This window comes from Osmia lignaria, chromosome 2 (assembly GCF_051020975.1).
Source record: "Osmia lignaria lignaria isolate PbOS001 chromosome 2, iyOsmLign1, whole genome shotgun sequence".
Lineage (NCBI taxonomy): Eukaryota > Metazoa > Arthropoda > Insecta > Hymenoptera > Megachilidae > Osmia > Osmia lignaria.
Genome location: NC_135033.1, coordinates 1,229,708 through 1,301,796, shown reverse-complemented (window position 1 = coordinate 1,301,796; position 72,089 = coordinate 1,229,708).

The following is a 72,089-nucleotide window of genomic DNA, read 5'->3' as shown; positions in this document are numbered from 1 at the left end:
CAGATGAATGTACATTTAATAACAATATCATTATTACTATATCCACATTAGACATAATGTCGTATAGTGATACATTCCAACAGATCTATGTACCTACATTTAGTACCAATGTGATTGTTACCATATCTACACTAGATATAACGTAATATACTGATTCGATCCCACAGATCAATGTACATATAATAACAATATCATTAGTGCTATATGTACTTTTGATATAACGTAATATACTGATTCATTCCCACAGGTCAATGTACATTTAATAACAATATCATTGGTACTATATCCACATTCGATATGTAATGTCATATGCAAATACATTCCAACAGATCAATGTACATTTAATAACAATATCATTAGTACTATATCTACATTAGATATAATGTCATATAGTAATACATTCCAGCAGATCAATGTACCTACATTTAGTACCAATGTCATTATTACCATATCTACAATAGATATAATGTAATATACTGATTGCTACCCACAGGTCAATGTACATTTAGTAACAATATCATTACCACTATATCTACATTCGATATAATGAAATATACAGATTCATTCCCACAGATCAATGTACATTTAATGACAATATCATTATTACCATATCTACATTAGATATAATGTAATATACTGATTCCTTCCCGCAGATCAATGTACATTTAATAACAATATCATTGGTACTATATCCACATTCGATATGTAATGTCATATGCAGATACATTCCAACAGATCAATGTACATTTAATAACAATATCATTAGTACTATATCTACATTCGATATAATGTAATATACTGACTCATTCCCACAGATCAATGTACATTTAATAACAATATCATTATTACTATATCTACATTAGACATAATGTCGTATAGTGATACATTCCAACAGATCTACGTACCTACATATAGTACCAATGTGATTGTTACCATATCTACACTAGATATAACGTAATATACTGATTCGATCCCACAGATCAATGTACATATAATAACAATATCACTAGTGCTATATGTACATTTGATATAACGTAATATACTGATTCATTCCCACAGATCAATGTACATTTAATAACAATATCTTGTTACTATATCTGCATGGGACATAATGTAATATACTGGTTGCTACCCACAGATCAATGTAAATTTAATAACATTATCATTAGCACTATATCTACATTCGATACAATGTAATTTATAGATTCATTCCAACAGATCAATGTACATTATTAACAATATCATTATTACTATATCTACATTAGATATAATGTCATATACTGATTGCTACCCACAGATCAATGTACATTTAATAACAATATCATTAGCACTATTTGTACACTCCATATAATGTGATATACTGATTCATTCCCACAGATCTATGAACATATAATAACAATATCATTAGTACTATATCTACATTAGATATGTAATGTACATTTCGTGTCAATATCATTATTACCATATCTACATTAGAGACAATGTAATATACTGATTCATTCCCACAGATCAATGTGCATTTAATAACAATATCATTATTACTATATTTACATTAGATATGTAATGTACATTTAACAACAAAATCATTATTACCATATCTACATTAGATATATTGCAATATACTGATTACTACCCACAGATCAATGTACATTTAATAACAATATCAGTAGTACTGTATCTACATTCGGTATGTAATGTACATTTAATAACAATATCATTATCACCATATCTACATTAGATATAATGTAATATACTGATTACTACCCACAGATCAATGTACATTTAACAACAATATCATTAGTACTATATCTACATTCGATATGTAATGTCATATGCAGATACATTCCAACAGATCAATGTACCTACATTTAGTACCAATGTGATTGTTACCATATCTACACTAGATATAACGTAATATACTGATTCGATCCCACAGATCAATGTACATATAATAACAATATCATTAGCACCACATCTACATTCGATATAATGAAATATACAGATTCATTCCCTCAGATCAATGTACATTTAATGACAATATCATTATTACCATATCTACATTAGATATAATGTAATATACTGATTCCCTCCCACAGATCAATGTACATTTAATCACAATATCATTGGTACTATATCCACATTCGATATGTAATGTCATATGCAGATACATTCCAACAGATCAATGTACATTTAATAACAATATCATTAGTACTATATCTGCATTCGATATAATGTAATATACTGACTCATTCCCACAGATCAATGTACATTTAATAACAATATCATTATTACTATATCTACATTAGACATAATGTCGTATAGTGATACATTCCAACAGATCTATGTACCTACATTTAGTACCAATGTGATTGTTACCATATCTACACTAGATATAACGTAATATACTGATTCGATCCCACAGATCAATGTACATATAATAACAATATCATTAGCACCCCATCTACATTCGATATAATGAAATATACAGATTCATTCCCACAGATCAATGTACATTTAATGACAATATCATGATTACCATATCTGCATTAGATATAATGTAATATACTGATTCCTTCCCACAGATCAATGTACATTTAATAACAATATCATTGGTACTATATCCACATTCGATATGTAATGTCATATGCAGATACATTCCCACAGATCAATGTACATTTAATAACAATATCATTATTACTATATCTACATTAGACATAATGTCGTATATTGATACATTCCAACAGATCTTTGTACCTACATTTAGTACCAATGTGACTGTTACCATATATACACTAGATATATCGTAATATACTGATTCGATCCCACAGATCAATGTACATATAATAACAATATCATTAGTGCTATATGTGCATTTGATATAACGTAATATACTGATTCATTCCCACAGATCAATGTACATTTAATAACAATATCTTGTTACTATATCTACATGGGATATATTGTAATATACTGATTGCTACCCACAGATCAATGTACATTTAATAACAATATCGTTAGCACTATATCTACATTCGATACAATGTAATTTATAGATTCATTCCAACAGATCAATGTACATTATTCACAATATCATTATTACTATATCTACATTAGATATAATGTCATATACTGATTGCTACCCACAGATCAATGTACATTTAATAACAATATCATGAGCACTATTTGTACATTCCATATAATGTGATATACTGATTCATTCCCACAGATCTATGAACACATAATAACAATATCATTAGTACTATATCTACATTAGATATGTAATGTACATTTCGTATCAATATCATTATTACCATATCTACATTAGATATATTGCAATATACTGATTACTACCCACAGATCAATGTACATTTAGTAACAATATCAGTAGTACTGTATCTACATTCGATATGTAATGTACATTTAATAACAATATCATTATCACCATATCTACATTAGATATAATGTAATATACTGATTACTACCCACAGATCAATGTACATTTAACAACAATATCATTAGTACTATATCTACATTCGATATGTAATGTCATATGCAGATACATTCCAACAGATCAATGTACCTACATTTAATACCAATGTCTTTATTACGATATCTACATGGGATATAATATAATATACTGATTGCTACCCACAGATCAATGTACATTTAATAACAATATCATTAGCAATATATCTACATTAGATATGTAATGTACAATTAACAACAAAATCATTAGTACCATATGTACATTTGATATAACGTAATATACTGATTCATTCCCACAGATCAATGAACATTTAATAACAATATCATTATTACTATATCTACATTAGATATAATGTCATATACAGATTCATTCCCACAGATCAATGTACATTTAATAACAATATCATTATTACCATATCTACATTAGGTATAATGTCATATACAGATTCATTCCCACAGATCAATGTGCATTTAATGACAATATCATTATTACCATATTTACATTAGATATAATGTAATATACTGATTCCTTCCCGCAGATCAATGTACATTTAATAACAATATCATTGGTACTATATCCACATTCGATATGTAATATCATATGCAGATACATTCCAACAGATCAATGTACATTTAATAACAATATCATTAGTACTATATCTACATTCGATATAATGTAATATACTGACTCATTCCCACAGATCAATGTACATTTAATAACAATATCGTTATTACTATATCTACATTAGATATAATGTCATATAGTAATACATTCCAGCAGATCAATGTACCTACATTTAGTACCAATGTCATTATTACCATATCTACAATAGATATAATGTAATATACTGATTGCTACCCACAGGTCAATGTACATTTAGTAACAATATCATTAGCACTATATCTACATTCGATATAATGAAATATACAGATTCATTCCCACAGATCAATGTACATTTAATGACAATATCATTATTACCATATCTACATTAGATATAATGTAATATACTGATTCCTTCCCGCAGATCAATGTACATTTAATAACAATATCATTAGTACTATATCTACATTCGATATAATGTAATATACTGACTCATTCCCACAGATCAATGTACATTTAATAACAATATCATTATTACTATATCTACATTAGACATAATGTCGTATAGTGATACATTCCAACAGATCTACGTACCTACATATAGTACCAATGTGATTGTTACCATATCTACACTAGATATAACGTAATATACTGATTCGATCCCACAGATCAATGTACATATAATAACAATATCACTAGTGCTATTTGTACATTTGATATAACGTAATATACTGATTCATTCCCACAGATCAATGTACATTTAATAACAATATCTTGTTACTATATCTGCATGGGACATAATGTAATATACTGATTGCTACCCACAGATCAATGTACATTTAATAACATTATCATTAGCACTATATCTACATTCGATACAATGTAATTTATAGATTCATTCCAACAGATCAATGTACATTATTAACAATATCATTATTACTATATCTACATTAGATATAATGTCATATACTGATTGCTACCCACAGATCAATGTACATTTAATAACAATATCATTAGCACTATTTGTACACTCCATATAATGTGATATACTGATTCACTCCCACAGATCTATGAACATATAATAACAATATCATTAGTACTATATCTACATTAGATATGTAATGTACATTTCGTATCAATATCATTATTACCATATCTACATTAGATATATTGCAATATACTGATTACTACCCACAGATCAATGTACATTTAGTAACAATATCAGTAGTACTGTATCTACATTCGATATGTAATGTACATTTAATAACAATATCATTATCACCATATCTACATTAGATATAATGTAATATACTGATTACTACCCACAGATCAATGTACATTTAACAACAATATCATTAGTACTATATCTACATTCGATATGTAATGTCATATGCAGATACATTCCAACAGATCAATGTACCTACATTTAATACCAATGTCATTATTACGATATCTACATGGGATATAATATAATATACGGATTGCTACCCACAGATCAATGTACATTTAATAACAATATCATTAGCAATATATCTACATTAGATATGTAATGTACAATTAACAACAAAATCATTAGTACCATATGTACATTTGATATAACGTAATATACTGATTCATTCCCACAGATCAATGAACATTTAATAACAATATCATTATTACTATATCTACATTAGATATAATGTCATATACAGATTCATTCCCACAGATCAATGTACATTTAATAACAATATCATTATTACCATATCTACATTAGGTATAATGTCATATACAGATTCATTCCCACAGATCAATGTGCATTTAATGACAATATCATTATTACCATATTTACATTAGATATAATGTAATATACTGATTCCTTCCCGCAGATCAATGTACATTTAATAACAATATCATTGGTACTATATCCACATTCGATATGTAATATCATATGCAGATACATTCCAACAGATCAATGTACATTTAATAACAATATCATTAGTACTATATCTACATTCGATATAATGTAATATACTGACTCATTCCCACAGATCAATGTACATTTAATAACAATATCGTTATTACTATATCTACATTAGATATAATGTCATATAGTAATACATTCCAGCAGATCAATGTACCTACATTTAGTACCAATGTCATTATTACCATATCTACAATAGATATAATGTAATATACTGATTGCTACCCACAGGTCAATGTACATTTAGTAACAATATCATTAGCACTATATCTACATTCGATATAATGAAATATACAGATTCATTCCCACAGATCAACGTACATTTAATGACAATATCATTATTACCATATCTACATTAGATATAATGTAATATACTGATTCCTTCCCGCAGATCAATGTACATTTAATAACAATATCATTGGTACTATATCCACATTCGATATGTAATGTCATATGCAGATACATTCCAACAGATCAATGTACATTTAATAACAATATCATTAGTACTATATCTACATTCGATATAATGTAATATACTGACTCATTCCCACAGATCAATGTACATTTAATAACAATATCATTATTACTATATCTACATTAGACATAATGTCGTATAGTGATACATTCCAACAGATCTACGTACCTACATATAGTACCAATGTGATTGTTACCATATCTACACTAGATATAACGTAATATACTGATTCGATCCCACAGATCAATGTACATATAATAACAATATCACTAGTGCTATTTGTACATTTGATATAACGTAATATACTGATTCATTCCCACAGATCAATGTACATTTAATAACAATATCTTGTTACTATATCTGCATGGGACATAATGTAATATACTGATTGCTACCCACAGATCAATGTACATTTAATAACATTATCATTAGCACTATATCTACATTCGATACAATGTAATTTATAGATTCATTCCAACAGATCAATGTACATTATTAACAATATCATTATTACTATATCTACATTAGATATAATGTCATATACTGATTGCTACCCACAGATCAATGTACATTTAATAACAATATCATTAGCACTATTTGTACACTCCATATAATGTGATATACTGATTCACTCCCACAGATCTATGAACATATAATAACAATATCATTAGTACTATATCTACATTAGATATGTAATGTACATTTCGTATCAATATCATTATTACCATATCTACATTAGATATATTGCAATATACTGATTACTACCCACAGATCAATGTACATTTAGTAACAATATCAGTAGTACTGTATCTACATTCGATATGTAATGTACATTTAATAACAATATCATTATCACCATATCTACATTAGATATAATGTAATATACTGATTACTACCCACAGATCAATGTACATTTAACAACAATATCATTAGTACTATATCTACATTCGATATGTAATGTCATATGCAGATACATTCCAACAGATCAATGTACCTACATTTAATACCAATGTCATTATTACGATATCTACATGGGATATAATATAATATACGGATTGCTACCCACAGATCAATGTACATTTAATAACAATATCATTAGCAATATATCTACATTAGATATGTAATGTACAATTAACAACAAAATCATTAGTACCATATGTACATTTGATATAACGTAATATACTGATTCATTCCCACAGATCAATGAACATTTAATAACAATATCATTATTACTATATCTACATTAGATATAATGTCATATACAGATTCATTCCCACAGATCAATGTACATTTAATAACAATATCATTATTACCATATCTACATTAGGTATAATGTCATATACAGATTCATTCCCACAGATCAATGTGCATTTAATGACAATATCATTATTACCATATTTACATTAGATATAATGTAATATACTGATTCCTTCCCGCAGATCAATGTACATTTAATAACAATATCATTGGTACTATATCCACATTCGATATGTAATATCATATGCAGATACATTCCAACAGATCAATGTACATTTAATAACAATATCATTAGTACTATATCTACATTCGATATAATGTAATATACTGACTCATTCCCACAGATCAATGTACATTTAATAACAATATCGTTATTACTATATCTACATTAGATATAATGTCATATAGTAATACATTCCAGCAGATCAATGTACCTACATTTAGTACCAATGTCATTATTACCATATCTACAATAGATATAATGTAATATACTGATTGCTACCCACAGGTCAATGTACATTTAGTAACAATATCATTAGCACTATATCTACATTCGATATAATGAAATATACAGATTCATTCCCACAGATCAACGTACATTTAATGACAATATCATTATTACCATATCTACATTAGATATAATGTAATATACTGATTCCTTCCCGCAGATCAATGTACATTTAATAACAATATCATTGGTACTATATCCACATTCGATATGTAATGTCATATGCAGATACATTCCAACAGATCGATGTACATTTAATAACAATATCATTAGTACTATATCTACATTCGATATAATGTAATATACTGACTCATTCCCACAGATCAATGTACATTTAATAACAATATCATTATTACTATATCTACATTAGACATAATGTCGTATAGTGATACATTCCAACAGATCTACGTACCTACATATAGTACCAATGTGATTGTTACCATATCTACACTAGATATAACGTAATATACTGATTCGATCCCACAGATCAATGTACATATAATAACAATATCACTAGTGCTATATGTACATTTGATATAACGTAATATACTGATTCATTCCCACAGATCAATGTACATTTAATAACAATATCTTGTTACTATATCTGCATGGGACATAATGTAATATACTGATTGCTACCCACAGATCAATGTACATTTAATAACATTATCATTAGCACTATATCTACATTCGATACAATGTAATTTATAGATTCATTCCAACAGATCAATGTACATTATTAACAATATCATTATTACTATATCTACATTAGATATAATGTCATATACTGATTGCTACCCACAGATCAATGTACATTTAATAACAATATCATTAGCACTATTTGTACGCTCCATATAATGTGATATACTGATTCACTCCCACAGATCTATGAACATATAATAACAATATCATTAGTACTATATCTACATTAGATATGTAATGTACATTTCGTATCAATATCATTATTACCATATCTACATTAGAGACAATGTAATATACTGATTCATTCCCACAGATCAATGTGCATTTAATAACAATATCATTATTACTATATTTACATTAGATATGTAATGTACATTTAACAACAAAATCATTATTACCATATCTACATTAGATATATTGCAATATACTGATTACTACCCACAGATCAATGTACATTTAATAACAATATCAGTAGTACTGTATCTACATTCGGTATGTAATGTACATTTAATAACAATATCATTATCACCATATCTACATTAGATATAATGTAATATACTGATTACTACCCACAGATCAATGTACATTTAACAACAATATCATTAGTACTATATCTACATTCGATATGTAATGTCATATGCAGATACATTCCAACAGATCAATGTACCTACATTTAGTACCAATGTGATTGTTACCATATCTACACTAGATATAACGTAATATACTGATTCGATCCCACAGATCAATGTACATATAATAACAATATCATTAGCACCACATCTACATTCGATATAATGAAATATACAGATTCATTCCCTCAGATCAATGTACATTTAATGACAATATCATTATTACCATATCTACATTAGATATAATGTAATATACTGATTCCCTCCCACAGATCAATGTACATTTAATCACAATATCATTGGTACTATATCCACATTCGATATGTAATGTCATATGCAGATACATTCCAACAGATCAATGTACATTTAATAACAATATCATTAGTACTATATCTGCATTCGATATAATGTAATATACTGACTCATTCCCACAGATCAATGTACATTTAATAACAATATCATTATTACTATATCTACATTAGACATAATGTCGTATAGTGATACATTCCAACAGATCTATGTACCTACATTTAGTACCAATGTGATTGTTACCATATCTACACTAGATATAACGTAATATACTGATTCGATCCCACAGATCAATGTACATATAATAACAATATCATTAGCACCCCATCTACATTCGATATAATGAAATATACAGATTCATTCCCACAGATCAATGTACATTTAATGACAATATCATGATTACCATATCTACATTAGATATAATGTAATATACTGATTCCTTCCCACAGATCAATGTACATTTAATAACAATATCATTGGTACTATATCCACATTCGATATGTAATGTCATATGCAGATACATTCCCACAGATCAATGTACATTTAATAACAATATCATTATTACTATATCTACATTAGACATAATGTCGTATATTGATACATTCCAACAGATCTTTGTACCTACATTTAGTACCAATGTGACTGTTACCATATATACACTAGATATATCGTAATATACTGATTCGATCCCACAGATCAATGTACATATAATAACAATATCATTAGTGCTATATGTGCATTTGATATAACGTAATATACTGATTCATTCCCACAGATCAATGTACATTTAATAACAATATCTTGTTACTATATCTACATGGGATATATTGTAATATACTGATTGCTACCCACAGATCAATGTACATTTAATAACAATATCGTTAGCACTATATCTACATTCGATACAATGTAATTTATAGATTCATTCCAACAGATCAATGTACATTATTCACAATATCATTATTACTATATCTACATTAGATATAATGTCATATACTGATTGCTACCCACAGATCAATGTACATTTAATAACAATATCATGAGCACTATTTGTACATTCCATATAATGTGATATACTGATTCATTCCCACAGATCTATGAACACATAATAACAATATCATTAGTACTATATCTACATTAGATATGTAATGTACATTTCGTATCAATATCATTATTACCATATCTACATTAGATATATTGCAATATACTGATTACTACCCACAGATCAATGTACATTTAGTAACAATATCAGTAGTACTGTATCTACATTCGATATGTAATGTACATTTAATAACAATATCATTATCACCATATCTACATTAGATATAATGTAATATACTGATTACTACCCACAGATCAATGTACATTTAACAACAATATCATTAGTACTATATCTACATTCGATATGTAATGTCATATGCAGATACATTCCAACAGATCAATGTACCTACATTTAATACCAATGTCTTTATTACGATATCTACATGGGATATAATATAATATACTGATTGCTACCCACAGATCAATGTACATTTAATAACAATATCATTAGCAATATATCTACATTAGATATGTAATGTACAATTAACAACAAAATCATTAGTACCATATGTACATTTGATATAACGTAATATACTGATTCATTCCCACAGATCAATGAACATTTAATAACAATATCATTATTACTATATCTACATTAGATATAATGTCATATACAGATTCATTCCCACAGATCAATGTACATTTAATAACAATATCATTATTACCATATCTACATTAGGTATAATGTCATATACAGATTCATTCCCACAGATCAATGTGCATTTAATGACAATATCATTATTACCATATTTACATTAGATATAATGTAATATACTGATTCCTTCCCGCAGATCAATGTACATTTAATAACAATATCATTGGTACTATATCCACATTCGATATGTAATATCATATGCAGATACATTCCAACAGATCAATGTACATTTAATAACAATATCATTAGTACTATATCTACATTCGATATAATGTAATATACTGACTCATTCCCACAGATCAATGTACATTTAATAACAATATCGTTATTACTATATCTACATTAGATATAATGTCATATAGTAATACATTCCAGCAGATCAATGTACCTACATTTAGTACCAATGTCATTATTACCATATCTACAATAGATATAATGTAATATACTGATTGCTACCCACAGGTCAATGTACATTTAGTAACAATATCATTAGCACTATATCTACATTCGATATAATGAAATATACAGATTCATTCCCACAGATCAATGTACATTTAATGACAATATCATTATTACCATATCTACATTAGATATAATGTAATATACTGATTCCTTCCCGCAGATCAATGTACATTTAATAACAATATCATTAGTACTATATCTACATTCGATATAATGTAATATACTGACTCATTCCCACAGATCAATGTACATTTAATAACAATATCATTATTACTATATCTACATTAGACATAATGTCGTATAGTGATACATTCCAACAGATCTACGTACCTACATATAGTACCAATGTGATTGTTACCATATCTACACTAGATATAACGTAATATACTGATTCGATCCCACAGATCAATGTACATATAATAACAATATCACTAGTGCTATTTGTACATTTGATATAACGTAATATACTGATTCATTCCCACAGATCAATGTACATTTAATAACAATATCTTGTTACTATATCTGCATGGGACATAATGTAATATACTGATTGCTACCCACAGATCAATGTACATTTAATAACATTATCATTAGCACTATATCTACATTCGATACAATGTAATTTATAGATTCATTCCAACAGATCAATGTACATTATTAACAATATCATTATTACTATATCTACATTAGATATAATGTCATATACTGATTGCTACCCACAGATCAATGTACATTTAATAACAATATCATTAGCACTATTTGTACACTCCATATAATGTGATATACTGATTCACTCCCACAGATCTATGAACATATAATAACAATATCATTAGTACTATATCTACATTAGATATGTAATGTACATTTCGTATCAATATCATTATTACCATATCTACATTAGATATATTGCAATATACTGATTACTACCCACAGATCAATGTACATTTAGTAACAATATCAGTAGTACTGTATCTACATTCGATATGTAATGTACATTTAATAACAATATCATTATCACCATATCTACATTAGATATAATGTAATATACTGATTACTACCCACAGATCAATGTACATTTAACAACAATATCATTAGTACTATATCTACATTCGATATGTAATGTCATATGCAGATACATTCCAACAGATCAATGTACCTACATTTAATACCAATGTCATTATTACGATATCTACATGGGATATAATATAATATACGGATTGCTACCCACAGATCAATGTACATTTAATAACAATATCATTAGCAATATATCTACATTAGATATGTAATGTACAATTAACAACAAAATCATTAGTACCATATGTACATTTGATATAACGTAATATACTGATTCATTCCCACAGATCAATGAACATTTAATAACAATATCATTATTACTATATCTACATTAGATATAATGTCATATACAGATTCATTCCCACAGATCAATGTACATTTAATAACAATATCATTATTACCATATCTACATTAGGTATAATGTCATATACAGATTCATTCCCACAGATCAATGTGCATTTAATGACAATATCATTATTACCATATTTACATTAGATATAATGTAATATACTGATTCCTTCCCGCAGATCAATGTACATTTAATAACAATATCATTGGTACTATATCCACATTCGATATGTAATATCATATGCAGATACATTCCAACAGATCAATGTACATTTAATAACAATATCATTAGTACTATATCTACATTCGATATAATGTAATATACTGACTCATTCCCACAGATCAATGTACATTTAATAACAATATCGTTATTACTATATCTACATTAGATATAATGTCATATAGTAATACATTCCAGCAGATCAATGTACCTACATTTAGTACCAATGTCATTATTACCATATCTACAATAGATATAATGTAATATACTGATTGCTACCCACAGGTCAATGTACATTTAGTAACAATATCATTAGCACTATATCTACATTCGATATAATGAAATATACAGATTCATTCCCACAGATCAACGTACATTTAATGACAATATCATTATTACCATATCTACATTAGATATAATGTAATATACTGATTCCTTCCCGCAGATCAATGTACATTTAATAACAATATCATTGGTACTATATCCACATTCGATATGTAATGTCATATGCAGATACATTCCAACAGATCAATGTACATTTAATAACAATATCATTAGTACTATATCTACATTCGATATAATGTAATATACTGACTCATTCCCACAGATCAATGTACATTTAATAACAATATCATTATTACTATATCTACATTAGACATAATGTCGTATAGTGATACATTCCAACAGATCTACGTACCTACATATAGTACCAATGTGATTGTTACCATATCTACACTAGATATAACGTAATATACTGATTCGATCCCACAGATCAATGTACATATAATAACAATATCACTAGTGCTATTTGTACATTTGATATAACGTAATATACTGATTCATTCCCACAGATCAATGTACATTTAATAACAATATCTTGTTACTATATCTGCATGGGACATAATGTAATATACTGATTGCTACCCACAGATCAATGTACATTTAATAACATTATCATTAGCACTATATCTACATTCGATACAATGTAATTTATAGATTCATTCCAACAGATCAATGTACATTATTAACAATATCATTATTACTATATCTACATTAGATATAATGTCATATACTGATTGCTACCCACAGATCAATGTACATTTAATAACAATATCATTAGCACTATTTGTACACTCCATATAATGTGATATACTGATTCACTCCCACAGATCTATGAACATATAATAACAATATCATTAGTACTATATCTACATTAGATATGTAATGTACATTTCGTATCAATATCATTATTACCATATCTACATTAGATATATTGCAATATACTGATTACTACCCACAGATCAATGTACATTTAGTAACAATATCAGTAGTACTGTATCTACATTCGATATGTAATGTACATTTAATAACAATATCATTATTACCATATCTACATTAGGTATAATGTCATATACAGATTCATTCCCACAGATCAATGTGCATTTAATGACAATATCATTATTACCATATTTACATTAGATATAATGTAATATACTGATTCCTTCCCGCAGATCAATGTACATTTAATAACAATATCATTGGTACTATATCCACATTCGATATGTAATATCATATGCAGATACATTCCAACAGATCAATGTACATTTAATAACAATATCATTAGTACTATATCTACATTCGATATAATGTAATATACTGACTCATTCCCACAGATCAATGTACATTTAATAACAATATCGTTATTACTATATCTACATTAGATATAATGTCATATAGTAATACATTCCAGCAGATCAATGTACCTACATTTAGTACCAATGTCATTATTACCATATCTACAATAGATATAATGTAATATACTGATTGCTACCCACAGGTCAATGTACATTTAGTAACAATATCATTAGCACTATATCTACATTCGATATAATGAAATATACAGATTCATTCCCACAGATCAACGTACATTTAATGACAATATCATTATTACCATATCTACATTAGATATAATGTAATATACTGATTCCTTCCCGCAGATCAATGTACATTTAATAACAATATCATTGGTACTATATCCACATTCGATATGTAATGTCATATGCAGATACATTCCAACAGATCGATGTACATTTAATAACAATATCATTAGTACTATATCTACATTCGATATAATGTAATATACTGACTCATTCCCACAGATCAATGTACATTTAATAACAATATCATTATTACTATATCTACATTAGACATAATGTCGTATAGTGATACATTCCAACAGATCTACGTACCTACATATAGTACCAATGTGATTGTTACCATATCTACACTAGATATAACGTAATATACTGATTCGATCCCACAGATCAATGTACATATAATAACAATATCACTAGCGCTATATGTACATTTGATATAACGTAATATACTGATTCATTCCCACAGATCAATGTACATTTAATAACAATATCTTGTTACTATATCTGCATGGGACATAATGTAATATACTGATTGCTACCCACAGATCAATGTACATTTAATAACATTATCATTAGCACTATATCTACATTCGATACAATGTAATTTATAGATTCATTCCAACAGATCAATGTACATTATTAACAATATCATTATTACTATATCTACATTAGATATAATGTCATATACTGATTGCTACCCACAGATCAATGTACATTTAATAACAATATCATTAGCACTATTTGTACGCTCCATATAATGTGATATACTGATTCACTCCCACAGATCTATGAACATATAATAACAATATCATTAGTACTATATCTACATTAGATATGTAATGTACATTTCGTATCAATATCATTATTACCATATCTACATTAGAGACAATGTAATATACTGATTCATTCCCACAGATCAATGTGCATTTAGTAACAATATCATTATTACTATATTTACATTAGATATGTAATGTACATTTAACAACAAAATCATTATTACCATATCTACATTAGATATATTGCAATATACTGATCACTACCCACAGATCAATGTACATTTAATAACAATATCAGTAGTACTGTATCTACATTCGATATGTAATGTCATATGCAGATACATTCCAACAGATCAATGTACCTACATTTAGTACCAATGTGATTGTTACCATATCTACACTAGATATAACGTAATATACTGATTCGATCCCACAGATCAATGTACATATAATAACAATATCATTAGCACCACATCTACATTCGATATAATGAAATATACAGATTCATTCCCACAGATCAATGTACATTTAATGACAATATCATGATTACCATATCTACATTAGATATAATGTAATATACTGATTCCTTCCCACAGATCAATGTACATTTAATAACAATATCATTGGTACTATATCCACATTCGATATGTAATGTCATATGCAGATACATTCCCACAGATCAATGTACATTTAATAACAATATCATTATTACTATATCTACATTAGACATAATGTCGTATATTGATACATTCCAACAGATCTTTGTACCTACATTTAGTACCAATGTGACTGTTACCATATATACACTAGATATATCGTAATATACTGATTCGATCCCACAGATCAATGTACATATAATAACAATATCATTAGTGCTATATGTGCATTTGATATAACGTAATATACTGATTCATTCCCACAGATCAATGTACATTTAATAACAATATCTTGTTACTATATCTACATGGGATATATTGTAATATACTGATTGCTACCCACAGATCAATGTACATTTAATAACAATATCATTAGCACTATATCTACATTCGATACAATGTAATTTATAGATTCATTCCAACAGATCAATGTACATTATTAACAATATCATTATTACTATATCTACATTAGATATAATGTCATATACTGATTGCTACCCACAGATCAATGTACATTTAATAACAATATCATGAGCACTATTTGTACATTCCATATAATGTGATATACTGATTCATTCCCACAGATCTATGAACACATAATAACAATATCATTAGTACTATATCTACATTAGATATGTAATGTACATTTCGTATCAATATCATTATTACCATATCTACATTAGATATATTGCAATATACTGATTACTACCCACAGATCAATGTACATTTAGTAACAATATCAGTAGTACTGTATCTACATTCGATATGTAATGTACATTTAATAACAATATCATTATCACCATATCTACATTAGATATAATGTAATATACTGATTACTACCCACAGATCAATGTACATTTAACAACAATATCATTAGTACTATATCTACATTCGATATGTAATGTCATATGCAGATACATTCCAACAGATCAATGTACCTACATTTAATACCAATGTCATTATTACGATATCTACATGGGATATAATATAATATACTGATTGCTACCCACAGATCAATGTACATTTAATAACAATATCATTATTACCATATCTACATTAGGTATAATGTCATATACAGATTCATTCCCACAGATCAATGTGCATTTAATGACAATATCATTATTACCATATTTACATTAGATATAATGTAATATACTGATTCCTTCCCGCAGATCAATGTACATTTAATAACAATATCATTGGTACTATATCCACATTCGATATGTAATATCATATGCAGATACATTCCAACAGATCAATGTACATTTAATAACAATATCATTAGTACTATATCTACATTCGATATAATGTAATATACTGACTCATTCCCACAGATCAATGTACATTTAATAACAATATCGTTATTACTATATCTACATTAGATATAATGTCATATAGTAATACATTCCAGCAGATCAATGTACCTACATTTAGTACCAATGTCATTATTACCATATCTACAATAGATATAATGTAATATACTGATTGCTACCCACAGGTCAATGTACATTTAGTAACAATATCATTAGCACTATATCTACATTCGATATAATGAAATATACAGATTCATTTCCACAGATCAATGTACATTTAATGACAATATCATTATTACCATATCTACATTAGATATAATGTAATATACTGATTCCTTCCCGCAGATCAATGTACATTTAATAACAATATCATTGGTACTATATCCACATTCGATATGTAATGTCATATGCAGATACATTCCAACAGATCAATGTACATTTAATAACAATATCATTAGTACTATATCTACATTCGATATAATGTAATATACTGACTCATTCCCACAGATCAATGTACATTTAATAACAATATCATTATTACTATATCTACATTAGACATAATGTCGTATAGTGATACATTCCAACAGATCTACGTACCTACATATAGTACCAATGTGATTGTTACCATATCTACACTAGATATAACGTAATATACTGATTCGATCCCACAGATCAATGTACATATAATAACAATATCACTAGTGCTATTTGTACATTTGATATAACGTAATATACTGATTCATTCCCACAGATCAATGTACATTTAATAACAATATCTTGTTACTATATCTGCATGGGACATAATGTAATATACTGATTGCTACCCACAGATCAATGTACATTTAATAACATTATCATTAGCACTATATCTACATTCGATACAATGTAATTTATAGATTCATTCCAACAGATCAATGTACATTATTAACAATATCATTATTACTATATCTACATTAGATATAATGTCATATACTGATTGCTACCCACAGATCAATGTACATTTAATAACAATATCATTAGCACTATTTGTACACTCCATATAATGTGATATACTGATTCACTCCCACAGATCTATGAACATATAATAACAATATCATTAATACTATATCTACATTAGATATGTAATGTACATTTCGTATCAATATCATTATTACCATATCTACATTAGATATATTGCAATATAGTGATTACTACCCACAGATCAATGTACATTTAGTAACAATATCAGTAGTACTGTATCTACATTCGATATGTAATGTACATTTAATAACAATATCATTATCACCATATCTACATTAGATATAATGTAATATACTGATTACTACCCACAGATCAATGTACATTTAACAACAATATCATTAGTACTATATCTACATTCGATATGTAATGTCATATGCAGATACATTCCAACAGATCAATGTACCTACATTTAATACCAATGTCATTATTACGATATCTACATGGGATATAATATAATATACTGATTGCTACCCACAGATCAATGTACATTTAATAACAATATCATTAGCAATATATCTACATTAGATATGTAATGTACAATTAACAACAAAATCATTAGTGCCATATGTACATTTGATATAACGTAATATACTGATTCATTCCCACAGATCAATGAACATTTAATAACAATATCATTATTACTATATCTACATTAGATATAATGTCATATACAGATTCATTCCCACAGATCAATGTACATTTAATAACAATATCATTATTACCATATCTACATTAGGTATAATGTCATATACAGATTCATTCCCACAGATCAATGTGCATTTAATGACAATATCATTATTACCATATTTACATTAGATATAATGTAATATACTGATTCCTTCCCGCAGATCAATGTACATTTAATAACAATATCATTGGTACTATATCCACATTCGATATGTAATATCATATGCAGATACATTCCAACAGATCAATGTACATTTAATAACAATATCATTAGTACTATATCTACATTCGATATAATGTAATATACTGACTCATTCCCACAGATCAATGTACATTTAATAACAATATCGTTATTACTATATCTACATTAGATATAATGTCATATAGTAATACATTCCAGCAGATCAATGTACCTACATTTAGTACCAATGTCATTATTACCATATCTACAATAGATATAATGTAATATACTGATTGCTACCCACAGGTCAATGTACATTTAGTAACAATATCATTAGCACTATATCTACATTCGATATAATGAAATATACAGATTCATTCCCACAGATCAATGTACATTTAATGACAATATCATTATTACCATATCTACATTAGATATAATGTAATATACTGATTCCTTCCCGCAGATCAATGTACATTTAATAACAATATCATTAGTACTATATCTACATTCGATATAATGTAATATACTGACTCATTCCCACAGATCAATGTACATTTAATAACAATATCATTATTACTATATCTACATTAGACATAATGTCGTATAGTGATACATTCCAACAGATCTACGTACCTACATATAGTACCAATGTGATTGTTACCATATCTACACTAGATATAACGTAATATACTGATTCGATCCCACAGATCAATGTACATATAATAACAATATCACTAGTGCTATTTGTACATTTGATATAACGTAATATACTGATTCATTCCCACAGATCAATGTACATTTAATAACAATATCTTGTTACTATATCTGCATGGGACATAATGTAATATACTGATTGCTACCCACAGATCAATGTACATTTAATAACATTATCATTAGCACTATATCTACATTCGATACAATGTAATTTATAGATTCATTCCAACAGATCAATGTACATTATTAACAATATCATTATTACTATATCTACATTAGATATAATGTCATATACTGATTGCTACCCACAGATCAATGTACATTTAATAACAATATCATTAGCACTATTTGTACACTCCATATAATGTGATATACTGATTCACTCCCACAGATCTATGAACATATAATAACAATATCATTAGTACTATATCTACATTAGATATGTAATGTACATTTCGTATCAATATCATTATTACCATATCTACATTAGAGACAATGTAATATACTGATTCATTCCCACAGATCAATGTGCATTTAGTAACAATATCATTATTACTATATTTACATTAGATATGTAATGTACATTTAACAACAAAATCATTATTACCATATCTACATTAGATATATTGCAATATACTGATTACTACCCACAGATCAATGTACATTTAATAACAATATCAGTAGTACTGTATCTACATTCGATATGTAATGTCATATCCAGATACATTCCAACAGATCAATGTACCTACATTTAGTACCAATGTGATTGTTACCATATCTACACTAGATATAACGTAATATACTGATTCGATCCCACAGATCAATGTACATATAATAACAATATCATTAGCACCACATCTACATTCGATATAATGAAATATACAGATTCATTCCCACAGATCAATGTACATTTAATGACAATATCATGATTACCATATCTACATTAGATATAATGTAATATACTGATTCCTTCCCACAGATCAATGTACATTTAATAACAATATCATTGGTACTATATCCACATTCGATATGTAATGTCATATGCAGATACATTCCCACAGATCAATGTACATTTAATAACAATATCATTATTACTATATCTACATTAGACATAATGTCGTATATTGATACATTCCAACAGATCTTTGTACCTACATTTAGTACCAATGTGACTGTTACCATATATACACTAGATATATCGTAATATACTGATTCGATCCCACAGATCAATGTACATATAATAACAATATCATTAGTGCTATATGTGCATTTGATATAACGTAATATACTGATTCATTCCCACAGATCAATGTACATTTAATAACAATATCTTGTTACTATATCTACATGGGATATATTGTAATATACTGATTGCTACCCACAGATCAATGTACATTTAATAACAATATCATTAGCACTATATCTACATTCGATACAATGTAATTTATAGATTCATTCCAACAGATCAATGTACATTATTAACAATATCATTATTACTATATCTACATTAGATATAATGTCATATACTGATTGCTACCCACAGATCAATGTACATTTAATAACAATATCATGAGCACTATTTGTACATTCCATATAATGTGATATACTGATTCATTCCCACAGATCTATGAACACATAATAACAATATCATTAGTACTATATCTACATTAGATATGTAATGTACATTTCGTATCAATATCATTATTACCATATCTACATTAGATATATTGCAATATACTGATTACTACCCACAGATCAATGTACATTTAGTAACAATATCAGTAGTACTGTATCTACATTCGATATGTAATGTACATTTAATAACAATATCATTATCACCATATCTACATTAGATATAATGTAATATACTGATTACTACCCACAGATCAATGTACATTTAACAACAATATCATTAGTACTATATCTACATTCGATATGTAATGTCATATGCAGATACATTCCAACAGATCAATGTACCTACATTTAATACCAATGTCATTATTACGATATCTACATGGGATATAATATAATATACTGATTGCTACCCACAGATCAATGTACATTTAATAACAATATCATTATTACCATATCTACATTAGGTATAATGTCATATACAGATTCATTCCCACAGATCAATGTGCATTTAATGACAATATCATTATTACCATATTTACATTAGATATAATGTAATATACTGATTCCTTCCCGCAGATCAATGTACATTTAATAACAATATCATTGGTACTATATCCACATTCGATATGTAATATCATATGCAGATACATTCCAACAGATCAATGTACATTTAATAACAATATCATTAGTACTATATCTACATTCGATATAATGTAATATACTGACTCATTCCCACAGATCAATGTACATTTAATAACAATATCGTTATTACTATATCTACATTAGATATAATGTCATATAGTAATACATTCCAGCAGATCAATGTACCTACATTTAGTACCAATGTCATTATTACCATATCTACAATAGATATAATGTAATATACTGATTGCTACCCACAGGTCAATGTACATTTAGTAACAATATCATTAGCACTATATCTACATTCGATATAATGAAATATACAGATTCATTTCCACAGATCAATGTACATTTAATGACAATATCATGATTACCATATCTACATTAGATATAATGTAATATACTGATTCCTTCCCACAGATCAATGTACATTTAATAACAATATCATTGGTACTATATCCACATTCGATATGTAATGTCATATGCAGATACATTCCCACAGATCAATGTACATTTAATAACAATATCATTATTACTATATCTACATTAGACATAATGTCGTATATTGATACATTCCAACAGATCTTTGTACCTACATTTAGTACCAATGTGACTGTTACCATATATACACTAGATATATCGTAATATACTGATTCGATCCCACAGATCAATGTACATATAATAACAATATCATTAGCACCCCATCTACATTCGATATAATGAAATATACAGATTCATTCCCACAGATCAATGTACATTTAATGACAATATCATGATTACCATATCTACATTAGATATAATGTAATATACTGATTCCTTCCCACAGATCAATGTACATTTAATAACAATATCATTGGTACTATATCCACATTCGATATGTAATGTCATATGCAGATACATTCCCACAGATCAATGTACCTACATATAGTACCAATGTGATTGTTACCATATCTACACTAGATATAACGTAATATACTGATTCGATCCCACAGATCAATGTACATATAATAACAATATCACTAGTGCTATTTGTACATTTGATATAACGTAATATACTGATTCATTCCCACAGATCAATGTACATTTAATAACAATATCTTGTTACTATATCTGCATGGGACATAATGTAATATACTGATTGCTACCCACAGATCAATGTACATTTAATAACATTATCATTAGCACTATATCTACATTCGATACAATGTAATTTATAGATTCATTCCAACAGATCAATGTGCATTATTAACAATATCATTATTACTATATCTACATTAGATATAATGTCATATACTGATTGCTACCCACAGATCAATGTACATTTAATAACAATATCATTAGCACTATTTGTACACTCCATATAATGTGATATACTGATTCACTCCCACAGATCTATGAACATATAATAACAATATCATTAGTACTATATCTACATTAGATATGTAATGTACATTTCGTATCAATATCATTATTACCATATCTACATTAGAGACAATGTAATATACTGATTCATTCCCACAGATCAATGTGCATTTAGTAACAATATCATTATTACTATATTTACATTAGATATGTAATGTACATTTAACAACAAAATCATTATTACCATATCTACATTAGATATATTGCAATATACTGATCACTACCCACAGATCAATGTACATTTAATAACAATATCAGTAGTACTGTATCTACATTCGATATGTAATGTCATATGCAGATACATTCCAACAGATCAATGTACCTACATTTAGTACCAATGTGATTGTTACCATATCTACACTAGATATAACGTAATATACTGATTCGATCCCACAGATCAATGTACATATAATAACAATATCATTAGCACCACATCTACATTCGATATAATGAAATATACAGATTCATTCCCACAGATCAATGTACATTTAATGACAATATCATGATTACCATATCTACATTAGATATAATGTAATATACTGATTCCTTCCCACAGATCAATGTACATTTAATAACAATATCATTGGTACTATATCCACATTCGATATGTAATGTCATATGCAGATACATTCCCACAGATCAATGTACATTTAATAACAATATCATTATTACTATATCTACATTAGACATAATGTCGTATATTGATACATTCCAACAGATCTTTGTACCTACATTTAGTACCAATGTGACTGTTACCATATATACACTAGATATATCGTAATATACTGATTCGATCCCACAGATCAATGTACATATAATAACAATATCATTAGTGCTATATGTGCATTTGATATAACGTAATATACTGATTCATTCCCACAGATCAATGTACATTTAATAACAATATCTTGTTACTATATCTACATGGGATATATTGTAATATACTGATTGCTACCCACAGATCAATGTACATTTAATAACAATATCATTAGCACTATATCTACATTCGATACAATGTAATTTATAGATTCATTCCAACAGATCAATGTACATTATTAACAATATCATTATTACTATATCTACATTAGATATAATGTCATATACTGATTGCTACCCACAGATCAATGTACATTTAATAACAATATCATGAGCACTATTTGTACATTCCATATAATGTGATATACTGATTCATTCCCACAGATCTATGAACACATAATAACAATATCATTAGTACTATATCTACATTAGATATGTAATGTACATTTCGTATCAATATCATTATTACCATATCTACATTAGATATATTGCAATATACTGATTACTACCCACAGATCAATGTACATTTAGTAACAATATCAGTAGTACTGTATCTACATTCGATATGTAATGTACATTTAATAACAATATCATTATCACCATATCTACATTAGATATAATGTAATATACTGATTACTACCCACAGATCAATGTACATTTAACAACAATATCATTAGTACTATATCTACATTCGATATGTAATGTCATATGCAGATACATTCCAACAGATCAATGTACCTACATTTAATACCAATGTCATTATTACGATATCTACATGGGATATAATATAATATACTGATTGCTACCCACAGATCAATGTACATTTAATAACAATATCATTATTACCATATCTACATTAGGTATAATGTCATATACAGATTCATTCCCACAGATCAATGTGCATTTAATGACAATATCATTATTACCATATTTACATTAGATATAATGTAATATACTGATTCCTTCCCGCAGATCAATGTACATTTAATAACAATATCATTGGTACTATATCCACATTCGATATGTAATATCATATGCAGATACATTCCAACAGATCAATGTACATTTAATAACAATATCATTAGTACTATATCTACATTCGATATAATGTAATATACTGACTCATTCCCACAGATCAATGTACATTTAATAACAATATCGTTATTACTATATCTACATTAGATATAATGTCATATAGTAATACATTCCAGCAGATCAATGTACCTACATTTAGTACCAATGTCATTATTACCATATCTACAATAGATATAATGTAATATACTGATTGCTACCCACAGGTCAATGTACATTTAGTAACAATATCATTAGCACTATATCTACATTCGATATAATGAAATATACAGATTCATTTCCACAGATCAATGTACATTTAATGACAATATCATTATTACCATATCTACATTAGATATAATGTAATATACTGATTCCTTCCCGCAGATCAATGTACATTTAATAACAATATCATTGGTACTATATCCACATTCGATATGTAATGTCATATGCAGATACATTCCAACAGATCAATGTACATTTAATAACAATATCATTAGTACTATATCTACATTCGATATAATGTAATATACTGACTCATTCCCACAGATCAATGTACATTTAATAACAATATCATTATTACTATATCTACATTAGACATAATGTCGTATAGTGATACATTCCAACAGATCTACGTACCTACATATAGTACCAATGTGATTGTTACCATATCTACACTAGATATAACGTAATATACTGATTCGATCCCACAGATCAATGTACATATAATAACAATATCACTAGTGCTATTTGTACATTTGATATAACGTAATATACTGATTCATTCCCACAGATCAATGTACATTTAATAACAATATCTTGTTACTATATCTGCATGGGACATAATGTAATATACTGATTGCTACCCACAGATCAATGTACATTTAATAACATTATCATTAGCACTATATCTACATTCGATACAATGTAATTTATAGATTCATTCCAACAGATCAATGTACATTATTAACAATATCATTATTACTATATCTACATTAGATATAATGTCATATACTGATTGCTACCCACAGATCAATGTACATTTAATAACAATATCATTAGCACTATTTGTACACTCCATATAATGTGATATACTGATTCACTCCCACAGATCTATGAACATATAATAACAATATCATTAGTACTATATCTACATTAGATATGTAATGTACATTTCGTATCAATATCATTATTACCATATCTACATTAGAGACAATGTAATATACTGATTCATTCCCACAGATCAATGTGCATTTAGTAACAATATCATTATTACTATATTTACATTAGATATGTAATGTACATTTAACAACAAAATCATTATTACCATATCTACATTAGATATATTGCAATATACTGATTACTACCCACAGATCAATGTACATTTAATAACAATATCAGTAGTACTGTATCTACATTCGATATGTAATGTCATATCCAGATACATTCCAACAGATCAATGTACCTACATTTAGTACCAATGTGATTGTTACCATATCTACACTAGATATAACGTAATATACTGATTCGATCCCACAGATCAATGTACATATAATAACAATATCATTAGCACCACATCTACATTCGATATAATGAAATATACAGATTCATTCCCACAGATCAATGTACATTTAATGACAATATCATGATTACCATATCTACATTAGATATAATGTAATATACTGATTCCTTCCCACAGATCAATGTACATTTAATAACAATATCATTGGTACTATATCCACATTCGATATGTAATGTCATATGCAGATACATTCCCACAGATCAATGTACATTTAATAACAATATCATTATTACTATATCTACATTAGACATAATGTCGTATATTGATACATTCCAACAGATCTTTGTACCTACATTTAGTACCAATGTGACTGTTACCATATATACACTAGATATATCGTAATATACTGATTCGATCCCACAGATCAATGTACATATAATAACAATATCATTAGCACCCCATCTACATTCGATATAATGAAATATACAGATTCATTCCCACAGATCAATGTACATTTAATGACAATATCATGATTACCATATCTACATTAGATATAATGTAATATACTGATTCCTTCCCACAGATCAATGTACATTTAATAACAATATCATTGGTACTATATCCACATTCGATATGTAATGTCATATGCAGATACATTCCCACAGATCAATGTACATTTAATAACAATATCATTATTACTATATCTACATTAGACATAATGTCGTATATTGATACATTCCAACAGATCTTTGTACCTACATTTAGTACCAATGTGACTGTTACCATATATACACTAGATATATCGTAATATACTGATTCGATCCCACAGATCAATGTACATATAATAACAATATCATTAGTGCTATATGTGCATTTGATATAATGTAATATACTGATTCATTCCCACAGATCAATGTACATTTAATAACAATATCTTGTTACTATATCTACATGGGATATATTGTAATATACTGATTGCTACCCACAGATCAATGTACATTTAATAACAATATCGTTAGCACTATATCTACATTCGATACAATGTAATTTATAGATTCATTCCAACAGATCAATGTACATTATTAACAATATCATTATTACTATATCTACATTAGATATAATGTCATATACTGATTGCTACCCACAGATCAATGTACATTTAATAACAATAGCATGAGCACTATTTGTACTGTCCATATAATGTGATATACTGATTCATTCCCACAGATCTATGAACACATAATAACAATATCATTAGTACTATATCTACATTAGATATGTAATGTACATTTCGTATCAATATCATTATTACCATATCTACATTAGATATATTGCAATATAGTGATTACTACCCACAGATCAATGTACATTTAGTAACAATATCAGTAGTACTGTATCTACATTCGATATGTAATGTACATTTAATAACAATATCATTATCACCATATCTACATTAGATATAATGTAATATACTGATTACTACCCACAGATCAATGTACATTTAACAACAATATCATTAGTACTATATCTACATTCGATATGTAATGTCATATGCAGATACATTCCAACAGATCAATGTACCTACATTTAATACCAATGTCATTATTACGATATCTACATGGGATATAATATAATATACTGATTGCTACCCACAGATCAATGTACATTTAATAACAATATCATTAGCAATATATCTACATTAGATATGTAATGTACAATTAACAACAAAATCATTAGTGCCATATGTACATTTGATATAACGTAATATACTGATTCATTCCCACAGATCAATGAACATTTAATAACAATATCATTATTACTATATCTACATTAGATATAATGTCATATACAGATTCATTCCCACAGATCAATGTACATTTAATAACAATATCATTATTACCATATCTACATTAGGTATAATGTCATATACAGATTCATTCCCACAGATCAATGTGCATTTAATGACAATATCATTATTACCATATTTACATTAGATATAATGTAATATACTGATTCCTTCCCGCAGATCAATGTACATTTAATAACAATATCATTGGTACTATATCCACATTCGATATGTAATATCATATGCAGATACATTCCAACAGATCAATGTACATTTAATAACAATATCATTAGTACTATATCTACATTCGATATAATGTAATATACTGACTCATTCCCACAGATCAATGTACATTTAATAACAATATCGTTATTACTATATCTACATTAGATATAATGTCATATAGTAATACATTCCAGCAGATCAATGTACCTACATTTAGTACCAATGTCATTATTACCATATCTACAATAGATATAATGTAATATACTGATTGCTACCCACAGGTCAATGTACATTTAGTAACAATATCATTAGCACTATATCTACATTCGATATAATGAAATATACAGATTCATTCCCACAGATCAATGTACATTTAATGACAATATCATTATTACCATATCTACATTAGATATAATGTAATATACTGATTCCTTCCCGCAGATCAATGTACATTTAATAACAATATCATTAGTACTATATCTACATTCGATATAATGTAATATACTGACTCATTCCCACAGATCAATGTACATTTAATAACAATATCATTATTACTATATCTACATTAGACATAATGTCGTATAGTGATACATTCCAACAGATCTACGTACCTACATATAGTACCAATGTGATTGTTACCATATCTACACTAGATATAACGTAATATACTGATTCGATCCCACAGATCAATGTACATATAATAACAATATCACTAGTGCTATTTGTACATTTGATATAACGTAATATACTGATTCATTCCCACAGATCAATGTACATTTAATAACAATATCTTGTTACTATATCTGCATGGGACATAATGTAATATACTGATTGCTACCCACAGATCAATGTACATTTAATAACATTATCATTAGCACTATATCTACATTCGATACAATGTAATTTATAGATTCATTCCAACAGATCAATGTACATTATTAACAATATCATTATTACTATATCTACATTAGATATAATGTCATATACTGATTGCTACCCACAGATCAATGTACATTTAATAACAATATCATTAGCACTATTTGTACACTCCATATAATGTGATATACTGATTCACTCCCACAGATCTATGAACATATAATAACAATATCATTAGTACTATATCTACATTAGATATGTAATGTACATTTCGTATCAATATCATTATTACCATATCTACATTAGAGACAATGTAATATACTGATTCATTCCCACAGATCAATGTGCATTTAGTAACAATATCATTATTACTATATTTACATTAGATATGTAATGTACATTTAACAACAAAATCATTATTACCATATCTACATTAGATATATTGCAATATACTGATTACTACCCACAGATCAATGTACATTTAATAACAATATCAGTAGTACTGTATCTACATTCGATATGTAATGTCATATCCAGATACATTCCAACAGATCAATGTACCTACATTTAGTACCAATGTGATTGTTACCATATCTACACTAGATATAACGTAATATACTGATTCGATCCCACAGATCAATGTACATATAATAACAATATCATTAGCACCACATCTACATTCGATATAATGAAATATACAGATTCATTCCCACAGATCAATGTACATTTAATGACAATATCATGATTACCATATCTACATTAGATATAATGTAATATACTGATTCCTTCCCACAGATCAATGTACATTTAATAACAATATCATTGGTACTATATCCACATTCGATATGTAATGTCATATGCAGATACATTCCCACAGATCAATGTACATTTAATAACAATATCATTATTACTATATCTACATTAGACATGATGTCGTATATTGATACATTCCAACAGATCTTTGTACCTACATTTAGTACCAATGTGACTGTTACCATATATACACTAGATATATCGTAATATACTGATTCGATCCCACAGATCAATGTACATATAATAACAATATCATTAGCACCCCATCTACATTCGATATAATGAAATATACAGATTCATTCCCACAGATCAATGTACATTTAATGACAATATCATGATTACCATATCTACATTAGATATAATGTAATATACTGATTCCTTCCCACAGATCAATGTACATTTAATAACAATATCATTGGTACTATATCCACATTCGATATGTAATGTCATATGCAGATACATTCCCACAGATCAATGTACATTTAATAACAATATCATTATTACTATATCTACATTAGACATAATGTCGTATATTGATACATTCCAACAGATCTTTGTACCTACATTTAGTACCAATGTGACTGTTACCATATATACACTAGATATATCGTAATATACTGATTCGATCCCACAGATCAATGTACATATAATAACAATATCATTAGTGCTATATGTGCATTTGATATAATGTAATATACTGATTCATTCCCACAGATCAATGTACATTTAATAACAATATCTTGTTACTATATCTACATGGGATATATTGTAATATACTGATTGCTACCCACAGATCAATGTACATTTAATAACAATATCGTTAGCACTATATCTACATTCGATACAATGTAATTTATAGATTCATTCCAACAGATCAATGTACATTATTAACAATATCATTATTACTATATCTACATTAGATATAATGTCATATACTGATTGCTACCCACAGATCAATGTACATTTAATAACAATAGCATGAGCACTATTTGTACTGTCCATATAATGTGATATACTGATTCATTCCCACAGATCTATGAACACATAATAACAATATCATTAGTACTATATCTACATTAGATATGTAATGTACATTTCGTATCAATATCATTATTACCATATCTACATTAGATATATTGCAATATAGTGATTACTACCCACAGATCAATGTACATTTAGTAACAATATCAGTAGTACTGTATCTACATTCGATATGTAATGTACATTTAATAACAATATCATTATCACCATATCTACATTAGATATAATGTAATATACTGATTACTACCCACAGATCAATGTACATTTAACAACAATATCATTAGTACTATATCTACATTCGATATGTAATGTCATATGCAGATACATTCCAACAGATCAATGTACCTACATTTAATACCAATGTCATTATTACGATATCTACATGGGATATAATATAATATACTGATTGCTACCCACAGATCAATGTACATTTAATAACAATATCATTAGCAATATATCTACATTAGATATGTAATGTACAATTAACAACAAAATCATTAGTGCCATATGTACATTTGATATAACGTAATATACTGATTCATTCCCACAGATCAATGAACATTTAATAACAATATCATTATTACTATATCTACATTAGATATAATGTCATATACAGATTCATTCCCACAGATCAATGTACATTTAATAACAATATCATTATTACCATATCTACATTAGGTATAATGTCATATACAGATTCATTCCCACAGATCAATGTGCATTTAATGACAATATCATTATTACCATATTTACATTAGATATAATGTAATATACTGATTCCTTCCCGCAGATCAATGTACATTTAATAACAATATCATTGGTACTATATCCACATTCGATATGTAATATCATATGCAGATACATTCCAACAGATCAATGTACATTTAATAACAATATCATTAGTACTATATCTACATTCGATATAATGTAATATACTGACTCATTCCCACAGATCAATGTACACTTATTAACAATATCGTTATTACTATATCTACATTAGATATAATGTCATATAGTAATACATTCCAGCAGATCAATGTACCTACATTTAGTACCAATGTCATTATTACCATATCTACAATAGATATAATGTAATATACTGATTGCTACCCACAGGTCAATGTACATTTAGTAACAATATCATTAGCACTATATCTACATTCGATATAATGAAATATACAGATTCATTCCCACAGATCAATGTACATTTAATGACAATATCATTATTACCATATCTACATTAGATATAATGTAATATACTGATTCCTTCCCGCAGATCAATGTACATTTAATAACAACATCATTAGTACTATATCTACATTCGATATAATGTAATATACTGACTCATTCCCACAGATCAATGTACATTTAATAACAATATCATTATTACTATATCTACATTAGACATAATGTCGTATAGTGATACATTCCAACAGATCTACGTACCTACATATAGTACCAATGTGATTGTTACCATATCTACACTAGATATAACGTAATATACTGATTCGATCCCACAGATCAATGTACATATAATAACAATATCACTAGTGCTATTTGTACATTTGATATAACGTAATATACTGATTCATTCCCACAGATCAATGTACATTTAATAACAATATCTTGTTACTATATCTGCATGGGACATAATGTAATATACTGATTGCTACCCACAGATCAATGTACATTTAATAACATTATCATTAGCACTATATCTACATTCGATACAATGTAATTTATAGATTCATTCCAACAGATCAATGTACATTATTAACAATATCATTATTACTATATCTACATTAGATATAATGTCATATACTGATTGCTACCCACAGATCAATGTACATTTAATAACAATATCATTAGCACTATTTGTACACTCCATATAATGTGATATACTGATTCACTCCCACAGATCTATGAACATATAATAACAATATCATTAGTACTATATCTACATTAGATATGTAATGTACATTTCGTATCAATATCATTATTACCATATCTACATTAGAGACAATGTAATATACTGATTCATTCCCACAGATCAATGTGCATTTAGTAACAATATCATTATTACTATATTTACATTAGATATGTAATGTACATTTAACAACAAAATCATTATTACCATATCTACATTAGATATATTGCAATATACTGATTACTACCCACAGATCAATGTACATTTAATAACAATATCAGTAGTACTGTATCTACATTCGATATGTAATGTCATATCCAGATACATTCCAACAGATCAATGTACCTACATTTAGTACCAATGTGATTGTTACCATATCTACACTAGATATAACGTAATATACTGATTCGATCCCACAGATCAATGTACATATAATAACAATATCATTAGCACCACATCTACATTCGATATAATGAAATATACAGATTCATTCCCACAGATCAATGTACATTTAATGACAATATCATGATTACCATATCTACATTAGATATAATGTAATATACTGATTCCTTCCCACAGATCAATGTACATTTAATAACAATATCATTGGTACTATATCCACATTCGATATGTAATGTCATATGCAGATACATTCCCACAGATCAATGTACATTTAATAACAATATCATTATTACTATATCTACATTAGACATGATGTCGTATATTGATACATTCCAACAGATCTTTGTACCTACATTTAGTACCAATGTGACTGTTACCATATATACACTAGATATATCGTAATATACTGATTCGATCCCACAGATCAATGTACATATAATAACAATATCATTAGCACCCCATCTACATTCGATATAATGAAATATACAGATTCATTCCCACAGATCAATGTACATTTAATGACAATATCATGATTACCATATCTACATTAGATATAATGTAATATACTGATTCCTTCCCACAGATCAATGTACATTTAATAACAATATCATTGGTACTATATCCACATTCGATATGTAATGTCATATGCAGATACATTCCCACAGATCAATGTACATTTAATAACAATATCATTATTACTATATCTACATTAGACATAATGTCGTATATTGATACATTCCAACAGATCTTTGTACCTACATTTAGTACCAATGTGACTGTTACCATATATACACTAGATATATCGTAATATACTGATTCGATCCCACAGATCAATGTACATATAATAACAATATCATTAGTGCTATATGTGCATTTGATATAATGTAATATACTGATTCATTCCCACAGATCAATGTACATTTAATAACAATATCTTGTTACTATATCTACATGGGATATATTGTAATATACTGATTGCTACCCACAGATCAATGTACATTTAATAACAATATCGTTAGCACTATATCTACATTCGATACAATGTAATTTATAGATTCATTCCAACAGATCAATGTACATTATTAACAATATCATTATTACTATATCTACATTAGATATAATGTCATATACTGATTGCTACCCACAGATCAATGTACATTTAATAACAATAGCATGAGCACTATTTGTACTGTCCATATAATGTGATATACTGATTCATTCCCACAGATCTATGAACACATAATAACAATATCATTAGTACTATATCTACATTAGATATGTAATGTACATTTCGTATCAATATCATTATTACCATATCTACATTAGATATATTGCAATATAGTGATTACTACCCACAGATCAATGTACATTTAGTAACAATATCAGTAGTACTGTATCTACATTCGATATGTAATGTACATTTAATAACAATATCATTATCACCATATCTACATTAGATATAATGTAATATACTGATTACTACCCACAGATCAATGTACATTTAACAACAATATCATTAGTATTATATCTACATTCGATATGTAATGTCATATGCAGATACATTCCAACAGATCAATGTACCTACATTTAATACCAATGTCATTATTACGATATCTACATGGGATATAATATAATATACTGATTGCTACCCACAGATCAATGTACATTTAATAACAATATCATTAGCAATATATCTACATTAGATATGTAATGTACAATTAACAACAAAATCATTAGTGCCATATGTACATTTGATATAACGTAATATACTGATTCATTCCCACAGATCAATGAACATTTAATAACAATATCATTATTACTATATCTACATTAGATATAATGTCATATACAGATTCATTCCCACAGATCAATGTACATTTAATAACAATATCATTATTACCATATCTACATTAGGTATAATGTCATATACAGATTCATTCCCACAGATCAATGTGCATTTAATGACAATATCATTATTACCATATTTACATTAGATATAATGTAATATACTGATTCCTTCCCGCAGATCAATGTACATTTAATAACAATATCATTGGTACTATATCCACATTCGATATGTAATATCATATGCAGATACATTCCAACAGATCAATGTACATTTAATAACAATATCATTAGTACTATATCTACATTCGATATAATGTAATATACTGACTCATTCCCACAGATCAATGTACATTTATTAACAATATCGTTATTACTATATCTACATTAGATATAATGTCATATAGTAATACATTCCAGCAGATCAATGTACCTACATTTAGTACCAATGTCATTATTACCATATCTACAATAGATATAATGTAATATACTGATTGCTACCCACAGGTCAATGTACATTTAGTAACAATATCATTAGCACTATATCTACATTCGATATAATGAAATATACAGATTCATTCCCACAGATCAATGTACATTTAATGACAATATCATTATTACCATATCTACATTAGATATAATGTAATATACTGATTCCTTCCCGCAGATCAATGTACATTTAATAACAATATCATTAGTACTATATCTACATTCGATATAATGTAATATACTGACTCATTCCCACAGATCAATGTACATTTAATAACAATATCATTATTACTATATCTACATTAGACATAATGTCGTATAGTGATACATTCCAACAGATCTACGTACCTACATATAGTACCAATGTGATTGTTACCATATCTACACTAGATATAACGTAATATACTGATTCGATCCCACAGATCAATGTACATATAATAACAATATCACTAGTGCTATTTGTACATTTGATATAACGTAATATACTGATTCATTCCCACAGATCAATGTACATTTAATAACAATATCTTGTTACTATATCTGCATGGGACATAATGTAATATACTGATTGCTACCCACAGATCAATGTACATTTAATAACATTATCATTAGCACTATATCTACATTCGATACAATGTAATTTATAGATTCATTCCAACAGATCAATGTACATTATTAACAATATCATTATTACTATATCTACATTAGATATAATGTCATATACTGATTGCTACCCACAGATCAATGTACATTTAATAACAATATCATTAGCACTATTTGTACACTCCATATAATGTGATATACTGATTCACTCCCACAGATCTATGAACATATAATAACAATATCATTAGTACTATATCTACATTAGATATGTAATGTACATTTCGTATCAATATCATTATTACCATATCTACATTAGAGACAATGTAATATACTGATTCATTCCCACAGATCAATGTGCATTTAGTAACAATATCATTATTACTATATTTACATTAGATATGTAATGTACATTTAACAACAAAATCATTATTACCATATCTACATTAGATATATTGCAATATACTGATTACTACCCACAGATCAATGTACATTTAATAACAATATCAGTAGTACTGTATCTACATTCGATATGTAATGTCATATCCAGATACATTCCAACAGATCAATGTACCTACATTTAGTACCAATGTGATTGTTACCATATCTACACTAGATATAACGTAATATACTGATTCGATCCCACAGATCAATGTACATATAATAACAATATCATTAGCACCACATCTACATTCGATATAATGAAATATACAGATTCATTCCCACAGATCAATGTACATTTAATGACAATATCATGATTACCATATCTACATTAGATATAATGTAATATACTGATTCCTTCCCACAGATCAATGTACATTTAATAACAATATCATTGGTACTATATCCACATTCGATATGTAATGTCATATGCAGATACATTCCCACAGATCAATGTACATTTAATAACAATATCATTATTACTATATCTACATTAGACATAATGTCGTATATTGATACATTCCAACAGATCTTTGTACCTACATTTAGTACCAATGTGACTGTTACCATATATACACTAGATATATCGTAATATACTGATTCGATCCCACAGATCAATGTACATATAATAACAATATCATTAGCACCCCATCTACATTCGATATAATGAAATATACAGATTCATTCCCACAGATCAATGTACATTTAATGACAATATCATGATTACCATATCTACATTAGATATAATGTAATATACTGATTCCTTCCCACAGATCAATGTACATTTAATAACAATATCATTGGTACTATATCCACATTCGATATGTAATGTCATATGCAGATACATTCCCACAGATCAATGTACATTTAATAACAATATCATTATTACTATATCTACATTAGACATAATGTCGTATATTGATACATTCCAACAGATCTTTGTACCTACATTTAGTACCAATGTGACTGTTACCATATATACACTAGATATATCGTAATATACTGATTCGATCCCACAGATCAATGTACATATAATAACAATATCATTAGTGCTATATGTGCATTTGATATAACGTAATATACTGATTCATTCCCACAGATCAATGTACATTTAATAACAATATCTTGTTACTATATCTACATGGGATATATTGTAATATACTGATTGCTACCCACAGATCAATGTACATTTAATAACAATATCGTTAGCACTATATCTACATTCGATACAATGTAATTTATAGATTCATTCCAACAGATCAATGTACATTATTAACAATATCATTATTACTATATCTACATTAGATATAATGTCATATACTGATTGCTACCCACAGATCAATGTACATTTAATAACAATAGCATGAGCACTATTTGTACTGTCCATATAATGTGATATACTGATTCATTCCCACAGATCTATGAACACATAATAACAATATCATTAGTACTATATCTACATTAGATATGTAATGTACATTTCGTATCAATATCATTATTACCATATCTACATTAGATATATTGCAATATAGTGATTACTACCCACAGATCAATGTACATTTAGTAACAATATCAGTAGTACTGTATCTACATTCGATATGTAATGTACATTTAATAACAATATCATTATCACCATATCTACATTAGATATAATGTAATATACTGATTACTACCCACAGATCAATGTACATTTAACAACAATATCATTAGTACTATATCTACATTCGATATGTAATGTCATATGCAGATACATTCCAACAGATCAATGTACCTACATTTAATACCAATGTCATTATTACGATATCTACATGGGATATAATATAATATACTGATTGCTACCCACAGATCAATGTACATTTAATAACAATATCATTAGCAATATATCTACATTAGATATGTAATGTACAATTAACAACAAAATCATTAGTGCCATATGTACATTTGATATAACGTAATATACTGATTCATTCCCACAGATCAATGAACATTTAATAACAATATCATTATTACTATATCTACATTAGATATAATGTCATATACAGATTCATTCCCACAGATCAATGTACATTTAATAACAATATCATTATTACCATATCTACATTAGGTATAATGTCATATACAGATTCATTCCCACAGATCAATGTGCATTTAATGACAATATCATTATTACCATATTTACATTAGATATAATGTAATATACTGATTCCTTCCCGCAGATCAATGTACATTTAATAACAATATCATTGGTACTATATCCACATTCGATATGTAATATCATATGCAGATACATTCCAACAGATCAATGTACATTTAATAACAATATCATTAGTACTATATCTACATTCGATATAATGTAATATACTGACTCATTCCCACAGATCAATGTACATTTAATAACAATATCGTTATTACTATATCTACATTAGATATAATGTCATATAGTAATACATTCCAGCAGATCAATGTACCTACATTTAGTACCAATGTCATTATTACCATATCTACAATAGATATAATGTAATATACTGATTGCTACCCACAGGTCAATGTACATTTAGTAACAATATCATTAGCACTATATCTACATTCGATATAATGAAATATACAGATTCATTCCCACAGATCAATGTACATTTAATGACAATATCATTATTACCATATCTACATTAGATATAATGTAATATACTGATTCCTTCCCGCAGATCAATGTACATTTAATAACAATATCATTAGTACTATATCTACATTCGATATAATGTAATATACTGACTCATTCCCACAGATCAATGTACATTTAATAACAATATCATTATTACTATATCTACATTAGACATAATGTCGTATAGTGATACATTCCAACAGATCTACGTACCTACATATAGTACCAATGTGATTGTTACCATATCTACACTAGATATAACGTAATATACTGATTCGATCCCACAGATCAATGTACATATAATAACAATATCACTAGTGCTATTTGTACATTTGATATAACGTAATATACTGATTCATTCCCACAGATCAATGTACATTTAATAACAATATCTTGTTACTATATCTGCATGGGACATAATGTAATATACTGATTGCTACCCACAGATCAATGTACATTTAATAACATTATCATTAGCACTATATCTACATTCGATACAATGTAATTTATAGATTCATTCCAACAGATCAATGTACATTATTAACAATATCATTATTACTATATCTACATTAGATATAATGTCATATACTGATTGCTACCCACAGATCAATGTACATTTAATAACAATATCATTAGCACTATTTGTACACTCCATATAATGTGATATACTGATTCACTCCCACAGATCTATGAACATATAATAACAATATCATTAGTACTATATCTACATTAGATATGTAATGTACATTTCGTATCAATATCATTATTACCATATCTACATTAGAGACAATGTAATATACTGATTCATTCCCACAGATCAATGTGCATTTAGTAACAATATCATTATTACTATATTTACATTAGATATGTAATGTACATTTAACAACAAAATCATTATTACCATATCTACATTAGATATATTGCAATATACTGATCACTACCCACAGATCAATGTACATTTAATAACAATATCAGTAGTACTGTATCTACATTCGATATGTAATGTCATATGCAGATACATTCCAACAGATCAATGTACCTACATTTAGTACCAATGTGATTGTTACCATATCTACACTAGATATAACGTAATATACTGATTCGATCCCACAGATCAATGTACATATAATAACAATATCATTAGCACCACATCTACATTCGATATAATGAAATATACAGATTCATTCCCACAGATCAATGTACATTTAATGACAATATCATGATTACCATATCTACATTAGATATAATGTAATATACTGATTCCTTCCCACAGATCAATGTACATTTAATAACAATATCATTGGTACTATATCCACATTCGATATGTAATGTCATATGCAGATACATTCCCACAGATCAATGTACATTTAATAACAATATCATTATTACTATATCTACATTAGACATAATGTCGTATATTGATACATTCCAACAGATCTTTGTACCTACATTTAGTACCAATGTGACTGTTACCATATATACACTAGATATATCGTAATATACTGATTCGATCCCACAGATCAATGTACATATAATAACAATATCATTAGTGCTATATGTGCATTTGATATAACGTAATATACTGATTCATTCCCACAGATCAATGTACATTTAATAACAATATCTTGTTACTATATCTACATGGGATATATTGTAATATACTGATTGCTACCCACAGATCAATGTACATTCAATAACAATATCATTAGCACTATATCTACATTCGATACAATGTAATTTATAGATTCATTCCAACAGATCAATGTACATTATTAACAATATCATTATTACTATATCTACATTAGATATAATGTCATATACTGATTGCTACCCACAGATCAATGTACATTTAATAACAATATCATGAGCACTATTTGTACATTCCATATAATGTGATATACTGATTCATTCCCACAGATCTATGAACACATAATAACAATATCATTAGTACTATATCTACATTAGATATGTAATGTACATTTCGTATCAATATCATTATTACCATATCTACATTAGATATATTGCAATATACTGATTACTACCCACAGATCAATGTACATTTAGTAACAATATCAGTAGTACTGTATCTACATTCGATATGTAATGTACATTTAATAACAATATCATTATCACCATATCTACATTAGATATAATGTAATATACTGATTACTACCCACAGATCAATGTACATTTAACAACAATATCATTAGTACTATATCTACATTCGATATGTAATGTCATATGCAGATACATTCCAACAGATCAATGTACCTACATTTAATACCAATGTCATTATTACGATATCTACATGGGATATAATATAATATACTGATTGCTACCCACAGATCAATGTACATTTAATAACAATATCATTATTACCATATCTACATTAGGTATAATGTCATATACAGATTCATTCCCACAGATCAATGTGCATTTAATGACAATATCATTATTACCATATTTACATTAGATATAATGTAATATACTGATTCCTTCCCGCAGATCAATGTACATTTAATAACAATATCATTGGTACTATATCCACATTCGATATGTAATATCATATGCAGATACATTCCAACAGATCAATGTACATTTAATAACAATATCATTAGTACTATATCTACATTCGATATAATGTAATATACTGACTCATTCCCACAGATCAATGTACATTTAATAACAATATCGTTATTACTATATCTACATTAGATATAATGTCATATAGTAATACATTCCAGCAGATCAATGTACCTACATTTAGTACCAATGTCATTATTACCATATCTACAATAGATATAATGTAATATACTGATTGCTACCCACAGGTCAATGTACATTTAGTAACAATATCATTAGCACTATATCTACATTCGATATAATGAAATATACAGATTCATTTCCACAGATCAATGTACATTTAATGACAATATCATTATTACCATATCTACATTAGATATAATGTAATATACTGATTCCTTCCCGCAGATCAATGTACATTTAATAACAATATCATTGGTACTATATCCACATTCGATATGTAATGTCATATGCAGATACATTCCAACAGATCAATGTACATTTAATAACAATATCTTGTTACTATATCTGCATGGGACATAATGTAATATACTGATTGCTACCCACAGATCAATGTACATTTAATAACATTATCATTAGCACTATATCTACATTCGATACAATGTAATTTATAGATTCATTCCAACAGATCAATGTACATTATTAACAATATCATTATTACTATATCTACATTAGATATAATGTCATATACTGATTGCTACCCACAGATCAATGTACATTTAATAACAATATCATTAGCACTATTTGTACACTCCATATAATGTGATATACTGATTCACTCCCACAGATCTATGAACATATAATAACAATATCATTAGTACTATATCTACATTAGATATGTAATGTACATTTCGTATCAATATCATTATTACCATATCTACATTAGAGACAATGTAATATACTGATTCATTCCCACAGATCAATGTGCATTTAGTAACAATATCATTATTACTATATTTACATTAGATATGTAATGTACATTTAACAACAAAATCATTATTACCATATCTACATTAGATATATTGCAATATACTGATTACTACCCACAGATCAATGTACATTTAATAACAATATCAGTAGTACTGTATCTACATTCGATATGTAATGTCATATCCAGATACATTCCAACAGATCAATGTACCTACATTTAGTACCAATGTGATTGTTACCATATCTACACTAGATATAACGTAATATACTGATTCGATCCCACAGATCAATGTACATATAATAACAATATCATTAGCACCACATCTACATTCGATATAATGAAATATACAGATTCATTCCCACAGATCAATGTACATTTAATGACAATATCATGATTACCATATCTACATTAGATATAATGTAATATACTGATTCCTTCCCACAGATCAATGTACATTTAATAACAATATCATTGGTACTATATCCACATTCGATATGTAATGTCATATGCAGATACATTCCCACAGATCAATGTACATTTAATAACAATATCATTATTACTATATCTACATTAGACATAATGTCGTATATTGATACATTCCAACAGATCTTTGTACCTACATTTAGTACCAATGTGACTGTTACCATATATACACTAGATATATCGTAATATACTGATTCGATCCCACAGATCAATGTACATATAATAACAATATCATTAGCACCCCATCTACATTCGATATAATGAAATATACAGATTCATTCCCACAGATCAATGTACATTTAATGACAATATCATGATTACCATATCTACATTAGATATAATGTAATATACTGATTCCTTCCCACAGATCAATGTACATTTAATAACAATATCATTGGTACTATATCCACATTCGATATGTAATGTCATATGCAGATACATTCCCACAGATCAATGTACATTTAATAACAATATCATTATTACTATATCTACATTAGACATAATGTCGTATATTGATACATTCCAACAGATCTTTGTACCTACATTTAGTACCAATGTGACTGTTACCATATATACACTAGATATATCGTAATATACTGATTCGATCCCACAGATCAATGTACATATAATAACAATATCATTAGTGCTATATGTGCATTTGATATAACGTAATATACTGATTCATTCCCACAGATCAATGTACATTTAATAACAATATCTTGTTACTATATCTACATGGGATATATTGTAATATACTGATTGCTACCCACAGATCAATGTACATTTAATAACAATATCGTTAGCACTATATCTACATTCGATACAATGTAATTTATAGATTCATTCCAACAGATCAATGTACATTATTAACAATATCATTATTACTATATCTACATTAGATATAATGTCATATACTGATTGCTACCCACAGATCAATGTACATTTAATAACAATATCATTAGCACTATTTGTACACTCCATATAATGTGATATACTGATTCACTCCCACAGATCTATGAACATATAATAACAATATCATTAGTACTATATCTACATTAGATATGTAATGTACATTTCGTATCAATATCATTATTACCATATCTACATCAGAGACAATGTAATATACTGATTCATTCCCACAGATCAATGTGCATTTAGTAACAATATCATTATTACTATATTTACATTAGATATGTAATGTACATTTAACAACAAAATCATTATTACCATATCTACATTAGATATATTGCAATATACTGATCACTACCCACAGATCAATGTACATTTAATAACAATATCAGTAGTACTGTATCTACATTCGATATGTAATGTCATATGCAGATACATTCCAACAGATCAATGTACCTACATTTAGTACCAATGTGATTGTTACCATATCTACACTAGATATAACGTAATATACTGATTCGATCCCACAGATCAATGTACATATAATAACAATATCATTAGCACCACATCTACATTCGATATAATGAAATATACAGATTCATTCCCACAGATCAATGTACATTTAATGACAATATCATGATTACCATATCTACATTAGATATAATGTAATATACTGATTCCTTCCCACAGATCAATGTACATTTAATAACAATATCATTGGTACTATATCCACATTCGATATGTAATGTCATATGCAGATACATTCCCACAGATCAATGTACATTTAATAACAATATCATTATTACTATATCTACATTAGACATAATGTCGTATATTGATACATTCCAACAGATCTTTGTACCTACATTTAGTACCAATGTGACTGTTACCATATATACACTAGATATATCGTAATATACTGATTCGATCCCACAGATCAATGTACATATAATAACAATATCATTAGTGCTATATGTGCATTTGATATAACGTAATATACTGATTCATTCCCACAGATCAATGTACATTTAATAACAATATCTTGTTACTATATCTACATGGGATATATTGTAATATACTGATTGCTACCCACAGATCAATGTACATTTAATAACAATATCATTAGCACTATATCTACATTCGATACAATGTAATTTATAGATTCATTCCAACAGATCAATGTACATTATTAACAATATCATTATTACTATATCTACATTAGATATAATGTCATATACTGATTGCTACCCACAGATCAATGTACATTTAATAACAATATCATGAGCACTATTTGTACATTCCATATAATGTGATATACTGATTCATTCCCACAGATCTATGAACACATAATAACAATATCATTAGCAATATATCTACATTAGATATGTAATGTACAATTAACAACAAAATCATTAGTACCATATGTACATTTGATATAACGTAATATACTGATTCATTCCCACAGATCAATGAACATTTAATAACAATATCATTATTACTATATCTACATTAGATATAATGTCATATACAGATTCATTCCCACAGATCAATGTACATTTAATAACAATATCATTATTACCATATCTACATTAGGTATAATGTCATATACAGATTCATTCCCACAGATCAATGTGCATTTAATGACAATATCATTATTACCATATTTACATTAGATATAATGTAATATACTGATTCCTTCCCGCAGATCAATGTACATCTAATAACAATATCATTGGTACTATATCCACATTCGATATGTAATATCATATGCAGATACATTCCAACAGATCAATGTACATTTAATAACAATATCATTAGTACTATATCTACATTCGATATAATGTAATATACTGACTCATTCCCACAGATCAATGTACATTTAATAACAATATCGTTATTACTATATCTACATTAGATATAATGTCATATAGTAATACATTCCAGCAGATCAATGTACCTACATTTAGTACCAATGTCATTATTACCATATCTACAATAGATATAATGTAATATACTGATTGCTACCCACAGGTCAATGTACATTTAGTAACAATATCATTAGCACTATATCTACATTCGATATAATGAAATATACAGATTCATTCCCACAGATCAATGTACATTTAATGACAATATCATTATTACCATATCTACATTAGATATAATGTAATATACTGATTCCTTCCCGCAGATCAATGTACATTTAATAACAATATCATTGGTACTATATCCACATTCGATATGTAATGTCATATGCAGATACATTCCAACAGATCAATGTACATTTAATAACAATATCATTAGTACTATATCTACATTCGATATAATGTAATATACTGACTCATTCCCACAGATCAATGTACATTTAATAACAATATCATTATTACTATATCTACATTAGACATAATGTCGTATAGTGATACATTCCAACAGATCTACGTACCTACATATAGTACCAATGTGATTGTTACCATATCTACACTAGATATAACGTAATATACTGATTCGATCCCACAGATCAATGTACATATAATAACAATATCACTAGTGCTATTTGTACATTTGATATAACGTAATATACTGATTCATTCCCACAGATCAATGTACATTTAATAACAATATCTTGTTACTATATCTGCATGGGACATAATGTAATATACTGATTGCTACCCACAGATCAATGTACATTTAATAACATTATCATTAGCACTATATCTACATTCGATACAATGTAATTTATAGATTCATTCCAACAGATCAATGTACATTATTAACAATATCATTATTACTATATCTACATTAGATATAATGTCATATACTGATTGCTACCCACAGATCAATGTACATTTAATAACAATATCATTAGCACTATTTGTACACTCCATATAATGTGATATACTGATTCACTCCCACAGATCTATGAACATATAATAACAATATCATTAGTACTATATCTACATTAGATATGTAATGTACATTTCGTATCAATATCATTATTACCATATCTACATTAGAGACAATGTAATATACTGATTCATTCCCACAGATCAATGTGCATTTAGTAACAATATCATTCTTACCATATTTACATTAGATATGTAATGTACATTTAACAACAAAATCATTATTACCATATCTACATTAGATATATTGCAATATACTGATTACTACCCACAGATCAATGTACATTTAATAACAATATCAGTAGTACTGTATCTACATTCGATATGTAATGTCATATGCAGATACATTCCAACAGATCAATGTACCTACATTTAGTACCAATGTGATTGTTACCATATCTACACTAGATATAACGTAATATACTGATTCGATCCCACAGATCAATGTACATATAATAACAATATCATTAGCACCACATCTACATTCGATATAATGAAATATACAGATTCATTCCCACAGATCAATGTACATTTAATGACAATATCATGATTACCATATCTACATTAGATATAATGTAATATACTGATTCCTTCCCACAGATCAATGTACATTTAATAACAATATCATTGGTACTATATCCACATTCGATATGTAATGTCATATGCAGATACATTCCCACAGATCAATGTACATTTAATAACAATATCATTATTACTATATCTACATTAGACATAATGTCGTATATTGATACATTCCAACAGATCTTTGTACCTACATTTAGTACCAATGTGACTGTTACCATATATACACTAGATATATCGTAATATACTGATTCGATCCCACAGATCAATGTACATATAATAACAATATCATTAGCACCCCATCTACATTCGATATAATGAAATATACAGATTCATTCCCACAGATCAATGTACATTTAATGACAATATCATGATTACCATATCTACATTAGATATAATGTAATATACTGATTCCTTCCCACAGATCAATGTACATTTAATAACAATATCATTGGTACTATATCCACATTCGATATGTAATGTCATATGCAGATACATTCCCACAGATCAATGTACATTTAATAACAATATCATTATTACTATATCTACATTAGACATAATGTCGTATATTGATACATTCCAACAGATCTTTGTACCTACATTTAGTACCAATGTGACTGTTACCATATATACACTAGATATATCGTAATATACTGATTCGATCCCACAGATCAATGTACATATAATAACAATATCATTAGTGCTATATGTGCATTTGATATAACGTAATATACTGATTCATTCCCACAGATCAATGTACATTTAATAACAATATCTTGTTACTATATCTACATGGGATATATTGTAATATACTGATTGCTACCCACAGATCAATGTACATTTAATAACAATATCGTTAGCACTATATCTACATTCGATACAATGTAATTTATAGATTCATTCCAACAGATCAATGTACATTATTAACAATATCATTATTACTATATCTACATTAGATATAATGTCATATACTGATTGCTACCCACAGATCAATGTACATTTAATAACAATAGCATGAGCACTATTTTTACTTTCCATATAATGTGATATACTGATTCATTCCCACAGATCTATGAACACATAATAACAATATCATTAGTACTATATCTACATTAGATATGTAATGTACATTTCGTATCAATATCATTATTACCATATCTACATTAGATATATTGCAATATAGTGATTACTACCCACAGATCAATGTACATTTAGTAACAATATCAGTAGTACTGTATCTACATTCGATATGTAATGTACATTTAATAACAATATCATTATCACCATATCTACATTAGATATAATGTAATATACTGATTACTACCCACAGATCAATGTACATTTAACAACAATATCATTAGTACTATATCTACATTCGATATGTAATGTCATATGCAGATACATTCCAACAGATCAATGTACCTACATTTAATACCAATGTCATTATTACGATATCTACATGGGATATAATATAATATACTGATTGCTACCCACAGATCAATGTACATTTAATAACAATATCATTAGCAATATATCTACATTAGATATGTAATGTACAATTAACAACAAAATCATTAGTGCCATATGTACATTTGATATAACGTAATATACTGATTCATTCCCACAGATCAATGAACATTTAATAACAATATCATTATTACTATATCTACATTAGATATAATGTCATATACAGATTCATTCCCACAGATCAATGTACATTTAATAACAATATCATTATTACCATATCTACATTAGGTATAATGTCATATACAGATTCATTCCCACAGATCAATGTGCATTTAATGACAATATCATTATTACCATATTTACATTAGATATAATGTAATATACTGATTCCTTCCCGCAGATCAATGTACATTTAATAACAATATCATTGGTACTATATCCACATTCGATATGTAATATCATATGCAGATACATTCCAACAGATCAATGTACATTTAATAACAATATCATTAGTACTATATCTACATTCGATATAATGTAATATACTGACTCATTCCCACAGATCAATGTACATTTAATAACAATATCGTTATTACTATATCTACATTAGATATAATGTCATATAGTAATACATTCCAGCAGATCAATGTACCTACATTTAGTACCAATGTCATTATTACCATATCTACAATAGATATAATGTAATATACTGATTGCTACCCACAGGTCAATGTACATTTAGTAACAATATCATTAGCACTATATCTACATTCGATATAATGAAATATACAGATTCATTCCCACAGATCAATGTACATTTAATGACAATATCATTATTACCATATCTACATTAGATATAATGTAATATACTGATTCCTTCCCGCAGATCAATGTACATTTAATAACAATATCATTGGTACTATATCCACATTCGATATGTAATGTCATATGCAGATACATTCCAACAGATCAATGTACATTTAATAACAATATCATTAGTACTATATCTACATTCGATATAATGTAATATACTGACTCATTCCCACAGATCAATGTACATTTAATAACAATATCATTATTACTATATCTACATTAGACATAATGTCGTATAGTGATACATTCCAACAGATCTACGTACCTACATATAGTACCAATGTGATTGTTACCATATCTACACTAGATATAACGTAATATACTGATTCGATCCCACAGATCAATGTACATATAATAACAATATCACTAGTGCTATTTGTACATTTGATATAACGTAATATACTGATTCATTCCCACAGATCAATGTACATTTAATAACAATATCTTGTTACTATATCTGCATGGGACATAATGTAATATACTGATTGCTACCCACAGATCAATGTACATTTAATAACATTATCATTAGCACTATATCTACATTCGATACAATGTAATGTATAGATTCATTCCAACAGATCAATGTACATTATTAACAATATCATTATTACTATATCTACATTAGATATAATGTCATATACTGATTGCTACCCACAGATCAATGTACATTTAATAACAATATCATTAGCACTATTTGTACACTCCATATAATGTGATATACTGATTCACTCCCACAGATCTATGAACATATAATAACAATATCATTAGTACTATATCTACATTAGATATGTAATGTACATTTCGTATCAATATCATTATTACCATATCTACATTAGAGACAATGTAATATACTGATTCATTCCCACAGATCAATGTGCATTTAGTAACAATATCATTCTTACCATATTTACATTAGATATGTAATGTACATTTAACAACAAAATCATTATTACCATATCTACATTAGATATATTGCAATATACTGATTACTACCCACAGATCAATGTACATTTAATAACAATATCAGTAGTACTGTATCTACATTCGATATGTAATGTCATATGCAGATACATTCCAACAGATCAATGTACCTACATTTAGTACCAATGTGATTGTTACCATATCTACACTAGATATAACGTAATATACTGATTCGATCCCACAGATCAATGTACATATAATAACAATATCATTAGCACCACATCTACATTCGATATAATGAAATATACAGATTCATTCCCACAGATCAATGTACATTTAATGACAATATCATGATTACCATATCTACATTAGATATAATGTAATATACTGATTCCTTCCCACAGATCAATGTACATTTAATAACAATATCATTGGTACTATATCCACATTCGATATGTAATGTCATATGCAGATACATTCCCACAGATCAATGTACATTTAATAACAATATCATTATTACTATATCTACATTAGACATAATGTCGTATATTGATACATTCCAACAGATCTTTGTACCTACATTTAGTACCAATGTGACTGTTACCATATATACACTAGATATATCGTAATATACTGATTCGATCCCACAGATCAATGTACATATAATAACAATATCATTAGCACCCCATCTACATTCGATATAATGAAATATACAGATTCATTCCCACAGATCAATGTACATTTAATGACAATATCATGATTACCATATCTACATTAGATATAATGTAATATACTGATTCCTTCCCACAGATCAATGTACATTTAATAACAATATCATTGGTACTATATCCACATTCGATATGTAATGTCATATGCAGATACATTCCCACAGATCAATGTACATTTAATAACAATATCATTATTACTATATCTACATTAGACATAATGTCGTATATTGATACATTCCAACAGATCTTTGTACCTACATTTAGTACCAATGTGACTGTTACCATATATACACTAGATATATCGTAATATACTGATTCGATCCCACAGATCAATGTACATATAATAACAATATCATTAGTGCTATATGTGCATTTGATATAACGTAATATACTGATTCATTCCCACAGATCAATGTACATTTAATAACAATATCTTGTTACTATATCTACATGGGATATATTGTAATATACTGATTGCTACCCACAGATCAATGTACATTTAATAACAATATCGTTAGCACTATATCTACATTCGATACAATGTAATTTATAGATTCATTCCAACAGATCAATGTACATTATTAACAATATCATTATTACTATATCTACATTAGATATAATGTCATATACTGATTGCTACCCACAGATCAATGTACATTTAATAACAATAGCATGAGCACTATTTGTACTTTCCATATAATGTGATATACTGATTCATTCCCACAGATCTATGAACACATAATAACAATATCATTAGTACTATATCTACATTAGATATGTAATGTACATTTCGTATCAATATCATTATTACCATATCTACATTAGATATATTGCAATATACTGATTACTACCCACAGATCAATGTACATTTAGTAACAATATCAGTAGTACTGTATCTACATTCGATATGTAATGTACATTTAATAACAATATCATTATCACCATATCTACATTAGATATAATGTAATATACTGATTACTACCCACAGATCAATGTACATTTAACAACAATATCATTAGTACTATATCTACATTCGATATGTAATGTCATATGCAGATACATTCCAACAGATCAATGTACCTACATTTAATACCAATGTCATTATTACGATATCTACATGGGATATAATATAATATACTGATTGCTACCCACAGATCAATGTACATTTATTAACAATATCATTAGCAATATATCTACATTAGATATGTAATGTACAATTAACAACAAAATCATTAGTACCATATGTACATTTGATATAACGTAATATACTGATTCATTCCCACAGATCAATGAACATTTAATAACAATATCATTATTACTATATCTACATTAGATATAATGTCATATACAGATTCATTCCCACAGATCAATGTACATTTAATAACAATATCATTATTACCATATCTACATTAGGTATAATGTCATATACAGATTCATTCCCACAGATCAATGTGCATTTAATGACAATATCATTATTACCATATTTACATTAGATATAATGTAATATACTGATTCCTTCCCGCAGAGCAATGTACATTTAATAACAATATCATTGGTACTATATCCACATTCGATATGTAATATCATATGCAGATACATTCCAACAGATCAATGTACATTTAATAACAATATCATTAGTACTATATCTACATTCGATATAATGTAATATACTGACTCATTCCCACAGATCAATGTACATTTAATAACAATATCGTTATTACTATATCTACATTAGATATAATGTCATATAGTAATACATTCCAGCAGATCAATGTACCTACATTTAGTACCAATGTCATTATTACCATATCTACAATAGATATAATGTAATATACTGATTGCTACCCACAGGTCAATGTACATTTAGTAACAATATCATTAGCACTATATCTACATTCGATATAATGAAATATACAGATTCATTCCCACAGATCAATGTACATTTAATGACAATATCATTATTACCATATCTACATTAGATATAATGTAATATACTGATTCCTTCCCGCAGATCAATGTACATTTAATAACAATATCATTAGTACTATATCTACATTCGATATAATGTAATATACTGACTCATTCCCACAGATCAATGTACATTTAATAACAATATCATTATTACTATATCTACATTAGACATAATGTCGTATAGTGATACATTCCAACAGATCTACGTACCTACATATAGTACCAATGTGATTGTTACCATATCTACACTAGATATAACGTAATATACTGATTCGATCCCACAGATCAATGTACATATAATAACAATATCACTAGTGCTATTTGTACATTTGATATAACGTAATATACTGATTCATTCCCACAGATCAATGTACATTTAATAACAATATCTTGTTACTATATCTGCATGGGACATAATGTAATATACTGATTGCTACCCACAGATCAATGTACATTTAATAACATTATCATTAGCACTATATCTACATTCGATACAATGTAATTTATAGATTCATTCCAACAGACCAATGTACATTATTAACAATATCATTATTACTATATCTACATTAGATATAATGTCATATACTGATTGCTACCCACAGATCAATGTACATTTAATAACAATATCATTAGCACTATTTGTACACTCCATATAATGTGATATACTGATTCACTCCCACAGATCTATGAACATATAATAACAATATCATTAGTACTATATCTACATTAGATATGTAATGTACATTTCGTATCAATATCATTATTACCATATCTACATTAGAGACAATGTAATATACTGATTCATTCCCACAGATCAATGTGCATTTAGTAACAATATCATTATTACTATATTTACATTAGATATGTAATGTACATTTAACAACAAAATCATTATTACCATATCTACATTAGATATATTGCAATATACTGATTACTACCCACAGATCAATGTACATTTAATAACAATATCAGTAGTACTGTATCTACATTCGATATGTAATGTCATATGCAGATACATTCCAACAGATCAATGTACCTACATTTAGTACCAATGTGATTGTTACCATATCTACACTAGATATAACGTAATATACTGATTCGATCCCACAGATCAATGTACATATAATAACAATATCATTAGCACCACATCTACATTCGATATAATGAAATATACAGATTCATTCCCACAGATCAATGTACATTTAATGACAATATCATGATTACCATATCTACATTAGATATAATGTAATATACTGATTCCTTCCCACAGATCAATGTACATTTAATAACAATATCATTGGTACTATATCCACATTCGATATGTAATGTCATATGCAGATACATTCCCACAGATCAATGTACATTTAATAACAATATCATTATTACTATATCTACATTAGACATAATGTCGTATATTGATACATTCCAACAGATCTTTGTACCTACATTTAGTACCAATGTGACTGTTACCATATATACACTAGATATATCGTAATATACTGATTCGATCCCACAGATCAATGTACATATAATAACAATATCATTAGTGCTATATGTGCATTTGATATAACGTAATATACTGATTCATTCCCACAGATCAATGTACATTTAATAACAATATCTTGTTACTATATCTACATGGGATATATTGTAATATACTGATTGCTACCCACAGATCAATGTACATTTAATAACAATATCATTAGCACTATATCTACATTCGATACAATGTAATTTATAGATTCATTCCAACAGATCAATGTACATTATTAACAATATCATTATTACTATATCTACATTAGATATAATGTCATATACTGATTGCTACCCACAGATCAATGTACATTTAATAACAATAGCATGAGCACTATTTGTACTTTCCATATAATGTGATATACTGATTCATTCCCACAGATCTATGAACACATAATAACAATATCATTAGTACTATATCTACATTAGATATGTAATGTACATTTCGTATCAATATCATTATTACCATATCTACATTAGATATATTGCAATATACTGATTACTACCCACAGATCAATGTACATTTAGTAACAATATCAGTAGTACTGTATCTACATTCGATATGTAATGTACATTTAATAACAATATCATTATCACCATATCTACATTAGATATAATGTAATATACTGATTACTACCCACAGATCAATGTACATTTAACAACAATATCATTAGTACTATATCTACATTCGATATGTAATGTCATATGCAGATACATTCCAACAGATCAATGTACCTACATTTAATACCAATGTCATTATTACGATATCTACATGGGATATAATATAATATACTGATTGCTACCCACAGATCAATGTACATTTATTAACAATATCATTAGCAATATATCTACATTAGATATGTAATGTACAATTAACAACAAAATCATTAGTACCATATGTACATTTGATATAACGTAATATACTGATTCATTCCCACAGATCAATGAACATTTAATAACAATATCATTATTACTATATCTACATTAGATATAATGTCATATACAGATTCATTCCCACAGATCAATGTACATTTAATAACAATATCATTATTACCATATCTACATTAGGTATAATGTCATATACAGATTCATTCCCACAGATCAATGTGCATTTAATGACAATATCATTATTACCATATTTACATTAGATATAATGTAATATACTGATTCCTTCCCGCAGATCAATGTACATTTAATAACAATATCATTGGTACTATATCCACATTCGATATGTAATATCATATGCAGATACATTCCAACAGATCAATGTACATTTAATAACAATATCATTAGTACTATATCTACATTCGATATAATGTAATATACTGACTCATTCCCACAGATCAATGTACATTTAATAACAATATCGTTATTACTATATCTACATTAGATATAATGTCATATAGTAATACATTCCAGCAGATCAATGTACCTACATTTAGTACCAATGTCATTATTACCATATCTACAATAGATATAATGTAATATACTGATTGCTACCCACAGGTCAATGTACATTTAGTAACAATATCATTAGCACTATATCTACATTCGATATAATGAAATATACAGATTCATTCCCACAGATCAATGTACATTTAATGACAATATCATTATTACCATATCTACATTAGATATAATGTAATATACTGATTCCTTCCCGCAGATCAATGTACATTTAATAACAATATCATTGGTACTATATCCACATTCGATATGTAATGTCATATGCAGATACATTCCAACAGATCAATGTACATTTAATAACAATATCATTAGTACTATATCTACATTCGATATAATGTAATATACTGACTCATTCCCACAGATCAATGTACATTTAATAACAATATCATTATTACTATATCTACATTAGACATAATGTCGTATAGTGATACATTCCAACAGATCTACGTACCTACATATAGTACCAATGTGATTGTTACCATATCTACACTAGATATAACGTAATATACTGATTCGATCCCACAGATCAATGTACATATAATAACAATATCACTAGTGCTATTTGTACATTTGATATAACGTAATATACTGATTCATTCCCACAGATCAATGTACATTTAATAACAATATCTTGTTACTATATCTGCATGGGACATAATGTAATATACTGATTGCTACCCACAGATCAATGTACATTTAATAACATTATCATTAGCACTATATCTACATTCGATACAATGTAATTTATAGATTCATTCCAACAGATCAATGTACATTATTAACAATATCATTATTACTATATCTACATTAGATATAATGTCATATACTGATTGCTACCCACAGATCAATGTACATTTAATAACAATATCATTAGCACTATTTGTACACTCCATATAATGTGATATACTGATTCACTCCCACAGATCTATGAACATATAATAACAATATCATTAGTACTATATCTACATTAGATATGTAATGTACATTTCGTATCAATATCATTATTACCATATCTACATTAGAGACAATGTAATATACTGATTCATTCCCACAGATCAATGTGCATTTAGTAACAATATCATTCTTACCATATTTACATTAGATATGTAATGTACATTTAACAACAAAATCATTATTACCATATCTACATTAGATATATTGCAATATACTGATTACTACCCACAGATCAATGTACATTTAATAACAATATCAGTAGTACTGTATCTACATTCGATATGTAATGTCATATGCAGATACATTCCAACAGATCAATGTACCTACATTTAGTACCAATGTGATTGTTACCATATCTACACTAGATATAACGTAATATACTGATTCGATCCCACAGATCAATGTACATATAATAACAATATCATTAGCACCACATCTACATTCGATATAATGAAATATACAGATTCATTCCCACAGATCAATGTACATTTAATGACAATATCATGATTACCATATCTACATTAGATATAATGTAATATACTGATTCCTTCCCACAGATCAATGTACATTTAATAACAATATCATTGGTACTATATCCACATTCGATATGTAATGTCATATGCAGATACATTCCCACAGATCAATGTACATTTAATAACAATATCATTATTACTATATCTACATTAGACATAATGTCGTATATTGATACATTCCAACAGATCTTTGTACCTACATTTAGTACCAATGTGACTGTTACCATATATACACTAGATATATCGTAATATACTGATTCGATCCCACAGATCAATGTACATATAATAACAATATCATTAGCACCCCATCTACATTCCATATAATGAAATATACAGATTCATTCCCACAGATCAATGTACATTTAATGACAATATCATGATTACCATATCTACATTAGATATAATGTAATATACTGATTCCTTCCCACAGATCAATGTACATTTAATAACAATATCATTGGTACTATATCCACATTCGATATGTAATGTCATATGCAGATACATTCCCACAGATCAATGTACATTTAATAACAATATCATTATTACTATATCTACATTAGACATAATGTCGTATATTGATACATTCCAACAGATCTTTGTACCTACATTTAGTACCAATGTGACTGTTACCATATATACACTAGATATATCGTAATATACTGATTCGATCCCACAGATCAATGTACATATAATAACAATATCATTAGTGCTATATGTGCATTTGATATAACGTAATATACTGATTCATTCCCACAGATCAATGTACATTTAATAACAATATCTTGTTACTATATCTACATGGGATATATTGTAATATACTGATTGCTACCCACAGATCAATGTACATTTAATAACAATATCGTTAGCACTATATCTACATTCGATACAATGTAATTTATAGATTCATTCCAACAGATCAATGTACATTATTAACAATATCATTATTACTATATCTACATTAGATATAATGTCATATACTGATTGCTACCCACAGATCAATGTACATTTAATAACAATATCATTAGCACTATATCTACATTCGATATAATGAAATATACAGATTCATTCCCACAGATCAATGTACATTTAATGACAATATCATTATTACCATATCTACATTAGATATAATGTAATATACTGATTCCTTCCCGCAGATCAATGTACATTTAATAACAATATCATTAGTACTATATCTACATTCGATATAATGTAATATACTGACTCATTCCCACAGATCAATGTACATTTAATAACAATATCATTATTACTATATCTACATTAGACATAATGTCGTATAGTGATACATTCCAACAGATCTACGTACCTACATATAGTACCAATGTGATTGTTACCATATCTACACTAGATATAACGTAATATACTGATTCGATCCCACAGATCAATGTACATATAATAACAATATCACTAGTGCTATTTGTACATTTGATATAACGTAATATACTGATTCATTCCCACAGATCAATGTACATTTAATAACAATATCTTGTTACTATATCTGCATGGGACATAATGTAATATACTGATTGCTACCCACAGATCAATGTACATTTAATAACATTATCATTAGCACTATATCTACATTCGATATAATGTAATTTATAGATTCATTCCAACAGATCAATGTACATTATTAACAATATCATTATTACTATATCTACATTAGATATAATGTCATATACTGATTGCTACCCACAGATCAATGTACATTTAATAACAATATCATTAGCACTATTTGTACACTCCATATAATGTGATATACTGATTCACTCCCACAGATCTATGAACATATAATAACAATATCATTAGTACTATATCTACATTAGATATGTAATGTACATTTCGTATCAATATCATTATTACCATATCTACATTAGAGACAATGTAATATACTGATTCATTCCCACAGATCAATGTGCATTTAGTAACAATATCATTATTACTATATTTACATTAGATATGTAATGTACATTTAACAACAAAATCATTATTAACATATCTACATTAGATATATTGCAATATACTGATTACTACCCACAGATCAATGTACATTTAATAACAATATCAGTAGTACTGTATCTACATTCGATATGTAATGTCATATGCAGATACATTCCAGCAGATCAATGTACCTACATTTAGTACCAATGTGATTGTTACCATATCTACACTAGATATAACGTAATATACTGATTCGATCCCACAGATCAATGTACATATAATAACAATATCATTAGCACCACATCTACATTCGATATAATGAAATATACAGATTCATTCCCACAGATCAATGTACATTTAATGACAATATCATGATTACCATATCTACATTAGATATAATGTAATATACTGATTCCTTCCCACAGATCAATGTACATTTAATAACAATATCATTGGTACTATATCCACATTCGATATGTAATGTCATATGCAGATACATTCCCACAGATCAATGTACATTTAATAACAATATCATTATTACTATATCTACATTAGACATAATGTCGTATATTGATACATTCCAACAGATCTTTGTACCTACATTTAGTACCAATGTGACTGTTACCATATATACACTAGATATATCGTAATATACTGATTCAATCCCACAGATCAATGTACATATAATAACAATATCATTAGTGCTATATGTGCATTTGATATAACGTAATATACTGATTCATTCCCACAGATCAATGTACATTTAATAACAATATCTTGTTACTATATCTACATGGGATATATTGTAATATACTGATTGCTACCCACAGATCAATGTACATTTAATAACAATATCATTAGCACTATATCTACATTCGATACAATGTAATTTATAGATTCATTCCAACAGATCAATGTACATTATTAACAATATCATTATTACTATATCTACATTAGATATAATGTCATATACTGATTGCTACCCACAGATCAATGTACATTTAATAACAATATCATGAGCACTATTTGTACATTCCATATAATGTGATATACTGATTCATTCCCACAGATCTATGAACACATAATAACAATATCATTAGTACTATATCTACATTAGATATGTAATGTACATTTCGTATCAATATCATTATTACCATATCTACATTAGATATATTGCAATATACTGATTACTACCCACAGATCAATGTACATTTAGTAACAATATCAGTAGTACTGTATCTACATTCGATATGTAATGTACATTTAATAACAATATCATTATCACCATATCTACATTAGATATAATGTAATATACTGATTACTACCCACAGATCAATGTACATTTAACAACAATATCATTAGTACTATATCTACATTCGATATGTAATGTCATATGCAGATACATTCCAACAGATCAATGTACCTACATTTAATACCAATGTCATTATTACGATATCTACATGGGATATAATATAATATACTGATTGCTACCCACAGATCAATGTACATTTAATAACAATATCATTAGCAATATATCTACATTAGATATGTAATGTACAATTAACAACAAAATCATTAGTACCATATGTACATTTGATATAACGTAATATACTGATTCATTCCCACAGATCAATGAACATTTAATAACAATATCATTATTACTATATCTACATTAGATATAATGTCATATACAGATTCATTCCCACAGATCAATGTACATTTAATAACAATATCATTATTACCATATCTACATTAGGTATAATGTCATATACAGATTCATTCCCACAGATCAATGTGCATTTAATGACAATATCATTATTACCATATTTACATTAGATATAATGTAATATACTGATTCCTTCCCGCAGATCAATGTACATTTAATAACAATATCATTGGTACTATATCCACATTCGATATGTAATATCATATGCAGATACATTCCAACAGATCAATGTACATTTAATAACAATATCATTAGTACTATATCTACATTCGATATAATGTAATATACTGACTCATTCCCACAGATCAATGTACATTTAATAACAATATCGTTATTACTATATCTACATTAGATATAATGTCATATAGTAATACATTCCAGCAGATCAATGTACCTACATTTAGTACCAATGTCATTATTACCATATCTACAATAGATATAATGTAATATACTGATTGCTACCCACAGGTCAATGTACATTTAGTAACAATATCATTAGCACTATATCTACATTCGATATAATGAAATATACAGATTCATTCCCACAGATCAATGTACATTTAATGACAATATCATTATTACCATATCTACATTAGATATAATGTAATATACTGATTCCTTCCCGCAGATCAATGTACATTTAATAACAATATCATTGGTACTATATCCACATTCGATATGTAATGTCATATGCAGATACATTCCAACAGATCAATGTACATTTAATAACAATATCATTAGTACTATATCTACATTCGATATAATGTAATATACTGACTCATTCCCACAGATCAATGTACATTTAATAACAATATCATTATTACTATATCTACATTAGACATAATGTCGTATAGTGATACATTCCAACAGATCTACGTACCTACATATAGTACCAATGTGATTGTTACCATATCTACACTAGATATAACGTAATATACTGATTCGATCCCACAGATCAATGTACATATAATAACAATATCACTAGTGCTATTTGTACATTTGATATAACGTAATATACTGATTCATTCCCACAGATCAATGTACATTTAATAACAATATCTTGTTACTATATCTGCATGGGACATAATGTAATATACTGATTGCTACCCACAGATCAATGTACATTTAATAACATTATCATTAGCACTATATCTACATTCGATACAATGTAATTTATAGATTCATTCCAACAGATCAATGTACATTATTAACAATATCATTATTACTATATCTACATTAGATATAATGTCATATACTGATTGCTACCCACAGATCAATGTACATTTAATAACAATATCATTAGCACTATTTGTACACTCCATATAATGTGATATACTGATTCACTCCCACAGATCTATGAACATATAATAACAATATCATTAGTACTATATCTACATTAGATATGTAATGTACATTTCGTATCAATATCATTATTACCATATCTACATTAGAGACAATGTAATATACTGATTCATTCCCACAGATCAATGTGCATTTAGTAACAATATCATTCTTACCATATTTACATTAGATATGTAATGTACATTTAACAACAAAATCATTATTACCATATCTACATTAGATATATTGCAATATACTGATTACTACCCACAGATCAATGTACATTTAATAACAATATCAGTAGTACTGTATCTACATTCGATATGTAATGTCATATGCAGATACATTCCAACAGATCAATGTACCTACATTTAGTACCAATGTGATTGTTACCATATCTACACTAGATATAACGTAATATACTGATTCGATCCCACAGATCAATGTACATATAATAACAATATCATTAGCACCACATCTACATTCGATATAATGAAATATACAGATTCATTCCCACAGATCAATGTACATTTAATGACAATATCATGATTACCATATCTACATTAGATATAATGTAATATACTGATTCCTTCCCACAGATCAATGTACATTTAATAACAATATCATTGGTACTATATCCACATTCGATATGTAATGTCATATGCAGATACATTCCCACAGATCAATGTACATTTAATAACAATATCATTATTACTATATCTACATTAGATATAATGTCGTATATTGATACATTCCAACAGATCTTTGTACCTACATTTAGTACCAATGTGACTGTTACCATATATACACTAGATATATCGTAATATACTGAATCGATCCCACAGATCAATGTACATATAATAACAATATCATTAGCACCCCATCTACATTCGATATAATGAAATATACAGATTCATTCCCACAGATCAATGTACATTTAATGACAATATCATGATTACCATATCTACATTAGATATAATGTAATATACTGATTCCTTCCCACAGATCAATGTACATTTAATAACAATATCATTGGTACTATATCCACATTCGATATGTAATGTCATATGCAGATACATTCCCACAGATCAATGTACATTTAATAACAATATCATTATTACTATATCTACATTAGACATAATGTCGTATATTGATACATTCCAACAGATCTTTGTACCTACATTTAGTACCAATGTGACTGTTACCATATATACACTAGATATATCGTAATATACTGATTCGATCCCACAGATCAATGTACATATAATAACAATATCATTAGTGCTATATGTGCATTTGATATAACGTAATATACTGATTCATTCCCACAGATCAATGTACATTTAATAACAATATCTTGTTACTATATCTACATGGGATATATTGTAATATACTGATTGCTACCCACAGATCAATGTACATTTAATAACAATATCGTTAGCACTATATCTACATTCGATACAATGTAATTTATGGATTCATTCCAACAGATCAATGTACATTATTAACAATATCATTATTACTATATCTACATTAGATATAATGTCATATACTGATTGCTACCCACACAGATCAATGTACATTTAATAACAATATCATTAGCACTATATCTACATTCGATATAATGAAATATACAGATTCATTCCCACAGATCAATGTACATTTAATGACAATATCATTATTACCATATCTACATTAGATATAATGTAATATACTGATTCCTTCCCGCAGATCAATGTACATTTAATAACAATATCATTAGTACTATATCTACATTCGATATAATGTAATATACTGACTCATTCCCACAGATCAATGTACATTTAATAACAATATCATTATTACTATATCTACATTAGACATAATGTCGTATAGTGATACATTCCAACAGATCTACGTACCTACATATAGTACCAATGTGATTGTTACCATATCTACACTAGATATAACGTAATATACTGATTCGATCCCACAGATCAATGTACATATAATAACAATATCACTAGTGCTATTTGTACATTTGATATAACGTAATATACTGATTCATTCCCACAGATCAATGTACATTTAATAACAATATCTTGTTACTATATCTGCATGGGACATAATGTAATATACTGATTGCTACCCACAGATCAATGTACATTTAATAACATTATCATTAGCACTATATCTACATTCGATACAATGTAATTTATAGATTCATTCCAACAGATCAATGTACATTATTAACAATATCATTATTACTATATCTACATTAGATATAATGTCATATACTGATTGCTACCCACAGATCAATGTACATTTAATAACAATATCATGAGCACTATTTGTACATTCCATATAATGTGATATACTGATTCATTCCCACAGATCTATGAACACATAATAACAATATCATTAGTACTATATCTACATTAGATATGTAATGTACATTTCGTATCAATATCATTATTACCATATCTACATTAGATATATTGCAATATACTTATTACTACCCACAGATCAATGTACATTTAGTAACAATATCAGTAGTACTGTATCTACATTCGATATGTAATGTACATTTAATAACAATATCATTATCACCATATCTACATTAGATATAATGTAATATAGTGATTACTACCCACAGATCAATGTACATTTAACAACAATATCATTAGTACTATATCTACATTCGATATGTAATGTCATATGCAGATACATTCCAACAGATCAATGTACCTACATTTAATACCAATGTCATTATTACGATATCTACATGGGATATAATATAATATACTGATTGCTACCCACAGATCAATGTACATTTAATAACAATATCATTAGCAATATATCTACATTAGATATGTAATGTACAATTAACAACAAAATCATTAGTACCATATGTACATTTGATATAACGTAATATACTGATTCATTCCCACAGATCAATGAACATTTAATAACAATATCATTATTACTATATCTACATTAGATATAATGTCATATACAGATTCATTCCCACAGATCAATGTACATTTAATAACAATATCATTATTACCATATCTACATTAGGTATAATGTCATATACAGATTCATTCCAACAGATCAATGTGCATTTAATGACAATATCATTATTACCATATTTACATTAGATATAATGTAATATACTGATTCCTTCCCGCAGATCAATGTACATTTAATAACAATATCATTGGTACTATATCCACATTCGATATGTAATATCATATGCAGATACATTCCAACAGATCAATGTACATTTAATAACAATATCATTAGTACTATATCTACATTCGATATAATGTAATATACTGACTCATTCCCACAGATCAATGTACATTTAATAACAATATCGTTATTACTATATCTACATTAGATATAATGTCATATAGTAATACATTCCAGCAGATCAATGTACCTACATTTAGTACCAATGTCATTATTACCATATCTACAATAGATATAATGTAATATACTGATTGCTACCCACAGGTCAATGTACATTTAGTAACAATATCATTAGCACTATATCTACATTCGATATAATGAAATATACAGATTCATTCCCACAGATCAATGTACATTTAATGACAATATCATTATTACCATATCTACATTAGATATAATGTAATATACTGATTCCTTCCCGCAGATCAATGTACATTTAATAACAATATCATTGGTACTATATCCACATTCGATATGTAATGTCATATGCAGATACATTCCAACAGATCAATGTACATTTAATAACAATATCATTAGTACTATATCTACATTCGATATAATGTAATATACTGACTCATTCCCACAGATCAATGTACATTTAATAACAATATCATTATTACTATATCTACATTAGACATAATGTCGTATAGTGATACATTCCAACAGATCTACGTACCTACATATAGTACCAATGTGATTGTTACCATATCTACACTAGATATAACGTAATATACTGATTCGATCCCACAGATCAATGTACATATAATAACAATATCACTAGTGCTATATGTACATTTGATATAACGTAATATACTGATTCATTCCCACAGATCAATGTACATTTAATAACAATATCTTGTTACTATATCTGCATGGGACATAATGTAATATACTGATTGCTACCCACAGATCAATGTACATTTAATAACATTATCATTAGCACTATATCTACATTCGATACAATGTAATTTATAGATTCATTCCAACAGATCAATGTACATTATTAACAATATCATTATTACTATATCTACATTAGATATAATGTCATATACTGATTGCTACCCACAGATCGATGTACATTTAATAACAATATCATTAGCACTATTTGTACACTCCATATAATGTGATATACTGATTCACTCCCACAGATCTATGAACATATAATAACAATGTCATTAGTACTATATCTACATTAGATATGTAATGTACATTTCGTATCAATATCATTATTACCATATCTACATTAGAGACAATGTAATATACTGATTCATTCCCACAGATCAATGTGCATTTAGTAACAATATCATTATTACTATATTTACATTAGATATGTAATGTACATTTAACAACAAAATCATTATTACCATATCTACATTAGATATATTGCAATATACTGATTACTACCCACAGATCAATGTACATTTAATAACAATATCAGTAGTACTGTATCTACATTCGATATGTAATGTCATATGCAGATACATTCCAACAGATCAATGTACCTACATTTAGTACCAATGTGATTGTTACCATATCTACACTAGATATAACGTAATATACTGATTCGATCCCACAGATCAATGTACATATAATAACAATATCATTAGCACCACATCTACATTCGATATAATGAAATATACAGATTCATTCCCACAGATCAATGTACATTTAATGACAATATCATGATTACCATATCTACATTAGATATAATGTAATATACTGATTCCTTCCCACAGATCAATGTACATTTAATAACAATATCATTGGTACTATATCCACATTCGATATGTAATGTCATATGCAGATACATTCCCACAGATCAATGTACATTTAATAACAATATCATTATTACTATATTTACATTAGACATAATGTCGTATATTGATACATTCCAACAGATCTTTGTACCTACATTTAGTACCAATGTGACTGTTACCATATATACACTAGATATATCGTAATATACTGATTCGATCCCACAGATCAATGTACATATAATAACAATATCATTAGTGCTATATGTGCATTTGATATAACGTAATATACTGATTCATTCCCACAGATCAATGTACATTTAATAACAATATCTTGTTACTATATCTACATGGGATATATTGTAATATACTGATTGCTACCCACAGATCAATGTACATTTAATAACAATATCATTAGCACTATATCTACATTCGATACAATGTAATTTATAGATTCATTCCAACAGATCAATGTACATTATTAACAATATCATTATTACTATATCTACATTAGATATAATGTCATATACTGATTGCTACCCACAGATCAATGTACATTTAATAACAATATCATGAGCACTATTGGTACATTCCATATAATGTGATATACTGATTCATTCCCACAGATCTATGAACACATAATAACAATATCATTAGTACTATATCTACATTAGATATGTAATGTACATTTCGTATCAATATCATTATTACCATATCTACATTAGATATATTGCAATATACTGATTACTACCCACAGATCAATGTACATTTAGTAACAATATCAGTAGTACTGTATCTACATTCGATATGTAATGTACATTTAATAACAATATCATTATCACCATATCTACATTAGATATAATGTAATATACTGATTACTACCCACAGATCAATGTACATTTAACAACAATATCATTAGTACTATATCTACATTCGATATGTAATGTCATATGCAGATACATTCCAACAGATCAATGTACCTACATTTAATACCAATGTCATTATTACGATATCTACATGGGATATAATATAATATACTGATTGCTACCCACAGATCAATGTACATTTAATAACAATATCATTAGCAATATATCTACATTAGATATGTAATGTACAATTAACAACAAAATCATTAGTACCATATGTACATTTGATATAACGTAATATACTGATTCATTCCCACAGATCAATGAACATTTAATAACAATATCATTATTACTATATCTACATTAGATATAATGTCATATACAGATTCATTCCCACAGATCAATGTACATTTAATAACAATATCATTATTACCATATCTACATTAGGTATAATGTCATATACAGATTCATTCCCACAGATCAATGTGCATTTAATGACAATATCATTATTACCATATTTACATTAGATATAATGTAATATACTGATTCCTTCCCGCAGATCAATGTACATTTAATAACAATATCATTGGTACTATATCCACATTCGATATGTAATATCATATGCAGATACATTCCAACAGATCAATGTACATTTAATAACAATATCATTAGTACTATATCTACATTCGATATAATGTAATATACTGACTCATTCCCACAGATCAATGTACATTTAATAACAATATCGTTATTACTATATCTACATTAGATATAATGTCATATAGTAATACATTCCAGCAGATCAATGTACCTACATTAATACCAATGTCATTATTACCATATCTACAATACATATAATGTAATATACTGATTGCTACCCACAGGTCAATGTACATTTAGTAACAATATCATTAGCACTATATCTACATTCGATATAATGAAATATACAGATTCATTCCCACAGATCAATGTACATTTAATGACAATATCATTATTACCATATC